Here is a 72,089-nt window from a genome sequence, read left to right as displayed (position 1 = left end):
GGAATTCTTATCAATATGTCTTCATGTTTTTACTGTATGTCCCCTTCATCTGGAACACAAATGAATGATGTCTGGAGACCCAGCAGGCTTATAAATGTTCAGTGGATTTTGAGATATTCTGGAAATATTTGTTCTTCCAGAAACAGATTCTCTAAGTTGATAGTGACCAGATCAATTTTCCTCTGACAGAATATTGAGTCATGATTAACAGGTAGAATCTAAAATAAGACCCATTTAGCAGGAGCCATGAGATAGTAGGGAGCACAAATAAGTAAAAGATACAAGGTAAAAAACACCTGTTACTTGTTCTCATAGAAAATTATACTTTATTTTATTAGATTTTTCTTAATTATGGAACTGTACTTAGATACTTTTCTTCACCCAGTGGTCTCTGAGCTTCATGATAGTAGGGATCATGTCTGTCTTGCTTTCATAAATCCCTAGTATCTAGCATAGGAATGGGTACTCAAATATTTAAATGAATGAATGATTGAATATCAGTAGAAGGCAGTTGTATCAAGATCCCAGAAAAAGCATTCCTGAAATAATGCAGAGGAAATAACAGCTGGCAGCAGCAGAGGAGATACCCACAAAGTAACCTGAGTCTTACATAGTATCCTGAATGCTTATTTTAGCTCCAGGCATACATTTCAGTCACCATGAACCCTAGCTGAATCCCTGTAGGGCATGGGAGTGGAGGGGATTCATGACATTGTCACTTCTCCAAATATACTTGCCATTTATTGGAAAGGAATTTAGCCTTGGTCTTGTTTCCTTGCAATCAAGAAGAGACTGTAATTCTCAACCTTGTCTTCTGATTCCAAGTAACTCAATCGCTAGTCATGAGGATATTGCTGGGCTTGTGCTATTATCCAACTAACTTCAGTAGGGACACGTTTTACAGTCATAGTAACACAGGGATGGACTTCTCTCCCTTAGCTCTGTGTCTTCATCATATGTATATATAATGACTCTAGGACAATATAGGTGTGTTCCTTTTTTTCATAAAAAATGATTAAAGATCCCTGATTAAAGATCACCTACTTGGGTCCCCATATGCTATTTCTAAGAAAAATGTATCAATAGATTCACATTTGTGTGGCTTATGAATTTCTGCCACTGAGGCTTCAACAATTCTATTGGGTTCAGGCCTAATTTCTTGCCCCAGGGATAGAGTATTAGAGAGCCCTGAGAACATGATAAAATACAGTCATACCCTCGGGGGAATTCTATTATGGCTGCAGAATATTCATGATATACAGGGATGCTTTTATCATATACTTCCTTTATTATAATTTTGCTTAACAGCTTAATTTTGATCAATTGCAAGGGCTTGATCACTTAAAGCTATTGTGACAGATGATAACTCATGTTTATATTTTTGTTTTGGAAACTGATGAAATGATTCAGAAGATTGTGCATTTGTATCTGGTATGATATCTGATAGATTAAAGGCAATCCCCAGCTGTTGTTCTGTCCCTGGTGATTAAGGAAAATGATGAGGATAAATATTAGTAATAAATGTGTTATCTCATGTGAGAGACAAGTTTAGTGAAATTTTAATACATGCTTTTATGTATTATAAGGAAATGAATGCAATTTACAAATCCATATAAATAACACATTGGAAATTCCACTAAACTGTAATATGCCTTAAGTCAGCCATGATTGAAATTGCATTTGACAGGGAGAAAAACAGTATTTCTCTTTCCAACAACTCCCTGCGTTGTCATCATGGCATGGTTGGGTAGTAGTGAGTGCCAGCTGAGGACCCTTCCCTCCTCTGTGTCACCATCTGGCTTCAGTTCCACTTCAATCAGTTTCTATTGGCTTTTTGATTTATGCTGGAATTCATAAGCAAAAATTAAGGAAGTTTGCCAATACATTTGAGATAACCCTCCTTCTCCTCATTTTTGTCCCTCTGAAACTTGTAGAGAGAAATTTTGTACTCAGAAGCATTGGTCCAGTTAATTTCAGCTTCACCAGCAGCAAAGATAGGCCACCATTCCTGCAAAATCCCACATGCTCTTTTGCCAAACCATGATGTCAATATTTTCTCCCCTGTGGTTCTACAGTGTGATCAGGATTTTTGTTTGCACTGTGTCAAATGTTAACTGTCCTCTGCAAGTAGATGATATTGTTTGCCTTGCTTAATTTTAATTAGCTATGAAAACCTTTTTTCTTCCAACCTTGAGTTTAATGGTACTTTGTTTTAAAAATTTGATACCATTCTATATTTACTTTTGGGATTCCAACTGTAAAACACTGTGTATTGACAGTGATATGAAAGATGAGCTGAGTAAATTCCTAGGAAAACCATATAATTTCAGGTTTCTACTCACTCAGCAAAATCAGGAGTAATACAAAGCTGGGCTTCAAAACAATTTAGCCTAGAGTCCAAGCCCTCAAAAGGGGCTAACGTAGAAAGTTCTTCACCGATCTATAATCACAGCATGTGCCAATCAGCTCTTCATAAATGTGCCATTAGAGGACATACTGCTAATATCCCTCGACTTAATGGTCAGTTGGCTTTTCCAGTAGAAACCAATTTTCAAGGTTTAATATGTAAGTATTTCGCGTCATGGAAGATCTAAAATTATACATGCAGCATTGAAACCTACAAATAGGAGTTGGAAGAAAATGAGTTATTTTTGGTATCTTAGTAAGCTCTGCTATTTAACAAAATTTATATGTACAGATTTCTTTTAATTATTCAACAAATATTTATTGATCATCTTTCATGTGCCAGGAACTTACAAATCATACTCTGAGGGAGCTGCTATCTGTCTGTGAAGGTGGAGTGTGTGTGTGTGTATGTGAGTGAGTGTGTGTGTATGTGTGTGTCTGTGTGTGTGTAACATGGAATATTAGAGATAGTTTGGACCATAAATGTTATTGAAACTAGATTTTCCCAATTTTCTAAATTAAAATATTAAGGCCCCAAAAGGGATGTGTGACTTTCTTTGGACTTGGTCAATTTGGAGATGGCTCTTTGTTCAACAATCTGTCTACCACATCATACGGTCTATACAGAATGATTATTCAGGGATTCACATCTATGAATATGGAGAGAGCTCCAGGAAACTTGGGCTGCTCATCTATGGAAATTAACAGCAAAGGCTGCCTAATTACCATTTTACAAACAATCATTTTATGTAATGACTACAGGACAATAAGGGAAGAGACTTTGTTAATAGCAGCCAGAGTCACCAATCAGCAGGCAAACCATCAAAGAAAAGTGGTAAAGGACAACAGAACCACATCTCTGTTAGAATTTCACTAAATGTCTTTAGACTTGCCTCAGAACAAAAAAATTAATGATAGACATGATAAATTTTGCTTGCAGGTGCAAGTATATGCTCACTGAAATGCATATTTATTTCCTATAGTATGTGGTCATTTTCAAGTGCTCTGTTTTGAAAACCCTATTAACAAGAATTTCGTGGAATTTACAAGTGTTCATGTTGCATCATGCCTGGGGGAAAATGTGCTTTCCAGATATTGAAGCATATCTGATGATCAAAAAATGACTCACTAAAAAAATCTCTAACTTCCACATTTCCAAAGCCTTGAAAAAGAAATGAGACAATTCTTCTGTTTTTCACCTTAATTCAATGAGGTATTTGATTTTCAACTACTGTCTCAGCACTGTATTAAAACCCTGTTACTAGGGAATAAAAGAAAATTACCTGTAATCCCCTTTCCTCAGAAAGCATGTTATTATAATGGATTTCTCACTTTAGTCTGTTTTAGCTGCTGTCTGGAGAGAACTTGGTGTGCTTTCGAGCACCAGAACTGCTAAACCGCCTCACCAGCAGGCGATGCTCACCTTCTCCAGCTGAAGGAACAGGATTGCTCTTACCACCTGGTTCAAAGAAAAGACGGAAAGCTTGTGGATTAAAGTGACCTGTCATGGATTTCATGATTTGGGACAGGTGAAGAGGAAGCTATTACTGAGACAAAACTTTGGATGACTATTCTAAAATAGAGCAGCTTTCTTCAAAAGATACCTCTATATTTGAAACAGTTTTCCTGTTACAGAAAATATCATAGGCACAGAGAAAATATGGTGGTTTTGTGAATAATGAAAGGTGTCTCACCACACCTCAGATAACTGTCTTTTTATCATTTACTCCTTCTTATTTAATAACATGGGACCACTTTAGAACAGTTTCTTCCTTTAGGCGCCTCCTGTGACATCCTTCTCCACTTTATGCATTATCTATGCTCTCTTGATGCTAATAAGACCTTAGAAAATAATTGTCATTACCACTGTCAACAATTATTTATTGAATATCATATAAAAGAGATGAGAACAGACATTCATGTAATACTTAACGTGGCTGATATTGTGTGGGGCATTTTAAGTTATTTCACAGAAACCCTGCATAATAGATATTATTAAAGAGAAATTGAGTTAAAAGAGAATGTTCCTTGTTTTCCCTAGGGGTAGTGAAAACAGTTATTAATAAAACAGTTTATTGGAAGCATTGGCATGGATTTAGGTCATGAAGGGCACGAAGAAGTAGAACTTCCAGTCTGGTAAGAGCTCACAACATATTGAGATAATTATGATACATATCAATGTCACAATGCACAAATGTATGTAATACATAATCAACACTGGAAAAATCAAGGGGAAGATGAGATCATGAATGAATGATAATTAAGTCTAAGAACTACTTCCATAAAGAAAGTAACAGCTAACATTTACTGAGAGCCCACCACTTTCCATCTTCCTGATTACTTGTAGAGCTTCACATGTAGGAGGCCAAAACCAAAACAAGACAAACAAAGACAAATATTATGAGGCATCTTTCTTTATCTCAATTTTATAATGAGGATTTTAAGACACCAGTAGGTGATATACATTACTCAATAACATAGCTACTGTGTAGTCATCGTACAGAGGGTATCCACATTCTCTATAGAGAATATCATCGTTTGAATCCCCTCTTACACTTTCTGCAAATTAAGATGTATCATCATTAAACTTGAATATATTCTCAATTTTCCCCCAAATGTTCTATTTGTCTTTTTTTTTTTTTTAAGTCGGTATTCGGCTATTTCCAGAGGACACTACTTTCCACACAGGCCACTTTGGATGTGTTCTTTTTGTTGTTGCTATTTGTTTAAATTCCATGAAGCATTAATTCAGGTTTTGGAAGTGAGGTAGGTATCCTCATTTCTCTCAATGGCTTCTGCAGCTTATTGTTTGATCTGTGAAATTGGAATGATGGAGATTCAAATAACGGAAACGGGCAATCTTTTGAGAGGAACACATTGCATGACAAAATCAAGGATTTAATTTAGGTATATTTTCTTGGGGTTGTTAATTTGACATCCAAGCCAAGTAGACATTGGCTATACAGATATTAATGTTGGCATGAGTTGAAAGATTGTGGAATGTGCTTGGGTATTCTTGGAGGTGTCTATCTCTACTTTCTCTTACTATTCACACCTTTGTGTTCACTCCTCATGTCTCCAAAATCTGCCTCCTTTATTCAAATATCCTGTGAAATTTCTCTCTCCGGTTTCAACAGTATCCTTCTAACAACCTTCTCAACGTACTGCACTTCATTTTACTTACTTTCTTGCCAAATCACATGATTTTCATCATCTTTCTCTCTTCCTTTGGATCGGATAGGAAATATCCATCTGGTGTTCCTCTTAGGATCCACAATCACTTTCTTCGGATGCTGCTTTTTTCCTGCTAAAATGTGAAGTGTTGTTCAAGGAATTGTTTTTCCTTGACTTCTTGTTCTCATAGACATAATCTTTAATAATTTTAGGAATCAGGCAGCAAAGAAAAATGAGTGAAATAACTTTGTATAGAAAAACAATGTAGGGAGGATTGTGGTGACCTGACTGGGATTTCTAAGAGAAATACCAATGAAAAGTTTTTAAACACTATACGAATAAAACAAAATTTGTTCATGCACAACCAGGGCTTGTGACAGATCACTGTGAGTCAGCATTCTTCCCTAGTTCTCTGTCCCTAACCGAAATTAAGCAATTATCTTTAATAGGTAATTTGAAGATAAATATCACTAGTTCAGATCTTTCTCACATTATAGAGGAACCAATGAACTAAAAATGGGGAGAAACTATGAATAATATTCTCTTTTATCCTAAAGACACTGTACTTACAGAGCCATTTCCAACTATCAAATTAAATCTATACCATTGATATCTTAGAAGTACTAAAACTCTACGTATTAAAATCTTGAATACATTATCTTTCCTGGATAAGTAGTTTTTCTTCTAATGTCTTCTACCTCAGTAGTGATTTGCACAGAATAGGAACTCCCTGATCAACTTTAATTCCTGCTGTTGCTTTACTAATAGTCACCTGTCCTTTGAACCATGTACATGAGTATTCCAGAGAGGCCTTCCTCAAGAACTTAAAAATTGGCTAAATGAGATTGGCTTCTGAGACACATGCTGGATCAAATCAGAAATAGGCACAGTTATTCTAAAGAAACAGAACAGCTCCCAAATCTGGAAGTCTTACTAGTAAACTCCCACCATTTTTGTGCCATTTGGAAGGCATCCAATGAAAGCTAGGAAAAAAAACAAATCACCAAGACAAATATTGGCAATGCCTTCCTAGGGCTGCCCAAAAGGTATTGCGTAATTTAGTTCCTTTGGCAATATTATCTTATTGTGAGAATAGTGTATTAATCAAGTTAATGGCTGATGTCAATAAGAATTCTATTGCTATAGTTCTCTTTTTTTAAAGTCCATATTCTGATTGTTATTTGGCTTGATTTGCTACTGAGAGAAAATTCTTGGGGAAATAAATTTCCAGTCCAATTCCAATAAAGATTATTTCTCCAAAGGGAAGAAAATGAGAGACAGAGAAGGAAAGGGGGATAGAAGGAAAAAAGAAGGAAGGGAGGGAGGAAGAGAAGGTGGGAAAGATGAAAGGAAGGAAGGAAGAAAGGAAAGAAGAAAGCTGTCTTAATATGGGTTGTCTGTATTTTGCCAGAGAAGTCCCATGAAGAAGATGTGCAGATCATTATGATTGAGTAATCTGCTTCCTGTGACAGAATTCCCAAAGAAAATTATTAAATCATCCTCCCATATTAGTGCGGTGGTCTTATAAACTTGGTAATGTGAGGTTCCTGAACAAGTCATAAAGCTAGACCAGAGCTAATACCAAGTAAATATATCTTATGGAAACTCCTCAGAGATTGGCAAACACACATCCCTTTGACTGCTAAGGTTTTTAAGCTTGTCTACTTTCCCAGTATCTACAGATCATAACTCTCATCTACACCTCTGCACCCTCTCCATTCCTCTATCACTGCCACACTTCTAATCCCGACAACCCTAAACCCCTTAAGTAATCCTTCTGCCTCTCAGTACCTTTAATTTTCCTCTGCTGCCACACAGAGCTTTCAAAATATAGATAATATCATCACTTGCATCTTTCCAGATCAAGAGCTTTTCAAAGAATCCTGACCCAGGGCAAATGAGTAGAGTAAGTAGGTATTCAGTAGTAGTAGTCCAAACTGGCAGCAAGACCACCGTCCCCTTCTAAGAAAAGCCCAAACCATACTTACGTCCCATAATCCAATTAGGTTTCCTTTTCTCCCCAAGGCAGAGAACCATACTTTAGGTATATCTCAATTTAGGACAAACGAGTTTCTTTTTTCCCTTTGAGCCAGAAAAACATGCAGTTTGGGTTGAGATGAACTTGAAATATTCCCCTTCTCTTCCATAATGTTCATTTTCTTAGGAACAGCTTTCAAGGGTATTTATTTCAAGCAACAGCACCTTGATCAAGTCTACAACATTAAAGGCATATATTTGTTCCATATGGTGAGGAAGGGATTATGCATCTTAGGTTCTAATAATTATGTAAAGGTACTAATTTAAATCTGATATAAACTACCAAATGAGTCTATGACATATTCTGCAAGATGAATTCCTTTTTATAGCCTTATGCATAGAAAGATGAGCATTTTGCAATGTAGTAAGTTCTGGCAGTGCATGTAATATCACCATGAAAGGGAACAGCAAAAGAATATAAGATGGTGCAATTTAGTCCAGCTAGAGTTTGCCAACTTTGACACACTGAGACGTTTTTTTTTTAAGAACGGAGATGAAAGACCAAGTTTATGAGTGTTCTGTTAGAATCATAAACCTTATTATTATTAATAGATGTGCAAAATGTGACCTCAACCAAATTTATTATGCACTGTACATATTTGCCTTGTAAAGTATGTCATTTTATTCAACATTGTTTACTCTTTCCTATGTGCATCCTCAAAAGGCAAAATTGAATGATGACTATATTCTCTGCTGTCAGAATGTGCAAACTAAACAAAAATACTAGGATTGTAGAAGCTAGGCCAAGGGGGCATACGGGGGTGCAGCTGTAGGTTAAGTAAACAGATACCAGTGATCATTTTGTTTCCCTAAAGATCAGAACAGAATCATGCAACTTAAACTTTGTAAGAATTAATGATATGGTCATAGCAGCTAAAATTTTATCTCCACCGAACTGAAGGCCTAAGAAACTCCAAATTGGGCTTTGATTGCCTTCATGTCAAAGACAGATCTTTCTTTGAGTCAGTGCAGTATATAGCATAAAACAGCTGTTCTGGCTATCTGAGTACAATCCTGAGCGAGTGTGATGAAGGGGCTGAGAAATTGCCATGATGTATGACAGTGCCTGCATCTAAAGCAAATTTGTCTGCAACCTCCAGGGCTCACTGAATATTAAGATAAGGCAACTGGGATTGGCACTTATTCCCTTCAGTTTCAGAGTTAGGACATGTGGAAATGATTGTAGGCCCAGACTATCACATTCCTCCTAAAAATGTTGGCAAATCCTCAGAAACTGAGGCCATTATTATTATCATTCTCCTGAACACCATTGGGGAGAAAATAAAATCTCGTAGAAAAGAAAGAGAATTCTGGCACCTTTGTGAATCCAAAAAAGTTTTATTGAAAATACAACTTTGGAAAAGTGATATGAGAGAAAAAATATCAATAGAACTTGATGACTACCTTTTAGACTTTAGAAAGGAGATTGATCTCAAAGTTAATTTCTGACTTATTAGACTATGCTGTCACCAGGAAAACCTAAAAATGTGGATTGAATTCAAGGGAATCAATTCACTTCTTTTCCTCAGGACAGGAAATGGTGCAATTTAAATTTACAATATTAAAAAAAAAGATACAAGCTCTGACTTCTAAATACTAGCATGAAGATGAACAGAAGTCCTATTGAATAAACCCAGAATCTACTCTCTAGTGCTTTGGGGTTCTACCTAAGAAGGGAAATCTCCCTATGAAAATGAAACAGGATAGTAAAGCTTTAGATGCCAGGAAAGTTCTAGAAATTGTAGTGTATATTTTAATACCTAATTGGCAATGTTGAGAGGAAAGTTTATTTAGAAAAACACTCCTGATAAACAACAAAGAAAATGAGTTTCACTTTGGCCTCTAAACAAAGGCATATTTAGGCATAAATATAACTGTTCTGTGCAAATGTCATGAAAATAAACATGGTAATCAAGCCCCAACCATTTTATAGAAATGTCACTTAACCTAACTGAGCACCAGTTCTTTTATCTGTAAAATTAAGATAATGACATAACAGATTGTTATGTGTAAAAGTATCTATGGAAGACCCAACACAGTGTTTGTGTAATAAAATACATTTCAAATATTAAATGTTTAGAAAAATAGAAAACAAAAATTAGATACTCTGACCGTCTGAGATCTGGGTTCATTTTGAAACATTTTGAGGTGAAAATTTATGTTTAATTGACAATTTATCATTCTATTCCCAGGGCCTGAAACAGTGTTAAATGGGTGAATAAGAAGTTATTAATTTTATTTTTAAAATGGTGAGTCTAAGTTGAGGATTTTGATCTGATTTGATTGTTTTAAAATCAATTTTAAAGGATTGCCTTTGTTTTTACTGTCTATATCAGGGGATATTTCCTGCCTAAATCCTAGATGGAGTTCATAAATCACTTGCTAATACAACAGCATCCTTCCCGTAAGGATGGCGTCCTGTGGCCACTTGGGGTGAATGCCAGATGCTGTATGAAATAGAGGTATGCTCTTACAAGCTCCTCTCCTAATATGACATTCTGCAGAAAGGATCAGCTTTCTCCGGGAGCATACTTCATGCAATGCTTCTGTGACCTCTCAGTGCATTAACGACAGCAGGTAAATCATTGGTTTTGTCTAACAGATGAATTGATTTAGGGATGCAAAGAAAGTACTCACTAAACAATGTGCTATCCAGCTGGAGCATAATAAACACACCTATAGCCAAGCAAATAGGCCTAAATGCTTAATTAACTTTTGCTCACCTTCGGAACAATGAGGAAACAAAAAGTACAATCAATCAAATCTCTTTAGTGTGTATCTACAGCCAGATTCTCTGTATCTACCAAGGGTTAGTGTTGATTAGACCTAGTTAAATACCTGAAGATCGGCTTGTTTGTTAAAAGTCTGTTTTTTACAGAAAGAAATATAGAAACTGAGGGAAGTCTTGGCTCACCCAAATGGGCATTCATTCTGCTCAGGATCCTTTTGGTAAAAGGATGCTGCTTATCTTATCTGTATATTTTGGACACTAGATTTTAATGTTAAAAGAATAAACAGTGATATATTTAAAGTGTAAGTTCGGAAATGCCTGTAGAGAAGAAGAAACTTGCACAGAGGGGTAAAGCCTTTTGCTTAGTCTTGTGGATAAGAGAGATGATTTTTTTCCAAATGTCGCTGGCCTCAACCCGACTTAAGAATTATTCCTGGAATAGCAAAGAATTATGGAAATCCTAGATATTCATATTTATGTCCATGTAGGAGAAACAATACAATGGTAAGTAACATTTCTCTTATTCAGTCTCTATTCTGCTTTCTTCCTGCAAATGAGAAATAATGACCACCTGATACTTAACAACTAAGAAGCCGGTGAGCAGGAGAGATGATACACGTATGTCCTATTTTATTTTCAACCACTATGGTATATACACTGTATCTAAGATTTCATAAATTCTCTGCCCTTACAGGGAACTCTGGTGTCAGGTCTTATGGCATCGAGTCCAGTGTTCTCTATTTGCCACCTGTGTGGCCTTGGCAAGCAATCCAACTGCTCTGTGCTTCCATGTATTCATTTTGTAAATGGACATAATCATGATACCATCCTCATGGAATTGCCATGAACATTAATATGTAAAGCACTTATAGCAGTATATGGAATACTGCTATACATATAGTAAGTACTATGTAAGTACTCGTCATCTGTCTATCTACCTATTTATTTTCATCATCACCATTTATAAATAATAAGCTTAATGTAACTAAGACCTGGGAGTAATAGGTCAAGTCTATAAGAAAACTCCCTGGGACTTCTAGATTTTTTTAAAAATTTTGATTTTCTATTTTGATGGAAAGCGCGTGATGTTTATATATGGTTGCAGCACAAATAGAATTACGACTCCTACTTTACAGTTATAAAGCAGGTTGCATCTGCTATCACGTTTAGGATTCCATCACATTTTCAGCATAAAATGCTCTGTTGGATACAATGAAGGATAAAAAGATGACTAACATACTGAGGAGCTTATAATCTACTGGAATTGACTTAGACATGCACAGAAGTAATATTATGACATGAACAAGGAGTAGAAGAGTGTGAGGAAGTGTCAACGGAAGACAGGATTAGACAAATTGTAGATTTCAAAATGGAGTTGGGTTTCAAAATAGATAGTTAATTTTAAATTATATCGGAGCAGTTTGGTTAATTTGAGAGTGTTTATCTAGTGCGTACGATGGGAGAGCAGGCCAGATATAGGACTGTTGAAAAGTTTTGAAAGTTGTCGGATTAGCACTTCTGAGTTCTTGAGTTTTATCACAGCATTTTGGCAGGGCTACTTTGGAATGGGAGCAATGCTCATTTCGGGGGTGTAGAAGAGTATACAGCATAATGAAAATTTTGCAAGACTGCTTAGAAATCAGCTTTTACCGAGTCACTGATAACTTTATGACAGCATCACCACCAACATCCATGGCCGCTGTGATCATTACTTCCGTTTGTCTTTTGAAGTGTCATTAGAAGACATTACATTTGATATGCTCTTTTGCAGTCCTGTCACTTCTTGGACTAATTTTCCTTTTCTTCAAGTGGGGCAAGTTTTATTTTCCTAAAATGGCCCAAAGCATGTTACCCTGAGATATCCAGGATGTTTATTAAGTTCTCAACCAACTTTACATTTTGATAACTTCACTGGTACCAGTGGTTCAGCAAACTATAAGTAAGTATTGACTCATCGAAAACTCATTCTTTGGGTGAGTTTGGGACGAGAGTCAAGAGTAGGGTGGTTAGATTCATTCGACAGCAACCAAGAATGTTTTGACAACTTGGAAAATTAAGTCACAACATAAATCAGAGTTAACATGGATCCTATCAAAACCCGGATGTAGGAGTATTACTGTCATGCTTCCTCAAACCATTAACATTTGCTTCTATCACACAAGCTTCCAAACGTACTAAGGTTTAAGGTTGCATGGATCCATTATCTACTGCAGCAAGGAGAAAATTTTGAAAGCAGAAGTTCACTTTTATTTTACAAGGGAAAACAATCTTGATATTCAACGTATCTAATCCTTAGATACTGAAATTAAGGAAACTAGGTTAATACCAAGTAAATGTTCAAGTCAGGCATGACGGAGATCTGCTCTCTTTCCCCATTCAGAATAGAGATATTTATTTGCCCATTGCCAAGAGAAAATGCCTTCCAGGTGTTGACAATTTGTGAGAGTCTCTTCGTTGTGCACTTTGGGGGAAAAGCCAGCTACTTCTAAAGTTAAAAGAGAAAAAAGGAAGAAAAATAAGAAATGTGTGTGCAAATGCATGTGTGTGTGTGTGTGTGTGTATCTGTTGCATGGCACAGTAACATCTCCACACTGAGAAGAATCTGAAGCAGCTCCTTTTAAAGTTAATACAGGGTGATCTTTTCCACCACATATCTCTTTTAACTTAAACGTCTATAGGACTCCACCAAATATCTGTTTTCAATAGAGGTGAAGTTTTCAGGGGGAAAAAAAAAAAGAAGAAAAAAAAGGGCTAAAAGACATACTTAATCTCTGTCCCTTAAGATGACCTTCTTTATACCATGACCTATGTCTTCCCTAAGTACCAGCACTAACAAGCACACCTGAACAGCAAGTCCGTTATAAAATAAAGAGTCAATAACAATCATCGATTGAATTCGAGCTTTTCTCTTATTTTTATTGTCTGTTCCAGGGCTGCTAACCAATTTCCTGGTTTGAAGAACATCTTCTTGATACTTTGATGATAGGGCATGGCTTCTGTAGAGTTTCCAATCTAAATGTTCTCAGACACCTCTAGAGGCTTTGGTCTCTTCTTTTCTCAAACGTGTGTTTACAAAAAGGGCACACAGGTAATGTTTCATTATCCCAGTTAATGGAAAGGAGGAGAAGAGAGAATGATTAAGAAAAGGAAATCATCCTTCTGATAGCAGCAGCATGAGAGTCTTTATTTTGGAGAAATCACAAAATAAGTAGGTAGCTGGGAGGTATTCATGGGGGAGAGTTTGAAAAACGAGGTAATTCTTAAAATCATTCCTTTTCCCATGTTAATATACACACTCTGAAAAGGCCCTTTCCATTTATTTATTTATTTATTTATTTATTTATTTATTTACAGAAGTAGTATGCTTCTTGCAGGGGATTTTTAGGATTAGAGGAGATTCTTTTATTGCTACAGAGAGAGGTGCCATGCTAGTAGGCACATACTGTGCTATGTAAATGCTGGCAATTATCAGAAGCAACAAACTATGCCAGTGTAAGGGTGTGATCTTAAAAGTTAAACAGAACTAAGATTGATTTATTGACTCTGCTACTTGAGTTCTGTGTGTTCTCAAAGTTATGACAAGCTGAGACTTGCTTTTTTCATGTGTAAAAATGAGAAAATAAACCTTCCTCATTAAACTGCTCTGAGTTAGCCTAAATGAGTGAGTATATTCACAGAGATTAATTTAGCAACTGGCCAATATTGGTTCCACCTTGGGATATGAAGCTAAACCCTCAACTCTGTTTTTCTTCTGCAATGAGTGTTGCCCTGGGCCCATCTGTTAGCTGGTGGCATAAAACACTGACTTTCCAACTCTTATAGCCAAGGAACTTTCCTTTTTCCCATGTACCTAGCAGTAGACCTTGTATTAGCTACCTATTGCTGTGTAACAAATTATCCCAAATTCCATCAGCTTAAAATAACAAACATCTATTATGTCACACAATTTCTTTTGGTCAGGAGTCTAGGAACATACAGATAGTATGTGTCTGGCTCAGGTTCTTTCACAAAGTCACCGTCAAGATGCCAGCAGGAAATGTGGTCATCTAAAGGTTTAATTGTTTGGGGAGATCGCTTCCAAAGTCACTCATCTGGCTATTGGCCAGTGGCCTCATTCAGTTTCTCAACATGTGGGCCTCTCCCTAGGGTTGCTCATCACATGGAAGCTTGTTTTCCCCAAAGGAAGTGATTTGAGAGAGATACAGAGACCAATCTCAGATGTGACAAACCATAACTTTTGGCATATTGTGTTGGGAACACACACAGATCACCTCTGGGCCAGTGTGGGAGGGAACTACACAAGGTGTGAACACCAGGAATCAGAGATCATTGGAGCTATTACAAAGCTGGTCTTCCACTGAATGGACTGAACACCAGCCAGCGGATGCCATCTCATGCCTGACCACAAGTTAGAGACTCTGTATGCTATTTCTTGCTGAGAAACCTCTTACCTCAAAAACATACCATACCTGCTAAAAGCAAGCTATAGCTTGCTGATTTGTTTTGTTCTGTTGATCAGTTCTATATCCAGGGAGTTTTCTGAGTTCATTATGAACTTATCCGTAGATTGCAAAAATAGTGTTCAGATTTAGAAAGTCTTTGCAACTTCAATTTTTAATGTCCACAGATGCCTACCCAATATATGAGATTGAGTCGATCATGAAGCAAGCAAACACACTCTGCTTTGTGTTGCCTCAGAAAGGAAGAAGGTCATCAGGAAATTAGGGAAATGGGAAAAATATGACCCAGGAAAGTCACAGAGCCTGTCAGAGGACAGAAGGCATCTGACAGTGTACAGATTGCCAAGGATTGACTATACAAAACATATTTAATGTTCCACCCAACAAATTCTCATTCTAGAAACCATGTTTCTAATAGGCTTTATTTAAGGGCTTGTATTTTTTTAACACTTGGAAATTTAAATCTCCAACTAAATTTCATTTAGGGTAGCATGAACCAGGACAAATCAATAGCTCTTCCCTGACCTACAGAGTTTTTCTGATGTTAGAAGCAGGACAAAGACAAAAAACTCCATAAAATAAGAATCATATATTTATCTAAAAATGTTTTTTGAAACTCTTGGAACCATAACAAAATTATATGTAGTATTTTTCAATTGCTATGTTGTTTTGCAGTGAGTCCTTTTTTATTTTATTTATTTATTTTAAGATTTTTTATTTATTTATCAGAGGGAGAGAGGGGGAGAGAGCAAGCACAGGCAGACAGAATGGCAGGCAGAGGCAGAGGGAGAAGCAGGCTCCCTGCTGAGCAAGGAGCCCGACGTGGGACTCGATCCCAGGACACTGGGATCATGACCTGAGCCGAAGGCAGCTGCTTAACCAACTGAGCCACCCAGGCGTCCTACAGTGAGTCCTTTTTTAAACAAAAAATTAACAAAAGCCAAAATATGAAGCTCAGATATAAGAACTCAATTTTGCAGTGAAATATTGCATAATCTGCTGTATAATTATTGTTCCATCATTACATTGTTATAGCCTTTAAAGTGTAATTGACAGATTCAACTCCTGGATAACAGCAGGTCAAACATCCTCAAACAGGAGCTTTTCATTATTCTGTAAGCAGGTACTTTATTTTTTCATCTGACTTAGAAACAGACAGTCCTTCTGGTTTTTTGATGTCACATATGGGAGTTTATGCTAAAAAATAGGCTAACTGTGGATTAGTAAGTTTCTTTCTCTCCTGGAACAAGACAATATCTGTTATCTAGGGAGAAGACTTATTGCTAACAATCAATAAAAATTATCTCATGGCTTTCCTTTGCTTCAGAGTTAATTATGTGCTTTGATTACTTTGCGTTATGTTTTTCAACTTTGGTCAATGGATGTTACTCAAACAGGTAGAACTAGTCTATATGCAAATGACAAGGCCATAGATTTCTTCTCAGTGGATCTGGTAGCCTCAGTGCACCAGGCCGTATTTATTCACTTAAGCAAACTCAGGCTTATAAACTAAAGGGTTGACAACGGCTGCACAGTTGAAAAAACCAATTCTCCAAAAACTAATTCTTCCTGACTCTTATTTCAGGAAGGACTTCAAGAAACTCTACTGCAGGCAAAGGACAGAGACTGGTGCAGACGCACAGAGATGGCCTCTCCTCCATCAGATGTGCTCAGCAGGCTCCCAGGACCGCGGCTGGAGGACAGTAATAGGAATGAGGAAAACACTGGGAGAGAGGAACATTCACATCTGCGTTCATTGCTAATGAGCAAAGCATGCTACTTTGCCCAACAATTGCATTATTATCCAAGTATTCTATTTGGAAGAGAATTCAGAGTATCTTTTTATAGATTTATGTTATTTGCTCTAAATTCACACTGAGAAATGGAGATTAACAGGCAAGAGGGAAGAGAGCATTATATGGTGTTATCAGAAAGAAACTTTGTACTAAACCAGAGCATTTGGGAAAGATATGATCATTAGCATTTTTATGAGCTTTTAGTTTCCATTTTTTCTGACACTGATAAGAGATCTGTCTTCTCTTAAATGTAATGATTTGTATATTTGCCCTCATTTGCAAGTTCAGAGTCTGAGGGAAGACAAATCCAAGTACTGTCTAGTACTGAAATTTCCTTAGGCTGCTCTGACAAAAACAAAAAGGCATTCAGTCTCAAATTAGTGACTTCATGCAAAAGGATACAATAGAAAAAAATGAACTATTTTTGGTTCAAGAATCCTTTGTCTCTGGAGCAACTCCTCAGCTGTTGTTATGTATGCAGGCAGGAGGGATACTTGGGAGGGCAGTGGAGAACCCGCACTGCAGATGTTGGTCCCGAAGAGAAAGACATTATGTACCTATGCATCACTATTTGCTCAAAACACATAATTTTTGTCCCACGTGTTTCTTAATATTTTAAATATAGCAGAATCGGGCATCATTTGGCCACTGTGAACATTTTGCTCATCATCATATGAATCTGGTTCCGAGAATGTTACCTGTTTGATATGCCTCACTTTTTCTGTAATGAGGAGACAGCAGAAAGGAGTGCTTAAGAACCTAGACTCTGGACCCTGACTCACCCATCTTTTGAATCCTAGTTCCATTCCCTAGCAACTGCATGGCCTTGGGCAACTTATTTCATCTCCCCATGCCTCCTCTGTGCCTTTCTTCTTCTATAAAATAGGGTTAAAAATCACGGGGGGTTGGGAATATTAAATGAGATTAATACAGGTAAAGCAATTAGAATGGTGCCTAGCATATAGTTGGCCCTGTATTAGTGACTACAGTTATTATTATTGCTTTTTTTGGTCTCAGGAAAATACCATTTTACACATTTCATGTGGTAAAAATGCAAAAATTAAAAACCAGGGTAGAAAATAAAATAAAGACAAAATTGATCTCAGTGTTTCATGATTTGCCTTCCGATACCCACTTGCCCTATATCAACTTGTCCATCAACCTCTCCTGGATATTTGGAGTAAAAGCTGTTTCTGGAGCCCTCTTGTATCTGTTGACATGTGTGTATTAACATTCTGAAAATGCAAAAGAGTCTAGTTTTAAAATGTGAAATAACGAAATCCTTAGACATCATGTTTCAGGAACTCAAAAGTTTTACTCTGGAGGCCCAGACCCTAAGATTCAGGACTCTATCCCTGCACTGGCCCTTAGTAGAACATTGCCTCCAACCAGATACCATTAAGAAGTCCACAGTTTAAGCTGGAAATAGTAAAAATCAGCAATACATGCCTCTTCCTAAGTGACCTTGACCCCAATGTCCCTTTAGCTCTCTCTGCAAAAGTAAATCGAAATTGTGTTTTGTTTTGTTTTGTTTTTAATCACTGTGGGGTTATGAAACAGATTAAAGCTAATGTATCTCTCTGCAACAGATAACATGATGTCTATTTCTTGCCTGACGTTCAGAGTGTTGCCAAGTGATTTGCTATAAAGAAAGCACTGGAGAATGGATTTAAGGGGAAAATATTTTCTTATTACCACATTTGTAAGTTCTTTGTTTCTTGTTCTATATCCTCACAGTCTGACTTGTTCTAGTTGAGGATTTTAAAACAACAGAATGATGGGTGTATGTCTCTTTTCCAGAGTAAATGCATGTTGATACACAATATTTAGATCTCATTTGTAATTTCACTGAGCACTTCCAAGGGCACCCACATACAGATGTTGCTTGACTTTCACACACAAATAAATCTTTCCTCATCTTTCATTTATTTCTAGTTTTGAGAGGGTTAGGATGGGGAAAAGAGAAAGACATAAAGTGAAGTCTACCTTTTTCTGCTTGTTGTTCCCTAAGTGCTTGCTAGGGATAAGCTAAGACCCAACAGGTATTGGGGACAAGGGTCCCACCGCATCTCAAATTTGGTGACCCCTTGGGCCAGGCCTCTAGAGGATAATGCAGGGGTTCTGAGAAACAATTTCTCAATTGTGAGAAATAACAGTTCTCAAAGGACTTATGGGACACAGAAGTCTCTTGTCAAGATCTGGGTGTTTCTCTAATTCAAAATGGCATATATCTACGTGCCTTTGTGTTCAGTTGTAGGTTTGAGAAGCCATTTCCTGGAAAACAAGAATGTTTCTTTATACCATCACATGAAAGTTGTTGTAGTTTTAAGAGCCTCATAGCTGCCCTCCAAGTTGGACCACAGTAATCTCTGTATCCTAGTAGCTGGTATCCATACTCTTGTGTAGGCCCCTTCCATGTTAAACAGAGCTGACATCTATTACCAGAAGCAGAGTGTGGAAACAATGGAGGGGGACTTCTCAGTCTAGGTCATAGAAGACATGGCAGCTTCAATCTCTGTTCTCTTTGATTACTCTGGGGAAAGCCAGCTAACATGTAGTGAGGGCACTTGAGTGGTCCTGTAGGAAGATCCTCATAGGGAGGAGCCCTGGCCTCCCACCACGAGCCAGCCAGGCCATGAAGCTTCTTGCCAATAGCTCTGTCCCAAGGCCATCTTTGAAGCAGATCCTAGAGCCTCCATGAGGCTGTCAACTGACGGCCACCTTGGCTGACAACTTGATTGCAGCCTCATGAGAAACCCTGAACCAGAACCATCCAGCAAAACTAAGGATTCCCAACCCCCCGAGATTTTGACAAAAAAAATTCCTGTGTAAAGCTACTAGGTTTTGAAGTAATTTCTTATGTAGCAATAGATAACTAAACGCAGATGAAAATCCATATGTTAGAACAGTAATTGAAAAAAAAAAGGCGTGAAACAAAACACATTCAGTATAATTTCATCATTATTAATTGCATATAGAAAAAAAGAGAAAAAAATCACCAAAATACTAATGATATTAATGATATCAGCTATTGGGGCTATTGGGTAAATCAAAATTCTTTTTATATTCATAATGTGCAAAATATGTACTTTATTAAAAACAACTTTAAATATTTTTAGTATATTTACTTCATTATTGGAAAGATTGAACCTACTTTTATTTTTTTGATAATGTGTGGGGGTAATAATATTCTGGTAAGTTTAAAAATCTAAAATATGATGCTGTGTTTCCTGCATCCGGTCAGTTTATATAGAGTTATTTCTCATGTACCCCTGTGCTTTTATCTACATTTATCTGAATTTGTGGGGTTCTTCTAGCTTCCAATCTGAGCTTGATTATAGCAGAAAACAGCGGCATTCTGATGCCTCACGTGAGGCTAAGGCTGTAGTAGTAACTCTGAGCCAGTCCACCTAGATGCTAAGATGTTATAGATCTTATCACAAAGATGATAATTAAGATGATATGAATGGAAATGAAAACGAAAAATTTTCACCACTTTTTAAACTAGCTTTCTGCTGCTTTAATGTAGTAGAGACAGTATACCACATTCTAGTTAAGACATCAAGTCTGGCTTCAATATTTACTATCCGTGTAACCTTGGATACGTTTCTTACTTACTCCGTACCTTTTTATCCTTGTCTTTTCAAAGTCCTGCTGTTAGAGAGTACAGCCAGCCTAGCATAAAGGAAGGATGAGTGGCTGTTCTTTGCTTCAATTTCCTGATACTCAGTCAGAAAGCAGGATCAATAGAATGTAAAAGTTTGAGTCGCTGTATGGTATCTTGTAATAAATAAGGGATGTGAAATTAGTGTGTAATTAAGTATTCTATTTGGGCTTTGCAGGACTCAGACCCTCCTGTACTGCTTATTAGCTGTGTGACACTGAAGAGTGCTGTAACTTCTCTGAGTCTTATTTTTTTCACTGGCAAGAAGAATATATGGACTATCTCAGAGGGTTATTTTAAGAATTAAAAGATAACTAAAGTGAAAGGAACATGGTTTCTTATATATGGTAAGTACAGAATATGTGTTAATTTCCCTTTTTTTTTTCCCCTTTATTCTCTATGTATTGGGTGGGAGTTACAGGGCAAGAGAAAATTAATAGGAAGAAGATGAGAAGGTGAATTAATGTGGAAAAATAGTTGTGACAACACATTGTGAGTCATTTTTCCATTTTGTTAACCAAAAGAGGAACATAATAATAATAATAAACTTATTAGATGTTTGCTCATTAATCTTACTGTGGCATATTAAACTGCCTGGCAGAAATGTCATACCTACTATTCACAACGGCAAATATTACTGAATATAATTTGGATGTACTCGGAAAACTCCCTGCTTCAGCTTGTTAGAAAAAGCTGTAACACTCACAAAGCAGATAATGGTAAGTCACAAGATGTCAACTCTATCCTTGTCGTGAAGAAACAGGAATATCTTTATAAGGTTAATTCCAGGTCTCTATAACTCTGTCAAAATAGTGGCACGTGAACACTTGGCATTCTGAGGACCTCAAGAATTGCTGAATAGCTGAGAATTCTAACATTATTGTATAGACTTCCCTGACACCGTTTTAGGTGTCCAGTATTGAATTTTAAGCAAGCTGACAATTTCTGATCTTGATGCACGAGATAGTTTGTCTACTGAGTGTTTTCCTGGGAGCTTAATTTTTCCTCTTCCTTTTACTAAGGTTACCGTCAGTTGTTTAGAATATTTAATTAATGATTTTTAAAGATCTACTCATGCCCTGGGGCTTTTTAAAACAAAAGACATAATTTTTAAAAATCCAAACAAAAAATTAATTAATTAAAAGAGTCATGGCAAGTCATTATCTCAAATATCGACTGGGAATATTTTAACATGCAAAGAAGTCAGCAATAAAACAGCTTCCCGGATTGTACTATGCCTGCGAGATTTCTCAGTCCCTCTGTCCCTTGCCTAAGGCATGCTTGCATACTGCCACTTGCTGTATGATTTTAATGAAAATTATAGCAATCACTCTTTTCAAAAGAAAAAAAAAATGAGGGAGGAGTGAAAAAGGACATTGAAAACTAGCTATTTTTACCAGATACAGGTTTTACTTCATCAAGTTTGACTTTTTTTTTTTTTTTTAGACTTTGTTTATTTTAGTGTGAGTTAGCAAGAGCTGGTTCCATGGTGGGGGGGTAGAGGGAGAAGGAGAGAGAGAGATTCTTTTTTTGTATTTTTAATATGCATTTAATTCCTGATCGAAATTTTCATTAGGGATATATATCACTTTTACATGAAAAATTGAAATTTTAAAAGTGATAACTACAAGTAAACTCTACAAGCAAGTCTAAAATTAATATTCAAGACTGCTCCTTGCAATTGACTTTTTAAAACCAGTGTACCTTCAAAAACATGAAGAAAGAAAGAATATGCACAGGTAAAGAAAGAACATAGTCGTCGACGCAAATGTCTCTTCTCCCCTCACCTCATCTTCTACAACTAGACACCTTCTTTTAATGTGTTATGTCAGTTGAAGGAAAATGGTTAACAACACCTACTTCAGAACATTTTGAATACTTATTCTTTCTCAAAGCCTTTCACTCAATATGTGCAAGACATGCGATTTAATATCCCATTTTAAGAGACACCTGAGTGGTTCAGTTGGTAAGCCATGAACTGGCAATTTCTGCTCAGGTCATGATCACATGGGTCCTGGGATTGAGACCTGCATGGGACCCGCCTCTGGCTCTGCACTGGTTTGAGAGTCTGCTTGAGATTCTCTTTCTCCTTCTCCCTACACTCTTTCCCACACTAGCTTCATCTCTCTCTAATTAAAAAAAAATATATATATATATGTGTGTGTGTGTGTGTGTGTGTGTGTATTCCATTTTACAACTGAAGAAATGAGTATATATATATATATATATATATATATATATATATATGCCATTCTATAACTGAAGAAATGAGCTGGGAATTTCCCAAGATTGCTTAGCCCTGCCAGTCATCTTGCCTGATTCAAAATGTCAATCTTTTCTTGTGTGTGCTTGTTGCCCTGCTGCCTGGACCTCAGGCATCTAGTCAATGCCTTCTTGGTGTTGCCGTTCAGAGGTCAAATTTAGGTTCATGGGTTTTGGCTCATAGCTTCCCCTCTCTATCCTTATACCAATTTCATACTGCCTTCATTGCCCTTATAGGTTTATATGTCTCCAATTGACTTGTTTATTTTTGAGGTTAGATTTTAAATACATTATTTAATTTATTTAAAGATTACTAGTCCACTAAGGTCTTCTGGACCTTCTTGATTTAATTTAGTAATTTATAATGTTTTAGAAAATTTTCATCTCATCTGATTTGTCAGGTGAGTTACCAAGTTATTCACAGTATTTCTCCCTTTTCAAAAAAATTTTTTCTGAGTTGTCCCCTTTTCATTGCTAATATTGCTTATTTTTGCTGTCTCTCTTTTTAATCAGTCATGCAGAGATTCATAGATTTTTTTTTTTTTAGTTGTTCAAAGAACTACACACTAGATTCTCTCTAATGTATTTTTGCTTTCTGTTTTATTGTTTCCTTCCTTTTACATTCTCTGGACTTTTTTCCTTTTTCAGAATTCTAAGCTGCATGCTTAGCTCATTATTTTTAGCCTGTATTCTTTTCTTAAAAGCATTTTAGAATACAAATTTCCAAAAAATAACTGCATTAGCTTTATCCAACATACTCAAATAATGTATTTCTTATTGTCATCCACATCTATTTCTTATAAACAGAATCTAAATGGGTTTTTTGTCCGATCTTATATTCTTTACCTCCAATTTGAGTGTTTGATTTTTTTTTATTTTTATAGTAATAATTCACATTTTGTGTTTAAACCTACCATGTTGGCTTTTTCCTCTTGTCCCATTTATTCTTTTCCGTCCTTTCCTGCCTTCTTTTGAATTAATTGGGGATCGTTTACCATTCCATCTTATCTCTTCTTCTTTTGGGGTGGAAGGAGGTTTAAAATTCTTTGTAGTTTTAGTAGTAACCTATGATTAAAATGTTCATCTTTGTGGTAGAACAATCTAAAATATATATATATATATATATATATATATATATATATGAAACTTCATGAGCAAGATAAACATCTCATTACATATTTCCATTTCTGTAAATATATATCTGCTTCAGAAAAAAAAAAGTTAGCAGCTTAAAACAATAATGACATTGATTCTCCATATCCTGTTGTTCAGGAATTTAGAGTGCTCAACTGGGCAATACTTCGACTCACGGATATTGGTGTGGGCCACTGATGTAGCTGACTGTTACTGTCGGCTTAGCTGGAGGTGGAGTTCCCAAGGTGACCTCTCATCCCTCAGGGTATGTCTCAACATAACCTCAAATCATTCCGTAGTCTAACCAGACTTCATTCTAACATGGAGCTGGGCTCCATAAAGAAACATTCCAAGAGGATGAGCACCTGTGTGCCAGCTCCTGTCAGGCTTCTGTTTATGTCATATTTGTGAATTGATCAAAGAAAGTTATATGGCCGTGCCAAGGATGGATGTGAGCATAAAAGCATTGATACTGGCAAGTATGGTGAATTGGGGGCCATTAATATTCATATATATTAAAACAGACCTACTAGAAGATGTCTTTAATATTTACCTAAATATTCACTCTTTCATCTATTCCTCATTCCTGCCTACAGATTCAAAATTTTGTATAATAACAATTTCTTTCCATCTGAAGAGTGACTTTTAATATTCTTTAACTTTAGGCAAATAGAAAGAACTTATCTTTTTTTTTTCCTGTTTGAAATTAGCTTTATTTTGCTTTAAACACTTGAAGGACATCTTCACTGGATATGGACTTTTAATGTTCTGTTGTTGCTATTGTGGTTTTTCTTTTCTATCAGCACTTTTAAAAATCATTTCATTCTTTTCTAGACAATGATGTTTCTTTGTACCTTTCTTTCTTAGAGTTCAATGATCTTCTGGGTTTGTGAGTTGAAGTTTTGATCAGGTTTAATAAGTTCTTGGCCATTATCCTTTCAAAGATTTCTTCTGTTCCATTCTCTCTCTCTGATTTTTCACTCCTATTGCCAGCTTTTGGGGGTAAGTGGCAACATTGTTTTGATCCTCAGTGCTGCCCAGACTTTCTGCCAGTTTGTGGATATCTCTGTTCTGCTGCCCTATCTCTGTTTTTTGTGGCAGGTGTCAGATCCTGTGAATATTCAAAATGTGATGGTGGTATCTCCTGTAAGTTTCTTGCCCTGCCCCAGCCTTAGAAAATTTAAAGGATCGCAGAAGAGTTCTTCCAGTTCTCTTACCTACCTTGCCATTTGTTAGGTGAAGGCATGATAGCCTGCAATTGATTTCTCTCAGCGCTCCTACTGGGTACCCTGTCTTCTGTAGATGGAAGCCCATAGTGCCTCTTATGGACGTCTCTGTCCTGCACCATGTTCTCAGAGGATGGCTGCATCATACTTGGGCAAAGTCTCACAACTGATCTCTCTCAGCTTCCCTTTCTCTTGCTCTCAGCCTTTACCACACTGCCCTCCTTAGGAATGGCCCACAGAGAACTGGCAAGTGGGCAAAGCCTTGGTCTGTGACTGAGATGCTACGGAATTATCATCTGTCCTATTAGCCCACAAAGGATGGGCAAAAGATCATTTAAAGTTCAGCTCACACCTTGAGCCTGGATCTTGATTTTCAAGTACTAATATCTGCTGAAAGGAAGCCAAACTCCTTGGGGGAAATCCCAGTTCCATGGATGGGGCTAGGATATTTAAAATAAACCCGAGATATCTTGGTGTGCCAGAAAGTAACCAATTGCTTAAAAAATGATAGAACTCTGTCAGAAGGACCATAGGAATTAACTTGACCAGACCTGGGTCATTTTAAGCATTGAAATAAATAATGGTTGTAATATGTTATATCTTATAGAATAAAATGAGGATCTATAGGACCAAAGTGATATAAATAATTAAGAGGGGGGTAGAACAGTTTTCTCTAGAGTAAAATATCATGTAATCACACAAATGATGGAATTTAAATATTACTGATTGGCAACCACCATAGCTATAACCATTTCAAGCAAAATATTACAAATGGGTGGTAAAATCAGTGGGCAAAAGTTTGATGAATAATGAGAAACTTACATAACTCCAAAATATCTTTCCAAAAGGTACATATTAATTACAAAAGAAAAAGTAGTAACTTAATAGTGGAGATAACCTGATAGACACCGTTTCAACAAAGTGACCACAATTAAGAGCACTTAATAATGGAGTAACTGGCTGCCATATGCATTTTGATAGGAAGCCTAGAGAAGTACACCTCATTTCCATTTATTTCTGACAAAAATGCATACGCTAATCTAATCCTGAAGAAACACTAGACAGAGTCACATTGAACAATATACTTAAAAAAAATCTGGGGGTGCTTGGGTGGCTCAGTCAGTTAAGCAGCTGCCTTCAGCTCAGGTCATGATTCCAGGGTCCTCTGTCAGGCTCCCAGTTTAGTGGGGAGTCTGGTTTTCCCACTACCCCCACCTCCTGCTCATGCTCACTCTCTCTCTCTTCCTCCGTCTCTCAAACAAAATCTTTAAGGAAAAAAATCTGTATCTGTACACTTCAAAAATGTCACCAAAATCAATAGACACAACAAAATGTTGAGGAAGTGGTCCAGGTTAAAGAGACATGGCAATTAAATAGAACATGTGACCCTAGAGCTAATAGTGAATGAGAAAAAATCATTTTGCTATAAAGACAGCATTGATGCTATTCACAAAATTTGAATAAAACCTTTAGATTAGATGCAGTATAGTAATGTATTAATGTTAGTTCCCTTATTTTGAATCGCATTATAGTATAATGCTCTTGTTTTTTGGAAAATAACACAGTGTGGTATCCAGGGGTAAAGTGGTGGTATGACAGAACATAAAAATAGTCGAGATAGCTAGCTAGTGTCCTTATAAAAACGAACACTCATAAAGGCCAATACTTAGGTTAGTTTTTTCCTTTTAGAACTAAGAATTTGAAAGACGCAGACCTCTTATAAACACATAAGAGGCACAGATGGAACCATGGATACAAAACATATTAGTCTTACAAGACAAAAGGAGAACTTAGCCATCACACAAAACCAGGTTCCATTGCCTTTTAGCTAAGAGAAGCAAGATGAGAAGGGTTTACCTTCCCCATTCCCACCTGGCACCTGCCACAATTTTTCATCTCCTGAATTTCACTTCTAACATGAGGAGTTTACTAGAAAGCTATACACCTTGTATGATTTGTGGCTTCTGAATGACCTCAGGGGGACTGTTATCATAAATGATCTCATCATTCAAAACGACAGTATATATATTTTTTAATTTTAGATTTTAGCTAATGCCTAAGACGTGGTTTCTTTTCCATACCTAAGGGTCTTTCTTATAAATTCTGTCATGATTCCTTTGAAATGCACACCTGGTTTCTCAGCCACAAAATTTGAAATGTTATACCTACCAGTAAGTAATGTTATTAAAGATTTGTATTAAACACTAGACTTGAAAAATTCTTGCAATTTCATGTTTTTATAACCTGTAGTATAATTTGATTACATATATGTACTCTTCCTGAGGATGATGTAAGGAAGAAATCAGATGAAACCGAGGTCAATTGCAAATTAGCATCAGTATTTAAAAATGCAGGTTTAGTTCTTTGTTAATCCAGTGAACTAAGTTTGCCCCTCATGATGGAGTTTTCAGTTTGATCACTATGGCCCAAAGTAGCTTTTTGTTATATCAAGGGAACTGATGTGTAGGGACACCACCACCCCCCACACACACCCCTTAGGATCATTCAAATATGTCACGTGCGGTGGGAAGACTCAATCAGTATGTATGTCAGTGAGAATGATTAAAGGGGGAGGGGAACTGCCTGGCTTAGAAATTCTTAAGCGAATAGAGGGGAAATACTGGCAGTGGAAACTTCAAAATTTTTCAAGACCTTCATCAATAACAAGAAAGGAGGAAGTAACAGATTTCTCAAGTAGTTAAGACACCCACACAGTCCATGGTCACCACTATAACCACGGCTATAGAGTTATAAACACAGTCAGCAGAAGTCCTGACAAGAAGTCTCATACATCAGTTTTTTAGCAAACTTCACAGAATTGTTTTATTTATCTGATGATTATTCAATGAAGCTAAAAAGTCTTTAAACCATGACCACTGCAACAAATACAGATCTAGAAATCACATGAACAATTGATTCAGACACTTTAAGTAACTTGAGATTTTGAATGGTGAAAAATACACACTGCGCTTAGCACAATGCCAGTCTGATATTTGCATCTCTGGAAAGGTAATTTTTTTGAGAGCAATATATGGCATAGACTTGAAAGTCATATGTATGAGAATGGCTTCATGTTTTCCATACTTGCTCTTCATCATTCATGAAGAAGGACTATATATCTCTATTGCATTGCATTATAGCAATGTATTTACTCATTTTCCACCCTCTAAATTGTGAATTCTTAAGGACAAGAATATGAATATTTGTGCTTAGACACAGAATAAGTGGTTAATAAATATTAAATAAATAATTGAATGATTGCCCTGACACCCCGGACATAACATTAATATAACTTGCTCTTTGTTTTTACCCAGGGTTAAACTTATACTAACGTTGTCTACCACAACAAGAATGTCTTTGTGAGCAATGGGAAGCACTTTTTTCTTTGGAGTATCTATATCTTTGATAGTATTTACTTACAGCCTATAGATTTGGAATTTTACACAGCATTTAGATGTAATAAGCTTGAGATAACAGCCCATGATTAGTTGCTCAGGCTGGTTTTCATGAACCTAAATGACTTTTTGTCTGTTTGGTATTTGTTTACTGCATGGTCTGTTCATTTTTTTGTTTTGTAAATCAATGTCATTAGTATAAGTACACTTAAAAATGTACTCGTTTTGGGGCGCCAAGGTGGCTCAGTTGCTTAAGTGTTTGACTCTTGGTTTCAGCTCAAGTCATGATCTCAGGGCCCTAAGATGGAGCCTCCGTCAGGCTCTGCCCTTGACTTGGAGCCTGCTTAAGATTCTCTTTCCCCTCTAACTCTGTACCTCTCTCTCCGGTGCATGCTCTCTCTCTCTTTCTCTCGCTCAGAAAGAAAAAGAAAAAGGCAACATTGTAATATATACTTCGGTGAATGAATTCTGAATTTACATGTTGGTGAATCTGTAAACACTGCTATCATTCTAAAAGCGTTTTCAGGTTTTTGCTGATAAAACACACACACACACACACACACACACACACACACACACACCAGTTGGCTAATCATAGGCAGCCAATCATCTGACTTCTGTCACTGTAATTTAATTTTGCCCATTTAACGTTTTATACATACAGTCACAGATGGTTCATCCTCTTATACTTGGCTTCTTTCACTCAGCCTCATGTTTCTGTCTTTGCTACTCCTGCCTTTCTTCCATCCCCCTCCAGCCTGCTTCCCTCGTTGATAACTAGATGTATTAGTGTATGTATTAGTGTGGTACATTTGTTACTGTTGATGAACAAATACTGATTGATAAATTGTAATTAACTGAAGTCCATAATCTACATTAGTGTTCACTCTCTATGTTGTACATTTTGTGGGTTCTAACAAATTTAAATGGGCATGTTTCACTGCCCTAAATTAAGATGTGTACAGATTCACCTATTACTAGATAATTAGATTGTTTTTAGTTTTGGGCTATGGTGATAAAACTACTATGAAAAGATTTTATGATCTTATGTTGGAATTTCTCTTGGATACTTTCCTTGGAGTGGAATTGCTAGGACATTTTAAATTTTAGCCATTCTGGTGGGTCAAACATTTAACACTGTGGGACGAATTTGAATTTCTCTAATAACTAATGATGTGTGAGTACCTTTAATATACTTATTGATCATTTATGTTTCTGCCTTTTATGTGTCTGTACAAATATTTTGCCTAATTTTAATTGAGCTGACTTTTTCTTACTATTAAGTTATATAAAACTCATGTTGTGGATATTTTCTCCAAGTTTGTGGCTTGAAATTTCATTTTGTTTTAATCATCTTTTGAAGAGCAACATTTTTAATTTTTATGAAACCCAATTTACCTTTTTTCTTTTTTGTTTAGTACCTCTATGTACTTTCTAAGAAATATTTGCCACTTATAAATTTGCAAAGATATTGTCATATCTTTTCTTCCAGAGGATTGGTGGTAGTTTTGGCATTTACATTAAGGTCTATGATACATTTTGAATCAATTTCATATTCGGTGTGAAGTAAAGATTAAAGTTGATTTTCTTTATCCATATATTTCCAGTATTCCTGAACCCACTGTTGCAAAGATGTTTTCTGTACCACCGAATTACCTTAGAATTTCTGGTGGAGACAAATTGACCACGTAAGTACTGGCCTATTTCTGAGCTCTCTCTTCTGTTTCATTGATCTGTACCTGAATTGTATGTGAACCTTAGGTTGCCACGATGACTCTTCTTTATATGTAGTATTAAGTACAAAAACTGTTTCTTTTCAAAAGCAGTTTCACTTCTTTTAAGTCCTTTACATTTCCATATAAATTTTGTAAATAGCTTATCAAAAGTCTACAATGTCATATGCTGGAATTTTGTTTTGGATAGAGTTGAATGTATAGCTCAATTTGGGGAGAATTCACAGTTTAACAAAATTGAGTGCTCTATTTCATGGGTGGTTATGTTTTCTTTAATTTCTCTTTTGTAGTTTTTAGTGTGTTTGTCACACACATACTTTGTTACATTTATTACCAAATTATCTCTTTGTTTTGATGTTATTATAGACAATATTTTCTGATTTGATTTTGCAATTGTTTGCTAAGAGTATATATAGAAATGTAATTGATGTGGGTTTATTGATTTTGATGTTGTAAACTTTTAAAATTAACGTACTGGTTCTAATAGTCTTTCCTTAGGATTTTCTATATGCACAATCATGCTCTCTGTGAAAACACAAATTTTCCTGTTTCTCTCTCTCTGGTTGCTTTTATGTCTTTTCCCTGCCTTATGGTCTGGCTAAGAATTCCAGTACAGTGTTGAATAGAAATGGTGAGAGGTGACATTTCTGGTTTGTTCCTGCTTTTAGGGACAAAGCATTGATTCCCCATTAAGCATTTTGTAGAGCAAAAAGAACGGTTATCAACCCCAAGTGAGAATATCGAAGAATACAACGTCAGCCAACAACTGGTAGCACACTTACTTGGTCCACTACCTCTTCTACAGGTTCAGAGTTGCCAAGGATGAGTCAACACATAAGACTGATAGAAACAGTGCTTTATTCAGAGAAAGCAGAGTAGACCCAGCAAGTTCAGCAAGTTCAGTATCTGTAGTGTGTGCCTTTCTCCCATGGCCAGTGGGTTCCTCCCAATAGCAGATACAGGGTAAAGAATGGACTGCACATACCCCACCTGAGCTGCTGGCAAAGACTCTGTTCCCTTCCTGTGGGGGATAGATACCCTGATGGCCAGGTGCCATAGAATGCACATACTTAGTGAGTACAAGGAAGTTCACTGCATATTCAAAACAGAGGAAGAGTTTTTCTTAATAAAGAAGCACAATATGGGGCTAAGTGACAGCTCAGCATTGACCTTCCATATGCAGAAATGTTTCCGGCTACGGGCCCTGATGAGGCAATCCCTGGGAGGGGCAGCAGTTCATACTATGACTGCTTTATTTATGTATTTCTTAAGTTTCCCCATGTTAATATTCCCTTAAGATGTTACATATAAGTTTATTTGGAGATATCTTCTATCAAATTAAAAATGTTTACTTCTATTCCTAGTTTCCTGAGAGTTTCATCAGTGGGTATTGAATTTTGTCAAATGCTTTCCTGCTTCAAATGAAATGATCATATTTTTCTTATTAAGTCCATTGGACTGAATTACATTGATTGCTTTTTGAATGTTGAACCAGCCTTGCATTTCCAGGACAAATCTCCCTTGGTCATAATTTATAATCTGTTTTTATTGCTGAATTTAATTTGATAACATTTGTTAAGGATTTTTTCATCTTGGTTCTAGAAAGATACAGGTTTGTTCTCTTTTGTTTTATTCCCCTCTTATCCTCCCCTTCTTTTTCTTCTTTCAAAATGCCTCTTTTTGATTTTGATATTTGGATAATGCTAGCCTCATAAAATGAACTAGGGACTTTCATGTCTACTTCCTAAAACATTTGTCGAAAGTCGTTACTGTTTCTTCCTTAAGCAGTTGATAGAATTTACCAATGACACCATCTGGGCCTGCAACTTTTTCACGTAAAATTTTTTATTGCAAATACAAAATCTTTAATAGATGTAGGGCTGTTATCCCCTTTGATAATCATAAGCTGTTCTGTATAGTTAAGAGTCTGCATCTTGGTTTGTCTTTCTTTTTTTTTTTTCCCTGTTTCTATTTTGTTTTATTTCTTAAATTACACATGTGAGTGAAATCATATGGTATGCATCTTTCTCTTATTTCACTTAGCCTAATACTCTCTAGCTCAATCCATATCATTGCAAAAGGCAAGACTTCATTCTTTTTTTGTGGCTAAGTAATATTCCATTACACACATACACAAACACACACACACACACACATATATATATATATATATTCATATACATATATCACTTCTTCTTTATCCATTCATCAGTCAATGGACATTTGGGCTGTAATCTGCCTATTGTAGATATGCTGCTCGAAACATCAGGGGGCATGTATCCCTGGAAACCAGTATTTTTGTATTCTTTGGGTAAAGACTGAGTAGAGTGATTGCTAGATCATAGGGTAGTTCTATTTTTCTTTTTTTTAGGTTTTAAAAAATTTATTTTTTAAAAGTTAAGATGTGCATAAAAGGAAACTGAAAAACACAAGAAGCAAAAAATGAGGTAGTTCTGTTTTTAACTTTCTGAGGAAACACAGTGGCTGCTCTGGTTTGCATTCCCACCTACAGAGCAAGAGAGTTCCCTTTTCTCTATATCCTCACCAATACCTGCCGTTTCTGGTGGTCTTGATTCTAGCCATTCTGACAAGTGTGAGATGATACCTTGTAGTTTTTTTTAAGCTTTTATTTATTTGAGAGAGAGCAAGAGCAAGAGAGATCACAGAGGGAGTAGAGGGAAAAGCAGATTCTCTACTGAGCAGAGAGCCTGATGTGGGGTTCGATCCCAGTACCCTGAGAGCACAGCCTGAGCCAAAGGCAGATGCTTAACTGACTGAGCCACGCAGTGCCCCTTGTTGTAGTTTTGATTTGCATTTCCCTGATGATAAGTGATGTTGAACATCTTTTCATGTGTCTGTTGGCCATCTGCATGTCTTCTTTGGAAAAATGTCTGTTCATGTCCTCTGCCCATTTTTAACTGGATTATTTATTTTTTGAGTATTGAGTTATATAAATTCTTTATATATTTTGGATACAAATCCTTTATCAGATATGTCATTTGTAAACATCTTCTGCCATTGCATCGGCTGCCTTTCAGTTTTGTTGTTTCCTTCATTGTGCAGAAGATTTTATTTTTGACATAGTCTCAATAGTTTATTTTTGCTTTTGTTTCCCTTGCCTCAGGAGACATATCTAGAAATTAGTTGGTACAGCTGGTATCAAAGAAGTTACTGCCTGTTCTAGGATTTTTACGGCTTTGAGTCTCACATTTAGGTCTTTAACCCATCTTGAATTTAGTTTTGTACGTAGTGTAAGAAAATGGTCCAGTTTCATTCTTTTGCATGTTGCTGTCCAGTTTTCCTAAGAGATGCTACTTTTTCTATTTCGATATTCTTCCCTGCTTTGTTAATTGACCAGATAATTGTGGGTTCATTTCTGGGTTTTCTATTCTGTTCCATTGACATGATATTCCCTTTTAAAAATAGTAATTCTAGTTAAGGCTGCTCATTATTCCTGATATGTGTTCTCTCTCTTGCTCTGTCTCTTAGTTTACTAGAATGTATTCACTTTATCGATCTTTGTAGGAATCGTTTTTTATTTCATCAATTTTCTGTATTATTTATCCATTTTTTAATTTTATTCATTTATGCTATTAATTTCTTCCTTCTAACCTTGGATTTAATCTGCTCTTTACTTTGACCTTCTTAGGTGGAAGCTTCAACACAGATTTTAAACTTTCTCTTTTTTCTTATGTAAGTATGAAAGGTCTCAATTTCTCTCAAAGCACTGTTTTAGCTGCAGTCCACAAACTCTGACATACTGTGTTTTCATTTCATTCAGTTTGAAATATTTTTAATATTCTCTTAGATTTTTTCTTTTGCCTATGGGTTATTTAAAAGTGAGTTGTTTAATTTCCATATATGTTACCTTAATGTTATTAACTTTTAATTTAACCCATTTTGATCAGAAAGCATACTCTTTATTGAATCAGACTTTTTACATTTTTTTCAGACTTTTTACATTTATTGAGACTTGTTTTATGCCCAAGATATTGTCTTTCTTGGTGAAGGTACTCTGTATACATGAACAGTTTTGAGGATTCTGTCCTTTTGGTTTATAGTGCTATGTAACTTTCAATTTAGTCAACATGATTAATGGTGTTATCCAGGCTATTATATTCCTACCGGTTTTCAGCATACTTTCAGCCTACTATTCTATAAATTACTGAAAGATATTATCATAATCTTCGACTATATTTATGTCTGTTTCATTTTTAGTTCCATAACTTTAGCTTTTTATTTTGAAATTCTGTTATTAGCTGTGTATGCATTTAGGATTGTTTTGTCTTCTTGATGAATTGACCCATTCATAACTATGAAATGTAGCTTTTTGACTCTTTTTAATATTTACTTTTTAATATTTTTGTATTGAAATAGATTTTGTCTGATGTTACAATAGTCCTTCCAACTTTTTATGATTAGTGTTTATATGGTATATCATTTTTCCTTCCTTTACCTTTTTTTTTTTAATATTTTATTTATTTATTTGACACAGAGAGAGAGAGAGAGATCACAACCAGGCAGAGAGGCAGGCAGAAAGAGGGGGGAAGCAGGCTCCCTGCTGAGCAGAGAGCCCGATGCGGGGCTTGATCCCAGGACGCCGAGATCATGACCCCAGCCGAAGGCAGAGGCTTAACACTGAGCCACCCAGGCGCCCCTCCTTCCTTTACTGTTATCTATCTTCGTGTTCAGAGTAATTGCATATAAAAGAATACAGGTCAGTATTAATTTTTACTCAATTTGGAAACCACTTTCAATTTTTGTATTTAGACTGTCTATACTCAATGAAATTATCAATGTATTTGGTTTTAAGTCTTTCGTTTTAATTTTCTATGTCACGTACCTGTTACTATTTTTATTTTATTACTCCATTCCTGACTTCTTTTGGCTTAATTGAGCATATTTTGTTGTTCTATCAGCTTTTTTCTTATCTTTACCTTATTTTTTCTTTAAATTTTAGTGGCTGTTCTACTGTTTACAATATGTCCCTTTATCTTTTACAGTCGTCTCTAAAACTATATTAAACCACTACACATATATATAAGAACCTCACAATCATATCCTTCTGTTTCTACACACCGTGTGGTTTTCTGCTGTTACACATTTTTTTCGAGATTTGTTCTAAACACTTCAAAGTATTAATATCTTGTTTTTAAAAGTCAATTATCTCTCTTTTCTTTTTAAAGAAGAAAAAATGGCTTTTTTGTTTGGCAACATATTTATAAATTACCACACCTTTTTTTTCCATATAGCTGTTCATTTTTCTCTAGCAATATACAGACAAATGGCAGATATAGTACTACTTATTCCACTGTTCCTAGAAAAGGAAGTTCACAGATGTTTTTATTTTATTTTGAAAGTTTTACAATCATTATCTTGAAAGAACTGTAAGTCACATGACACTTTCTGGTCTGCTAAAATCTGTGTGAGACAATTGAGGAAGGAGCCTCCAAACACAGTAGCATTTACATTCCAAATCTGCAAGTTTTGCAATGAACGTAAGTGTGCCTGCAGTATACTACAGGGCAGTAGAGGCTCCACCACCCAGGAAATACCTTGAGATACCAGAAATTTAATAGGTCTAAACCATTTACAGTCAATAAACTTTCCCTTTGACTGCTATTACTATAATTTCCATGGTACATGAACATTATAAAGTAATGATGTAGCCAAATTTTAGATTTATTTAGTGTCCTTAGAGATTTTCAACTATCTGTTATATATTTTCTTATTAGTGAACAGAATCTGAAGAAAGATTCATGCATTTTTAACCTGACAAATATTTTAATTGCTAAAATAATTATAATAAAACTAGACATATTTATTATACTTTTTAGAAAAAAAAGAGCATGGTTTCAGAATCAGATTACAGTTTGGATCTAAATTCTTAGTTAGTAGCTGTGAGATCTTGGGTTGGTTCTTAACTTCCAAAAACATTAATTTCTAAATTTATAAAGTTGGAATAATCACATATAACACTCAGATTATTGTAAAGATTACATAAATCAATGTGTGAAAAAACTACTGATATCATGCCTAGAAAAGAAAATGTTCTTGTTAAATTTCAGTTTCTCTTTCCAGAAGTTTCTCATATCACAAATAACATAATAATAGGAACTTAATGGTTAAATGACTTTCTCAATGTCAGAACTAAATCTCAAACTTGACTTTTAGTTCTAACGCTCTTTTTTTTTTTTTTTTTTTAAATACAACACAGCTACCTCAGAAGTTAGCAGTAGGAGCTTTTTATAACAGTTTCACCATTGTTCTATAGCATAAAAATGAAAAAAAGCAAATCCCTGTCTGGGTACATAGATATGAAAATTATGTTGGACAGGTACTGCCTCATCACTGAACTACAGTCTGAATGTTCTAAATATGGGTATTCACTGTCTCATTATTGGCCTGAACAGTAGCTGTTACTACATAACCAGTCACTGAAAATAGCTGATTGCCCAAGACAACCTAAAAAAAAAAAAAAAAAAGCTTTTATTTTTCATTTACTGTTTTTCTTGTTATTATTTTAAGTGAGATGGTTTTGTAAGTAAGATGATTTAAGATAAAAAGAAAAATACTTTGTCAAGCTTGTCAACTTTCCAAACATTTCTATGAGACTGAAATCGACCCACTGAAAAGGTAAAGATAAATCTCATTAATATATTCTGTCCTATTTCACCTTTTGTTTGCAGGACATTGTACAAATATATCTTTCAAATTTGAGTTCTCACAGGAATTTCTAAAACTCCAAGATGTTGCCTTTCACATTAAATGACACCTAACATTCTACTTCTGCACTATGAACATAAATGTTGTAGACAAGTTGAAGATAATTACAGATAATTTTGATTTTGATCCTTTTTTGTTTATTTCTATGCCCTCTGTTGTCTGAATGATAAAGTGATGGAGAAAATATCCAACACGTATCTTTTTGGTCATAGATTCATCTGAAGTCCAGGCTCAAACACACATACAGCCCCATTTGTAAGTAATAATCAGCAAATTTATGGTTAATATGATAGCAGATAAGATTGGGTTAATATTTTACAAAAAAATAAACCTAGGATAATTATTATTAGAAAAAGTAGAATTTTGTGTAGAAAAGTGCTTTGATGAACACTGCAGTCAATCAGTTTTTCAGCTTTAAAGAATGTAGAGATTACATACTCATTTCAAAAGTCCATGGACCTTCAGGCACCTGTGTGGCTCAGTCGGTCAAGCATCTGTCTTCAGCTCAGGTGATGATCCTGGCATCCTGGGATCAGGTCCACATCTGGCTCCCTACTCAGTGGGAAGTTGGCTTCTCCCTCTACCCCTCCCCCATACTCCTGATCTCTCTCTCTCTCATGCATGCGCTCTCTCTCTCTCTCAAATAAATAAATAGAATCTTAGGAAGAAAAAAATAAAAAAGGTCCATGAACCATTTATAACCATTGGCCATAGACTAGAATAATACCTAATGTTAGTAAGGGTAACCTACTTATAGTAGTAAACAGAACTACTATTCAGATGAGTTGTGTAACCTTCCTGGAAAGATTTTGGCAATTAATGTCAGGAATCACAGATGTATTCATATGCTTTTTACTTTGCAATTCAATTTATAGGCACCAAGTTGAAAAAAAATCACAACTGTAGTTGAAATTTAAATGCTTTTGGGTGGATGTGGAGCAGGCTGGTACCTGCAGATGGTACCCACTACTCATTGCCTTAGGCACTCATTCCCACTCCCCCTATCCCAACACATTCCACTGACTGCAGCATCTGATTTCATGGGTGTGCCTCTTGTGCAGTTGCACAGGGTTTTGTAATCCAAAGGGCCCTGATTTGATGCTCTGCTGTCACCTTCTTGAAATTCTTAACCGTTTTTTATTAAGAGACCTCACATTTTCATTTTGCATTTGACCCTGCAAATTATGCAGCTGAGTTTACTTCTAACTGTGCTTGAGAATTTTCTTTGATCCTTCACAGTCCACCCAGTCCATGTGGCACTGAGGGAAATGTAAAGTGGTCTCTGCTCCCCCAAATATCTAGTGGGACAGGTTATATCTCTCACAGTGTTCACTAGAGCAGTCAAACCCTATTGTGGTAACCTGTCTTCTGATGAATATTTTTTGCTTTTTCTCATTTCTACACTTCACTGTGGATGTTTCCTGGTATCATCTCCCAATTGGACTACTTGTACTCAAATCTTTCAAGGTCTGTTCCTGAGAGAATACCCAACCTAAAACAGGAGGTGAGAGTATACTTAGAAAGTCAGGTAAACAAGCAATCATAGATGGGTGCCCGGGTGACTCAGTGGGTTAAAACCTCTGCCTTCAGCTCAGGTCATGATCCCAGGGTTCTGGGGTCGAGCCCCGCATCGGGCTTTCTTCTCAGCAGGGAGCCTGCTTCCTCCTTTCTCTCTGCCTACATGTGATCGCTGTCTGTCAAATAAATAAATAAAATCTTTAAAACAAAAAACAAAAACAAAAACAAGCAATCATAGAAATCTAGGCAAGATGACCATGGTGGGCCTGGTCTAGATGATAACAATAGAGATGGTAGGGAAGGATGGACTCTGGCTATTTAGGAAAGTTATTCCAGTAGGGATTGCTCAAGTTTTGAATGTGGGGTGTGAGATCATGAAGAAAGAGAAGGATTAATTCGTGGGATTTGGCCTAAGTCACTAGAATAGAGATGCTATTAACTGGGATGGCAATGCCTGCTGGAGGAGCAGGTGCAGGGTGCAAAGTCAGGATTTTGGCGTTGTGCATGTTAAATGTGAGATGCCTAGTAGACATGAGAAAATGTCAGTGGGGCAGACGTAGTTAAGGCTGCAGTTAAACACTTGAGAGTCTTGAATATAGAGAAAGTTTTAAATACATGACATTTGATGAGTTCATTGAAAATGTAAGAGCTGGTGGCAAAGACAAGCTATCTATCCAATGACAAAGCTTTAACAATTTAGGGAGAGGGAAGAATCTGCAACAGAGACAGAGAAGCAGCAGCTAGAGAGTTGGGAAGAAACCTGAACATCATGGTGCCCTAGAAGTTAAGTGAAGAAAGTGTGTCAGGATACAGAAGTCACCTGCTTTAGAAATGACTACTGGATTGAGCATTATGGAGGTCAGTGTTGACCTTCATATGAACAGTCTTGTTGCAGCGGTAAAAGCCAAAGTCTAACTAGAATGGAATCAATAAAGAACAGGAAGAGAGGAATTAGAAGAGCCAAAATGGGATATTTTTCTAGAATTTTGCAAAAAGAAAGAAAGAAAAAGATAATAAATGTGTAGTAATTTGAAGAATTAGAAGGGTGAAAATTGCATTCGTTTTTTTAAGTTGTGAGGTGTAACAGTGTATTTTCTGCTACTGAGAAAGCCAATAGCGAGAAAAAGAGGAAAAATTGGCTTTGTTTATTGTTGTTATTGAGAAAATTAGCAATATCTTATCAGGTAAATGATTGGAGATGATTGCTCAATCACAAGAATGTAATTCTTAAATACTAGTTATTCTTCAAAATTATTAACCAGATACTTGTTCAATCCTCCTATATAATATCCCTTCAAAATTATTTCAACAAATTTTTAAAAATCCATTAGACCTTTGCAACCTATATTTAAAGCCTTTGTATTCAGTGAGGAAAAGTCTGGGAAACACTGAATATATATCAACACAGCCACAGCAGGAGCAGACAGGAAAAACTAAAGTGCAAATATACGTAAGCTGACAAAACAGCTTTTTTTTTTTTTTTATGGGGGTGAATAAGCATATTTTGAGAGAAAAATATAAATATTCCATAGTAATAAAATAGCAGAAAGCAGTCTTTCTTGTGCTCTTTTATAAACCCTCTGGGAAGGAAAATTCTATTCTTGGTTGTAACTTCTGAAATATGATCTCAAAACCTAACATTTTATGCAGCGATCTTTAAGAGGATAATCAGAGTTGTGGATAAATAATACTCAAACATATATTTATTTTAGATCAGCTAGCAAATTATCATTGACCTCCTACTATATTCTGGGCAAAATATATAAAATTTTAAGACATGGTCTCTATCATCAAGAAAATCTGTTTGGGGAAATTCTTTTAGTATGGTTAACATAAAAAAAAAAAAAAGATGTAGTAGGAATATCTGTGTTCTTTATAAGATTACACTAGGAATGGAATACCTTAACCAAAGTCATTCAAATACCTGATTTATAAATGTGCATTATGAGTAATCTTCAAATTAACTTTAGAATCGGATAGTTGGAAAGACCACTTTTTCTGCCTAAATACATCTTAAGTTTTATGAGGAGAACTGGGCTGGGGAATTGAACATGTTTTGTTTGTGTGTTTTTGTTTTGTTTTGCCTATTTTGGGGGGGCAGGGGTTGAGTGTTTCTGACCTACTAAATAATTTATGACCTTATACAGAAGGTCAGCTCATTCTTCAGACAGGAAACCAGCTACACCATTTTCTGGTTTTGTTGTTACTAACAGTGTTTGCCCATAACCTGATTCTCGGGTAATTAGGGACTGAAAACGTAATCAGAATTCACGTGTGTTGAAGCTCACAATTGGGATTTGTGCTTAAAAGCCTTAGAAACTTACAGAGAAACCCCCTCTGCATCCTTTAAAATGGTCCAAAAGTCTAATTACCAACTCGATAGAGAGGATACTGCAGCTCCTCTGAGTCTAGCAGTTACAGAGAAGACCCCAAGAACACCCCTCGCATCTCTAAGTAAATAAAGTTGCTTTCATTGTCAGTTTTAATAGGGTCTGGAACCCACTCAAATGTGACTGAAATCAAAGTGTGGTTTTGCATGTCCTAAATATATCGTGTTAAACTTCATCCCTAAACACCAATCTACTGTTTATCTACCAGTTAATGGTTTATTTCATTTAGTCAATGTAAAAGAGGCGAAGCTTCTTTTCATCACTATAAACCAGGGTTATAGTGACTTGGTCAAATTTTAGAGAGAGAAAATAAAAGACAATGGGGCTTCTCCTTGAAATCTGTGCTTTTGGTCCACCTGGTCCTATAGTATGTCTTGAGTTAGGCAGAGGGAAAGATACAAAATTTCTGAGAAAAATACATCGGTTGATAGTTCAAAACTTAACATGATCAGGATCAATAAGTCTTAGTTTTCTGGCCATTGTAAATGGCTCCTTGGATCTTCTCCTGGGACAGCTAGAAGAATAATCAGTCCACTCACCAGTAACCCAGTTAACAACTGGCTCATTTAACTTCCTTGTACTTTTTGTCCTTGTCTCCAAAAGGGACAAAGTGAAATAGTATTTGGTCAAGCCCTGATAAATCAATAACTTAATGCAGTTAGTTACACTTACTTAGTGCAGTTAATATTAAGAGCTTGTAAGAGTTTCCTTGTATTTACTTCTTTATTCCCTCATCAGCCGTTACAGAACATTCTCATTTTCCACATGAAAGCCACAGGAGCCATTTCACAGCTCAGACCCAACAGACTGAACACCAAAAGATTAAGTGGCTAAGCTGCCTAGCATTGCTTGTTTAGCTTTGCCCACAGGATTTGAATTTGCACTACACTGTTGAACATCCTAAAATAATTTAACCACATCCCAAACACTGCATAAAGAAAGTCTGTTCCATTTCTCGCCTCTTTAGATTGCACGTCCAGAGCAATTTCTCCCAAATTAAATGCCATTTGGTTTGTGTTAGAATAATCAGGACAACTGCAAACATTAATAAGTCTGCAATAATAGCAAAGCTTTTTTCTTTTCCAAATAGCCCTACACATACCTAAGAAAGCTTTTCCATCCCAATTTGGCTTTTTTCTTTATTTTCGAAATAAAATGAGAGCTTATATCTATAGGATAAGAACATGTGCCAGGTATAATACATTTAAAAAGTGTTGAGTACAGCAGGTTTACCAGTAAACAACAGACATGTAAGATCATTTTGTTATATACTCTAAAGCAAAATGAAAGAAGTCTTAAAAATGGGAAAGGCAGTGATTAATAATATCAACAATTAGCTTCTGAGGGAGAAATCTGGAACAAAAATACAATATCCATAGCTTCTCAATGTCACTTCAAATCCAGGAACGTCAAGTTTAATGTGAGAACTTTCCTGAATTATGACAGTAGAATATTGTCCACTGGATGTTACAATCTTCACAATGAGATTGCTCCGATTATATTATATCTTTCGAGAGACAGCACAAATTTGTCAGAATTTTTAAATTTTTTTCTTTATGTGTTTCATAGCTAAAGGAGACAACAAAATTTGCTAACTTCTTTTTTTTTTTTAATGTATCTTTGCATTTCCTCTCCTCTATAAGGTCCCCTGCAAGAAGCCAATGGCTTAAAATTTTAACATGGTATCATTACATTTAAATCCACTTCTCTTTTTCTAAATAGGCACCCAGACAAAGAGTAGTATTCTTTCCCAGCCACTTGATTTGTTAAAGAGACTTCCAGTGAATTCATCAGTCTACTACTTGAACCACATGGATATTGTTCTAACCTACATACCAGATTTCTTTTCAAAGTTAACAGTTGTGATTTCTAACATCACAGCAGTGTTTTTGTTTCTGCTGTGTTTCTTTGATATTGGCAGGAATCAGTTCAAAAGAATGCAATGAAGCCTTCATTAGGGGACTATGATACTCATAGACTCTGGGAAGGCAGCCAGGGGAATCAATTGGCGAAACATTCAAAGCAAGAGGTGTAGCACCCTCTTTTACATTCTCACATGCCAAAGCTGACTGCTGAGGAGTCGAACTAAAGATCCTTGTCCTCGTCTTTGTGGTGTTCGATTTCTCTTATTTCCTCAAACCTGAATACCTGTTTTTATTACACGGCTTTCAGCGTGATGTGTTCTGATGTTCTGAGATCTCCCTTCAGGGCGCTGGCAGGTTTCTTTTACATCTGTGCATTTGCTAAGCATGCAGTTGTGCTAAGGAAGAGCCTGCAGGGCGGGGCATGTGATGGAAATTGTAAGGATACTTCCATTCTGCTGGAGAACACTTGGCCCAGAGATGTGCTTGGCCCGAGTCAAAGCAGGGCAGGAAGTTCATGCTCTTGGGACATGAAATGCTGACTTTTTCTTGATTGTTAGAATATAAGCCAAAAATGAAAGGAACAAGGACTCTGTGAAAGAAAAAGCACCAGCTTCTCTGGCCCCAGTGTTCCCCTGTCAATCTCCTATTCCAGATGCAGATTATAAAGAATGAGGGAAGGGAAGCAAGGAGAAGAAGAAAAGAGGAGGCGGGTTGTCTCACATAGGCGTTGTCTGGATTAGCTAATAAAATCTGCTAAGCTTTTGAACATCCCTATCAAAAATCAGGCAATTAATTTTATCTCCATTTCTAATCAAGAGCAGCTAACATGAGTTTTTGGAGCAGAGACAGAGGGAATAATTTGGTAACATCATTTGGTTAATCATAGTTTTATACTATAAACTTTAAAGTCTTTAAAATGACCATATTTATCAATCTAATATAAAATACTAATTTAAAGTGCCATGGTTGCAAAGGAAACATGCTACACTTTGCAAAATCATGCTACACTTTACAAAATCATTTGCATACTAGACTCCTATATACTATGAATGTCATGCGCATGTTTTAAGGTACATAGTTTTAAAAAAACTCCCCCCAAAGACTGCCATTTTATCTGAAATCTCTAAAAATGGTGGTAGAATTATAAGGGTATTAAAATTTTAGTGCTGTCAAGAGCTTTGAAGTTATATAATCCAATCATTTCATCTTATAACACAGGAAACTGAGACCAGAAAGAATAAATATGTTGTTCAAGATCACAAAGCTAACTAGAAGACAGGTCTTTTCTTATTCCCAGGGCTTCTAAATACCACACTGTATCCAAAGAACAACGCAGTTGGCAGGACTTTCCCTATGAAATCTAGTCCTTGCAAGTTAACCTACAACGTACTGAAAACAGCATTAAAGTTTTTATTGAATGATTAACTACTGCAATAAGTTATATTATATATTATAGCAAATAACTACATAATGACATATACTGCAATTATTATAATAAACGATGTATATTTAACAAGGTACAGTGTCCAGCGGCTTACAAAAAAGACTGTGGAGTTATAGTAAGTGGTTAAATTTCTACAGGATACTTACTAACTGATTGCCATTTTAAAACTTCCACTGTTCTTCAATAAAATAAACACAAGTAATGAATTTGAGAAAATAGGGTATTCCACAAATGAATAAAATGCATTTGAAATGTTAAAGTATATTTAACTTCTTTCCTTGCCGAAGAGATCTTTTTTCAAATGTGCAGTTGAAATTTCTTTCAACAGTGAGTCTAAATTGTAGAGACTTGTTTTTTCAGCTTCTTTCTAATGTGGTTGACTGAACACTGGATTGACATGTTCGCTAGTCACAAAGACATCAATTGGGGTAATGATATAACAATAACAAACATGTTTTCTTGAGAAAAACGTTAAAGAGTAAATAATATACTGAGCCATAAAATTTAAAAAAAGGGAGGCAGAAATGCTCTTTAAAACACTTTTATCAACATACTGACATGTAGACAGGAACATATAAAACAGGAAATAGAAGAAAATGTGTTTTCAGGGGGCATTTTAAACAAATGGATGAAATGGACATTGGAAAATAAAGATGTATCATCCACAGAGAAGAGTTAACTTAAAACCTAGAACGTTAAGTTTACATATGGAATTCAAAATGAAGGCAAGTGCAAATGAAGCAGAGGAATAGAATAAGCCAAATAAGGACCATTTTATATTTAATTTAAAAGATTCAAAAAAATGTTCAAGATAGGAAGGAAAACATTCTGACTTGACAACAAAATCTATCAGCAAGCAGAGAAGGTGAAGGATAATGTAATGAGATGGCCCATTTTAATTAAATTTTCAAAACAGAAGTTAATCAAAATCTATGTATAGGCTAAAAGCAAACAAACAGAGAATGAGTGGTAAGTCAAGATTTGAAGGGAAGAATAAGAAGAAACGCAAATTACAAAAAACCATCAGTTCACTGAACTCTTTGTTGACTAATTGCCCAAGGCAGCAGGACTATTGCTGAAGACTGAGTCATCAAATGCCTACCAGCACGATGTCCCTAATGTTTTATTCTTGGCAACATGAGAAAAGTCAAATAGAGACAGTACCCAAAAAGCTGAAGAGTAATTTGCAACATAAATAAAAAACAAAGTAAATAAATTCTATTTTCTATTGTGTTCAATGCTATTCTTCAACAGAGAGAGAAACAAGTTCATCAGTGCTCCACTATGCTAGTTTAAAACATTTTCCTAACGATTAAGTCATTCACATAAAACGCAAATTGGGGGGGTAACTCAAACAAAACATGTAGATTTGACAAGCCACTGTGACAAATTTGTGGAAAAGAACAATGTCACTACAAGCATGTATGCAACTCTAAAATTTAGTGAACTCTTCTTGAAAGGTTTCTACAGTATGGAAGAGTGCCATGAGATAAATAATTTCTGTTGTTATTTTCAATTGTTTTTCTGCATTTCTCAATCATGGCACTTCAGCAGGATTTTCAAGTTGTATTTAGTTTTTGCCAGCACTGAGGTAAAAATTGAGTATTTATCTTATGACACAGAACGTTTCAAATTTTGTGTTGCTATCTACTCAATCAGCTTGACAGCTCCATTCTCCAGTTGGCCTTCTCTCTCTCTTTCTTCTTTTTGATTGACTTGGCATAACCGCTGACACAATAGCCTTTGACCAAAGGGAATGGTTCTTTTCTAGAGTTATTGTTTTGAATTCTATTCACAGTCAACTATGTCTCACTGAACCCTTCCAGTATAAACAAAATATTTGGATTACTTTCAAAGTAATAATGCCCAAAGGCAAAATTTAATATGAAACCCAACTTTTTTTTTTCTTTTTTTGCAACTCAGCAGAAAGACCTACAAAATATTTAATGCTTGGCAAAATGACCACGATCGATTTTTACTGTTGCATCAGGTCATCCACTATCTTATCCAGTAAGGAGATTGTTTCATTTGTGTTACTTTTTTTTATTAAAGCACATTCTACCAGAGGCAGATGCAGCATCAGCTGTTCGTGATCAGTTCTTCTGTAAACATGAGAATGATGCACCTCCCCCCAACCAATTTGGGGAGGAGTCCCCTCAAATTACTTGACGCATCTCCAGCTAACCTTGCAGTAATTAAAGAAAAACTCTACTGTGCAGGATCCATGCTGCTTTAGTCACCAACTAAGCAAATTAATAATAGTCAGCTCCTAAATACTTCCCTGAATAACTTAGAATATGTTAGGGGGAATGATTAAAGACTCCAAGTTCTAGAGAATTTTTCTTCACCCTGTTCATTATCGAGATAAAATATCTATCTAAATATGAAATATTAGTATAAGACAATCTGATCTTGGCTGTGACTGGTCTTCAAAAGGCATTTATATCAGTTAATTCTTCTTAGGAATATTTTCTCTGACAAAATCATTGACAACACGCATAGGAAGTTGTCTAGAATTTATTAGCTTCAAATGATGGATTCTTAGGAGGTATTTCTAGACTCAGGGGTAATAGTTAATAGAGAATATTATTTTTCCTGATGCTTTACAGCTAGAGTTTCTATTTATTTTTAATCTGGAAACAATGTCTAAAGTTATTTTAGCCTATGTCTACCTTAGAGAAAATAAAGGCAAGTTTCTGGACGAGACAAGAAAAAAACTTATGAACGGAATGAAATGAGTGTTTAGTATAAGTACAAAGAATAATATAGTGTTGCTATAACCAACAGTCATTGGTTTATTCCTGGTTTATTTAGAAAAACTGGCATGGAAATTTGAAGAAGCACATTGGATGGGCAAGAGTTATCACTGTGTTTTGTTAGACCAGTAGGAGACATCACATTGCTCTAATCAAAAGACTTGTTCTTCTTAAACTTCTGTTGCTTTTGCTTATCTTTCTCATGGCTTTTAATTTTCACCTAATGAAATCATTAGCTTTGAAGTCAAACAGACCTAAACTTGAAGACTGACTTTGAGAGTTATGACTTGTTTGAACTTAGCTAAGTTAACTTCTCTTAGTTTTAGTTTCTTCAGTGGGAAAATGGTGAGGTTGGATGGAAAAACAGTGAAATGAAATACTACGGGGATGTATACACACAAAGATACACACACACAAACATCTTAATGATTTTTAATCAGGTGAAGGTATAATTAAGTCAATACATAAATATACATGCATTCATTCAATTACTATTTCATTAATGTCTCTTCTCCCTGACATGGTTCTGGTGTTTAGCAAACAAGGACCCAATACACTAAGACTCTAGATTTTGAAGAACATATAGAATCTATACAGGGAAAATGTGAATAACTACATAAATAACTCCCAATAAGACAACATAATAAGTATGACAGTAGAAAAGTGACTGAAGAAGTGAGTAAACACATAGAAAGGAATGATTAATCTCTTCCATGGGAGATATTCAAGGGAGGTTCTAGAGAAGAGATTGCTCTTGAATTTGACCTTGAAAAATGAGTAGGAATGTGGCAGTTCAGTGGGAGAATGAGAATTCCCAGCCAAGAAAATGAGCAATACTTCAGAGGTGTTCAAGTATGCATTGTGCCTGGAATGTGAATTAGAACTGGCAAGAGGACCCAATGACCTCAGCTTTACTGAAGAAACAGTCTTTTTTCAGCTTCTCCATTGTTATTAATAGCAACATTGTTGCAAATACATAATTCGGTCAGTTTTGATATCTCTATCCATCAGTGTTATGGCCATCTATTGCCAAACATGGTCATCTTTGTTTTCAATAATGGATTTTGGAATATTTTATTTCTATCATTTCCTCTCATATATTAGATAGGATGACATGGCCTTTTTTACTGTCTTCTAGGCACTCCACCCTCATTCCTTGCAAAAAATATCAACATCCTTATAGGAGCTCATAATTACATTATTCTACAGAATGACACAAAAACAGAACAAAACACCCAAATATGTCATTTCATTTCAAGAGTTGCTATCAACCATCATGGATCTATCGTGCCTCTCTATTCTTTCCCATTATTTCAATTGGGTCCTCTTTGGCTCAGAACATGGATTTTATGCAAATACAGCATTAATGGAACTGCGAAGATGGTGAATTCTGAAGCTTGACTGCCTGGGCTTGCATCCTGAGTTCACTACTCCATAGCTACACAGCTTCCAACAAGCACCTTAGCCCCAGTGCCCTTATCAGCAAGACAGAAATAGTACTAATACTTCTCTCATAGGATTAAATGAATCAAGAATAGGTGAGTTAATAGATGATTAGTATTTAAACAGTCTGCCACATGATCAACAGTCAGTAGGTTTTTGGCTAATATTACTATTTTTTCTTCAAAATATAAATGAATAATTTGGCTATTGTAGATAACACTGCTATAAACATCACAGCACATATGTCCATTTGCATTAGTATTTTTGTATCCTTTGGGTAAATATGTAGTAGTGCAATTGCTGGGTGGTGGGGTAATTTTTATTTTTAGCTTTTTGAGGAACCTCCATACTTTTTTCCAGAGTGGCTCTATCAGTTTGTATTCCCACCAACAGTGCAAGAGGGTTCTCCCTTCTCCACATCCTCACCAACATCTGTACTTTCTTGTATTGTTGATCTTAGCCATTCTGACAGGTGTGAGGTGATATCTCATTGTGGTTTTGATTTGTATTTCCCTGACTGATAAGTGACGTTAAGCATCTTTTCATATGTCTGTTGGTCATCTGAATGTCTTCTTTGGAAAAATGTCTGTTTATGTCTTCTGTCCATTTTTAAATTGGCTTATTCATTTTCTGAGTGTTGAGTTTAAGAAGTTCTTTATATATTTTGGATACTAACCCTTTATTGGATATGTCACTTGCAAACATCTTCTCCCATTGCATAGGCTGTCTTTTAGTTTTGTTGACTGTTTCCTTTGTTGTGCAGAAACTTTTATTATGACAAAGTTCCAATAGTTTATTTTTGCTTTTGTTTCCCTTGCGTCAGTAAACATATCTAGAAGAAGTTGTTAAGGAAACAGCCCAAGTGTCCAACAACTGAGTACAATGGAATATTACTCAACCAAAAAAAGAATGAAATCTTGCCATTTGCAACAACATGGATGGGGCATTATGCTAAATGAAATAAGCAAGTCATAGGAAGACAAGTCCCTTGACTTCAGTCATAAATGGAATTTAAGGACAAAACAAATGAGCAAAGGGGCGGGGGGAAAGAGAGGGCAAGACAAACAAAGAAACAAACTCTTAAGAGTTTGTGAACTCATCAGAGTTCACACTGATGGTTACCAGAGGTGGGTGGGGGATGGCTGAGATATGTGATGGGGATAAAGGAGGGCACTTGCTGTGATGAGCTCTGGGTATTGTATTGAGGTGCTGAATCACTAAACTGTACACCTGAAACTGATATACTATATGTTAACCAATGGAAATTTAAATAAAAACTTAAAAACAAACCCCAAACCCCACAAAATATAAATGTGTGAAATATAACTTTAGGTTATCATTTCAAATGATTTTTAAATGACTTACGATGATTTTTTTTTTCAAATGATGCATGAATATATGCTTGTTCTAATGACTAAGCACTTGAAATAAAAATGAAGCTCTCCCCTTAATACCTTCCACTCCTATCCACATTTCAGAGGGAACCTCTGGTGGCATTTTCACAGGTATAGTTCTGGTTCTGTATCTCTGTTTGTTTCTGTGAGCACAAATTAGGCCCTTCTTCTGGGGCACCTGGGTGGCTCAGTGGGTTAAAGTCTCTGCCTTAGGCTCAGGTCATGATCCCAGCGTCCTGGGATCCAGCCCCACTTCAGGCTCTATGCTCGGCATGGAGCCTGCCTCTCCTCTCTCTGTGTCTCCCTCTCTGCCTACTTGTGATTTCTGTCTGTCAAATAAATAAATAAAAATCTTAAAAATAAAAATTAGAACTTGCCCAGTAAATTGTCCTGGAACTTGATTATTTTCTACTTAATGATTTATCATAGTTATGTTCCATAAAATTACATAGTAAATTCATTCTTTACCAAATACTTCCCCAAAACTGATAATACAGCAGGCCTTTCTCTATTTGCTGGAGATAATCAAGGAACCAAAACTCCCTGCTGAAGCTTTCCTTCTCCTCAATGTGTCAGTTCTTCATTTCTACTGACTACAATACATCAGAGAGTATGAACCCAGAATAAGTTATTTCACCACCCAACTACGGGAAGAAATGTGAATGGATTTCAGCTTTTTGCTAATATCATAGTGCTAACACCCTTAATACTCATGTTTCTATGAGTTTTTAATTTTTAAAAGAGATTCTAAGTAGTACAGTTACCAATTTAAATGTTTTCATAGACACTAACAAATTGCCTTTCAAAAAGGCTGTCAGTTTACACTCTTACCCAGAGTGCTTGAAAATAGCTATTCCTCTGTATCAACCAAATTGATGTCTGCAAAACAACATCTTCAAGAATGTTTATAGAAGTGCTACAAAAAGGATTTTCTTTAGCCAAATAAATTTGAGAACATTATAGTTTTCTTCACTGAAGTTTTCATGTTTCAGTGCATTGTAAATATCTGATGTTGGTGCATACTACACAGTCTTTTTCTGCCCTACATATTTTAACAAATTGAGGAGCAGTGTCCTTTTTGTTTTTATATGACAAATGATGTGTGATTTGCTTAGAATTATGCCAATCCTTTTAGGCCTGTACTCTCTAGGAAACATGTAGGTTACCAGAATCCAGAACATGGTTTAAAGCTCATCTTATTTTCCCCCTCTACATTTTCTTAGGTAAAGACAGGCTATAGTAATCAACACTGTCCAAAATATATAATGGGTCAAATATAATAAAAGTTTATTTTTTTACTCATATAATAGGAGATGGCGTTCCTAAGCAGCATCTCCTTAACACAGGGTTGAAGCTTCCCTCAAATAATTCCACTGTTTCCTAAGGGTCTCATTGTCTTCTGCACTTCAGTGGTGGACAAGCCAAGAAAGTATGAAGTAGGGAAACCTTCTTAAAAGCCTTGATTTAAGTTGACCTGGTCATTTTTGTACACTCTTTTGGCAAGAACTGTATAAATAGCCATGCATAACTGTGAGTGGAGCTGGGAAATGAAATCGAGCTCCGCACCTAAGAAAAGAAGGAAATGATTATTGACTAAAAACCTCCATTCTCTCACGCATCTAACAGTACACAGATGTATATATGTAATACGTCTATATTACAGGTCTGTACTAATAATATGTTAACCACAACTGAATGTTCATTATAGGGCAGGTGCAGTTCTAAGCACTTTATTTGTATTAGTTCACATAATATTCAAAACTATTGCATGAGGTAAGTACTTCCATTTCTTAAATGAATAAGGTGAATCAAGATCACAGAGCTGGTAGGGATAGAAGTCCGAGCTGAGTGCTCAGCCCCTTACCTTTTTGCCATTCTGCCTCTCCCTGATTCAGGGTGCCCTGTGCACTGGTGTCCTGAGGTCACTGTTGCCTCCCATGTGGTCTCCTTTACCTTTCACTTCCCTCTGACTTCTTCAACAACTCTACCCTTCTCCCAGCGTCCTGGTTCCATTTTCAAGAGTGAATATTAGATTCATCACATCCTCCTAAAGACACTTTAGCTCATCCAGATAATTCATAGTGATACAACAGAAACAAACTTTCTTTTGCTAATGTTGATCATGTCATAGAATATAATGTTCATGCTCGATTACGACTATTTCACACTTGAGTTACCTTTGACTGTCTTCTATGAAGAACCACAGTCACAATTTTCCTTCTACTTTCCGGTTACTATGCTTCCTAACACTTCCAGAAAAGTTTTTCTTATGCTGACCAAATATAAATATTAGTGTAAATTGAAATTCACTTTCTACATCTTTTCACCCCCTTTTGGAAAAAGCATATTCAGTGCATGACTTCAATTATAATCATATCTCTTTTCCAACCTGGGGTACTAGTAGGCTAATTGTCAGGGAAGCAGTAGTGGTTGCATAACACTTAGTAGAAGTATGAGGGTACATCAGAGCACCTAGGATACCTTTGCAAATTAATCTTCCTTGACCTTCACTATACCAAAAATTATTATATGCTCATTGTAGCAGCTAGTTATTGCTATTATAGCTATTGCTATAGTGCTGAGCAACAAACCTCTAAACTATAACTCAGTAACTTAGAAGAGTTATTTTCATACTCCTGAGTCTGAGTTGGCAGCGTAGTTCTCCTTTATGCTGAAGGTCTGTAGGTTGATTGAGACAGGTTTCCTCCATGACTATCTCATCTTCCTGAAGTTTGCAGGCTGTTTGGGGTTTGCTCTTCTAATAATGATGGCAGAAATGCAAAAAAGCAAGCCTAGCCAAGACAACACATTTTATACCTCTGTTTGCAACATATTGACTAAAATACTGTTGGTCAAAGCAAGTCACAGGCTGAGCACTAAATCAAGGGCTAGGAGAGTATTCTTCATGTCTAGTAAGGGACACTGCAAAATCACAAGGCACTGGATGAGAAAAACTGGAAAGGTAATTTAATATGCTGCACTCCTATTTTGAGATGTACAGGTACAATTAGTGACTTTACTTGATGTGAATATCCTGAAGTCTGTCAAATGTGTCGAGGTAGATAAAAAGCATGAGAACCTCTAGTATTATTGCTGACAACTAAGCTTATATCTTTGACTCAGGCCACTTTCTTGTGCTTTTGATTGTTTGTTTATGAAATTTTTAGTTTGTATTTGTTGAGCACCTACTAGATACAAAGTATTATATAAGACACCAGGGTGGGGCGCCTGGGTGGCTCAGTAGGTTAAGCCTCTGCCTTTGGCTCAGGTCATGATCCCAGCATCCTGGGATCGAGCCCCGCATCGGGCTCTCTGCTCAGCGGCGAGCCTGCTTCCCCTTCTCTCTCTGCCTGCCTCTCTGCCTACTTGTGATCTCTGTCAAAAAAATAAATAAAATCTTTAAAAAAAAAAAAAAAAGATACCAGGGTGCAGAACCGAAAAGACACCCATGGCCTTGTTGCCATGAATCTCAGAGTCTAACAGGAAGATATATTAACTATAATAATTACCAAATTAAAATTGTGAAAGGTGCCTTGAAGAAAGAGACTTAGTTATAAACTCAGTGTTTATAACCAGGAGATAAGACCTATTATTACAAGGAGTATTCACTTGAAGTGTATTTTAGCTGCACTAACAGGCTTAATTAAAATAGCCTGGGTGAATTCTAGGCAGAACAAAAGCACACAAAATATACCCAAGATGGTATGGGAAATGATAACCAAGTCCAGATGGGAGAGAATTGGAAAAGGGAAAAAAGACTGGTGATAACTACCAAAAGAATAAGAAGCATAAGGGGATGACCAGACAGTCAGAGGTCAGATTCATAAGGCCTTAGTTTAGTTCTTAAAAGTAAAGGGAAGTCGGGTGCCTGGGTGGTTCAGTTGTTCGGTGTCTACCTTCGTCTCAGGTCATGATCCCAGGGTCCTGAGATCCAGCCCTACATCGGGCTCCCTTCTCAGCAGGAAACCTGCTTCTCCTTCTCCCACTCCCACTGCTTGTGTTCCCTCTCTGTCTGTGTCTCTTTCTGTCAAATAAATAAATAAAATCTTAAAAAAAAAAGTAATGGGAAGTTATTATAAGATTTTAAGCAGAGGTGAGACATGATCAAATCTACATGATCAGACTGGACCTAAGTAAGGAAATAGGAAATAACAGTTAAGAAATTACAGTTTTTCATAAAAAGGATTAGAATGGGTTAGTGCCAGAGGATGTAGAGAGACTGTATACTTCTAAGACAGAGTAAGTGGTATAAGCCAGAGAAATTGGTGGCTGAATTGACATCTCCCACCCAGAAGAGTGTGGTCAAGAATGACTGTAGTTGCCTGGGTGGTGCAGCTTGGTGAATGCTGCCACCATTTGCTGAGATGGCAAATCAGAAGATCAACTTTATGGGGAAGAGCATGAATTCAGTTTTGAAAATGTGAAGATGAAGATAAATGTAGCAATGGGTGATCCGTTTAGGTAGATGAATCTGGAAGAGGACCAGTTTCATGAGGAAGATCATGAAGAGAAGGTGAGGCATTCACATATCCATGTGGATGACCTAATTAGATGTATACGTTTGGAGCTCATAGGAAATGACTGGACAAGAGAAAGAAATTTGAGAATCATTAGTGTGTAGAAGTACTTGAATCCCCATGAGAATATAGAGAAGACTGAATAACAAGAGCTTATGAATGTCATGAAGAGCTTATGAATGCAGGAAGAAGAACCAACACATGTGAAAGGTGAAAGATAACCAGTGGTGTGTGATGACACAGAAACCAAGGTAGGAATATATTCAAGGAAAAAATTGTATTAGTAGTATTTAATACTGCCGAGACCAATCATGATGAAGACAGAAAAAACTGTTGGTTTGATTATATGGTAAGTGGTTCTCTAACTTCTTCAACTGAAATGACTTCTCCTGTACTCCTCCCTTGTCAATCTACTCCAAGAGTCACCCTAGACCTCATCATCTAATCTACTTCTGCTCCCAGGTCACTTTTCAAAATGGCTCCTCTATTTCCAGGTTCACATTCAATTTCTCCTACTGCAGCCATTCTAACATGTAATTATGACTGTCTATTATGAGTCACTCCATTAGTTTCTTGTTTTATTATATTTTTCCTCATTCAGCTTGTAACATTTTCATCAATACCCCCACTTACCTCTACTTTTACAGAATCTGTATAGCAAAATTTCAGCCCTGGATTAACAAGTGTGTACTGGATCAGATGAGTACTACTGGGAAAAGCCACAGCATAGGGAGGCTGTTTCTACAAAATATTCTCTCTCTCTCTCTCTTTTTTTTTTTTAAGATTTTATTTATTTATTTGAGAAAGAGGGAATAAGAAAGAGAGAGAGAGAATATGATAAGGGACAGGGTCAGAGGGAGAAGCAGACTCCCTGCCCAGCAGGGAGCCTGATGTGGGAGTCCATCCTGGGATCATGACCTGAGCTGAAGGCAGTTGCTTAACCAACTGAGCCACCCAGGTGCCACTCTACAAAATATTCTTGGCGACCATGTCATCTGGGCCCTCTATAATGCCTGACAGTTTTAGCATGTTTCTCTGGATAGTCCATTCCCTACTATCCAGAACAGCACACAGTACAGACACAATTAAAAAATTTCTGTAGATAAAGGCTTTCCAATGCCTCTCCATTCTCCTAAACCACCACTGGCTCATGGTTCTTTCATTCTTAAAATCTGATTCTGACTCTTACTGTATTTCCATCAGATAAGGGTCATGGTACTGCTTGTTAACAAGCCTAAAAACCTTTCTGTATCTACATTCATCTTCTCTCTTTCTCTCTAATTCAACACATTAGGTGTCCTTTCTCCAATCTAAGGCCAAGGACTTTGCATAAATTTTGAAGCCCATTTATCCCATTCTTCATAAAACAGCACTGTATGATTTTCCTTTTACTCTTTGTAATTTCAACTTTGACCCCTCTCATCAGTACTTAAAATGCTGAAACATCTTAAAAAAAAGAAGGCCTCCCTTCTCTTGGAAGCTGTGACTAATCGCTAAGACTGCCATCTTCTGAACATAGACATTCATTCTGCTAGCTGCCGGAAGTACTACTGATGGCTCACAGCTGAGCCCCTCTGCAGGCATTGCCATAAGTTGTGTTTAAAAAGAATCTCACCTCATATCAGGGAGATCATATGATAGTTGTCTTTCTCTGCTTGACTTATTTCGCTAAGCATGATATACCCCTGGGGATAAAAATATATGTTTATAAAAATAAAAAATTAAAAAAAAAAAAAAAAAAAAAGAATCTCACCCCCTGTAGATGCAGGGGGTGGAAAAAGCTGAGGATTAAGCCCAATCTTAATGGTAAGGGCAGCTGAGATCCAGAGAAGGTTGAATTTCAACTCCACAAGTCTGTTCTGCCAAAATAAGGGCCATGATTAAGAAAAAATGGAACTTGACATTTTCAGATGAGAACATCTGGATCAATGCACTCAAAATTTCAATCCTCAGATTCTGGTAAAGCATCTGGACCTCCAGAAATGGTCTATATCTTCCTCTCAAAGGCTTGTGCTAACTATCACTTGAGGACAAGTCAAAGTGTTTCTCTGTCTTGCAAGACAATGGGTATGTCCCTCAGGATTTACTTTCACCTCCCCTTCTGATCAGCAGACAGATAAAGAAAGTCAAGGTACAATATAACTCTATTGGGAACATGATGCAGCTACTGAGGGAAAGAAAATATACCCCAAAGAAGTTATAGAACTTAATGAAGATATATCTACAGAGGTAAGGGAAGTTTGTGTGGTTTTAGATCAGGTGAGTTCTGGTTCAGAAAGGGGGTGGTAGAACAAAATTGGATAAGAGAGAGTTTGTCGATATGGGAGCACTTTCTCTTGATAGAAGAATTAAGATCTTGGTAAGAGCCCTAGGAGATAGTGCAAACCTGCTGGAATGGCTCTTGGAAACTGGGAGGAAGTGAGGACGAATACAAAGTGACATAGAAATGCAGAAATTAGTATGAAAAGTGATGGGAGAAGTCATTAAAAGGCTCAGAGAAATTAGTGTGGCAGAAACATTTTATATAAGACTGGAAATAACCATCAGCCAACCATGTTCTACAAGGGGTCTCAGAGGACACATCTATCAAATTATTAAGGAATGTCCCAGGAATCTCAGTGGTAGCTGTCCCCTGTAGATCAAGACTGACTACAGGAGATGCTATTGTGAAAGTGGGCTTTGTGGTAATAATGGGGATGAGAGAATCCAAAATAATAATAAAGGAGGCTGGGGGGAGTGTTTAACTCAGAACAAGTGATGGGGACAATCAGAGCAAGTTAGAGCAAGATGGGGACAGTTATCCTAATGAACAGCAGGTTCCAGTGGTGGTGTCTGGGGATAGTACTGACTCACAGACAGCTATGGAGATGGTTTATAGAACATTATACCTGCAAAGGCACTGAAGAGGAGCAGCCAACAAGGGTATTATCAATCTAAAGTAATCAAAAGAAGTCAAGATTGGATGACCAGGAGATGCTAAGGAAATGGCCATAATAAAAAGTCATGATCCATTGCCTGATTTCCAGACTTGCCAGTTTTCAGACTGAGTACCCAGGAAGCGAAGAAGTTGGTTCACCAAGAGGAAGTACCCTGAACCCCATGTCAAAAGTTTTTAGTGGCTTTAGGCAAATTATAAAATATTTCTCAATTTTTTTTCTTTTTAAAAATAGGGGTAACAACAGTGTTGTCCTCTTGGAGATCTTACATGGATTAAAGGAAAAAATATCTGTGGCCTTTAATAAAGGCTTAAAGGCACTAGATGTTTATTTTGTTACAAAATTGGGAATATTAAGAAATCATCTCTCTTATTTATAGAGGACAATTATAAATATAGTATTCGTCACCAATAACACAGGAATCGTCTCTTTTTAAGAATTTCTGCTCTCTGTCATACATACATGGTGCAATGAGATTCAGTGACCACCTCACCAGCTGTTTCATCTGCTCCTTGGATTCTTCTGCACAACCCATCTTTTATCTAATCTCTTTCAACTTTTGAACTGTGCTGCTTGATCTTTCAATTCTTGATCTGTAAAGAAGAATATATTTTTAATAATTCACCCTAAGAATCAGATCATTGTCTATCACTCAACCTCTTTCTGATGCCACCAACTTAAAGCATTTGGATTCCGTTTTATCATAAATATTTCAATAAATCCATAGGTACCTTTGGAGATTTATTTTTGAAAAAAAAAAAAAAAGAACATCCTTAGATGTTTAAAAAAAGCCCCTTTAGTACTTTTAAAATGCAGTAATTGGGCCCACACTAATCCTTTATCTTATGAATTGTGGATATTTGCATTCTATTCAAGTACATTTTTTTTCAGATTTTGTTCAAATACATAATTATTTAAAATTGCTGGCCAATAATTTTTGGAAGCTCTCTGTTTTGAAAATGAAAGAAAAATTCAAAAGGAGTAAAAAAGATAACTGCCTATAACTTGTCTTTTGCAGGGACTGAGAGTAATTCTAACTTGGCAAGAGAAGAAATGGTAGCCAGAGTCTTCTGTCAGAGACAGAAATTAAGGTAATTCAGTTTTTAATTTAAATGAAGACTAATAAAGTTAAAATTTGCAAACTTACCTAACTTTATATTTACCCCTCTTGCTGCAAGCAGCTACCATCTGAAGAAAGGTCGAAGTAAGTTTAATTACATCACTAGTAAGTCATTTCACTTTAGAAATATTTACTGAGCTCAAAATGCATGTGTAAAGGCAGCCTCCACAGGCACCGTCAGTCTGCAAGTATGAATGAGTTTGATCCTTTCACCCAAGGAGGTTAGAATCTAATTGGGAAGACTATATGCATGCCATTAACACCAATAAAAGGAAAACTCATAAAGGAATGCCATTCACTGGAGCTGGAAGATCTGGTGGGGTAGTTGACAGATAGGCTGGACCTTGACAGGAACACCTTTCCTCTGACAGATGGAAGTGATGGTAAAGGGCAAGATGAAAAATAAAAGCGAGCAACTTGAGAGGCACAGGGCATTGGACTAAACACTGTGCCATCCAGTGGGGTCGGGGTTAATAGTGGTGATAATGTGCAATGAAAACGAAAACGATTGGCTGGAGTCCCTTTCTTTGAGTATTCCCATATGATACTCAGGAATTGAAGTTTTATTTTGCAATCAGAAGTCTCCACCAAAGGTTAGTTGTGAGTTTTCTTTGGCGGTGGTGGGAGGAGTGGCCGGAGGAGTGGCCAGAGGAGTGTATAGTAATATGTTTACCTTTGTGTTTGGAGACAAGTACTAGCAAGGAATCCGAGCAATGGGTACTGATGGCTTTCTTTCTAGAGCAACTCAGTAGGAATTGTGAATCTTCAAACACTACCTTTTATTCTTTTTCATATCCTTGTTCCCATGCATCTAGCACAGTCTCTTGTCTGATATTCAATACATATGTGTTGAAAGTCTGTAGTTTCAAGACACCTACAAATAAAGACATAGTTCTGATACTCCAGGAAATGAGACTATTTCTAGGAGCTGTTTTAAACAAAAGGCTACAAAGATAACACCAAGAGGGAGAACCTAATTCTGACTAGGAACACAGGAAGAAAGAACACAGCTCTGGGGAAGATGATACACTTGAGCTGGACTTACTTTATTGGTAAAGGTCTAATGCAAAGTAATAGAGATGAAACTAGAACTTCCAAGGGAAATCATGAATGCCTAAGAGGGAGCAGCCATGGAGTTGAGGGAGGTAATTCTAAAGCGGATATACATCAGTTTCCTAGAATCAAAGAATTGTCCAGTCCGCAGAGACACAGATTAAAGGAGACTTAAATTTATTCCACTGTCTTCACATGAGTGTGTACATCTGTCTGGTATTGACAAGACATAGTGACATATTCAAATGGTACAGTTTGCACAGAGTATAATAAAGGGACCATTTACTTGCAAAGATGTGGTTAGGATGTAGGGAAGCACAAAAGATATTGCAATAACCTGGGTCTAGTAGCACTAGATGCTTTTACCACGTGTAGACCTCAAGCAGAGAAGAGAGGTTGCGTTCATGGAAATGGAAAGGGAGCACCATGAGGAGAGGGCTGTCTGTCAGCAATTTCTACCTGTGGTCAAGCAGGGGAGCTAGCCCTGAGCAAGCCACAGAGAGGAAACAGAGGACCTCATTCTGCTCCTCCTCTGATCTCTTGCTGAAGACCCTCATTTGTTTAACTAAACATGAAATAAGTGGGAAAGGCAGCCCTCCCTTGTAGGCCACACAGTCAGTCTCATGGGGGCACAGAGCTGGGTTAGAGTGTATTTGAGGAAAAAATAGAAGATACACAAATCATACATGATTCTCCTTGACACACAGAAGTAGTTGCAAAGCAAATACAGAAACTAGGGGTGCCTGAGTAGTTCAGCTGGTTGAGTGTCAGACTCTTGGTTTTGACTCAGGTCATGGTCTCAAGGTTGTGAGACTGAGCCTGGCTTGGGGCTCTGTACTCATCGAGGAGTCTGCTTGGGATTCTTTCCCCCTCTGCCCCACCACATTGGCTCTTTTCCCAGCCCCTGCTGGCTAGCTCTCTCTCTCTCTCTCACTGTGTCTCTCAAATAAATAAATAAAATCTTTAAAAAAAAAAAGAAGAAAATACAAAAACTAAACAAAATAACACACATCTAACTGCATTATCACCAGAAAATACTATTCTTCTTTTATGATATATTTTCAAGTGCCAAAATATTCTTGAAAGATTTTCTGATACTTTTTTGATACTCCAACCTAGACACACCAACTTAAAATTAATATGCAAATATAATTACAAAATATAGTTTGTATACAACATGTGTTGTATTTGTTGGACTAAAAGCCCTTCAGCTAGTGACAATGTTTTTTTATTTGCTATGTGGATTGACAACAAATGTGGCCAAGTGTGTAATCTGAACTTTAAAGCATGGTTATTTATCTTTTGCCCTTGCTGTCACACCTCACAGAAAACCCCATTTCACCAAAATGAAATAGGGCAACAGATTTTTTTTTTCAAATACTAGGATAAATGATGTGCTACTATATATTCAAAACATAAAATATGGGGATCAATTTTGCCACATGAATTTTTGTAAGATTATTTTATAATCATTACATTACAAAAATTATAGTTCTAAAATGTTTTCAAATAGGAAAAAAACCTTGAACTCTCTTAAGCTTAAACCACAATTTAAGAACAAGGTGCGGGGGGTGCCTGAGTGGCTCATTTAGTTGAACATCTGACTCTTGATTTTGGCATGGCTCAGGTTTTGATCTCACCGTCATGAGTTCAAGCCCCATGTTGGCCTCTGCCCTGCGCATGGAGCCCACTTAAACAACAACAACAACAACAACAACAAAAATGATGATCAGATATAAGTATCTAATCTTTATTTGGAATCTAGATTATATAACATATTTATAAATCGCACATCACAAGCCCAAATCAAAAAGGTAGAGGGCTGGAGAAGACCCTTGACTCTCCAGGGCCACAGAGACTACACGGCAGGCCTGGGGCTGGCTAAAGTCAGTGAGTCTATATCCCTATAGAATTAGGCATTTTAAAAATTAAAAGTATTCAAAAATTTAAAAACTAAAAGTATATAAAAGTATAAAAAAGTATTCAAACCAAACAACAAAATAAAAACCACCACTAATTTAAAGCTTCTTGATTTTTCTTTAAAAGTCTCAAGATCTTTGAAAGATTACGTGGTAAGAGAATACAAATATAGTTACTCTAAAGAGCAATGGAAATTAATAAAATTACTAATTTACTTTGATGTGAAAAATCAGAAAGGGAGACTTTTTAACCCATAGTAATGTCCTATACACCATAAGCAAAGCATTAAAGTTCAATTTCCATTTCAAAACCCCTGTTTTCATTCTCATTGTTCATAGTTGCTTTGATGTTCCTGCACTCTGACAGAGAGCATGGTTTCATTTGGGGAAAGGAATCAATTTCTCAATGTAAATTGTGATTTACACACTTCTCTTTCTCACCTATTTTGAATTGATTTGATTCTAGAAGCACTAAGACATGTGAAAAACACTGTTTTGCTTGATTTAATAAACACTTGGAAAATGGCTTGTTGGATAAGCCCTAGACAAAAAAAAACTAGCAATCCTGAAGGAAAGTATTTTGCTTTTTTTGTCAGTGCCTTGCTTAGTGTTCATTGCTCTACTCTTTAATTAAGGTACAAAGGAATTTTCAGGTCAAGAGGAAGCTAACATCGTTGCATAGGGAATCCATCTATCTTATAACACACTATTTTCAGGAAGCACTTAATTTTGGCTTCAAAGTGTGGTTTATTAAAATTGCATGACAGTGTTAAAATTGACAGAATTCAAAACTCAGTCATTTCCAAAGACTTAAAGGAATAAAACAGTGTAGTAGATTTTTGTCTTTTGGTGTTTTGGTTTTGTTTTTTGTTTTTTTGTTTTATACTTCTATCAATGGGCCAATCAAAGATGGGCAAACTTTTAATAGACACTAAATAAGTTTCCCTAAAAACGTAAACACTTAATAATACAAGTGGTTTACTTGAAGAAATAATTAAAGATAATGGGGCAAAATTTTGGTCACATACTTTGGAATAGGTACTCTGTTAGTACTGCACTTGTATCATACCTAATACTCCAAAGCAATCAGTATGTTCATTTTAAGACAAGAAATATGGAAATTTATGGCAGTTTCTGTTTTTCTGAGCACCTTTCTGCTCATTAAGATTAGAACATAACCTGAAAGACAACCTACTGAATATGAGAACATATTTGCAAATACATATCTGATAAAGTGTTATTATCTAAAATATATAAAGAACTAATACAACTCCATACCTCAAAACAAATAATCCAATTAAAAAATGGGCAGAAAATATACACAGACATACACATTTCTCCAAAGACATACAGATGGCAAACAGACACATGAAAAGATGCTCAACATCACTCAACATCAGCTAAATGCAAATCAAAACCACAAGGAGATATTGCCTCACACCTATCAGAATGGCTAAAATGAAGAATACAAGAAACCACAAATACTGGTGAGGATGAGGAGAAAAAGGAACACTCTTACACTGTTGGTGAGAATATAAATTGGTACAGCCACTGTGGAAAACAGTACGGAGGTTCCTTAAAAAAATTAAAAATATAACTAACCTGCAATCAGCAATCACACTACTGAGTATTTATCCCCAAAGTACAAAAACACTAATTCAAAGGGATGCATGCATGTCTATGTTTATTGTAGCACTATTTACAATAGCCAAAGCATGGAAGCAACCCAAGTCTCCAACAATAGATGAATAGATAAATAAGATGTGAGATATATATATATATATATATATATATATTATTATTATTATTTGATCACAAAAAGAATGAAATCTTGCAATTTGTAACAACATGGATAGAGCTAGAGAGTATAATGCTAAGCGAAATAAGTAAGTCAGAGAAAGACAGATACCATATCATCTCATTTATGTGTGGAATTTAAGAAACAAAACAAATGGACAAAGAAAGAAAGAGAGAGAGAAAAAAACAAAAACAAAAACCAAGACACAGACTTAACTATAGAGAACAAACTAATGATTACTGGAGGGGAGGTGGGGAAAATAAGGGATGAGATTAAAGAATACATTTATCATAATGAAAAATAATAAAATAGAAAATAAAAGACTAGAACATAGGCATGATCTTTCAGATAACCATGTCATAATCTCTTACTGGCAGAAGTAGATGTGGGAATGATTCTTAATCACTACAGCTCGCTCTAAATCAGGATAACCCCATATACAGCAGAAGATCTTCACTGGGGGGAAAAAAAAAAAAGCTGAATGCTGACCAGAAAATCTATATTGGTAATATATTGGTAATCTTCTGTCAGGCAATATTCTGGAAATCAAAGGAAACCAGATCAATAACTACTGTTGGAAAAACAAGACAAAGCCTTAAAAAAGCAAAAAGGCATTTGAATACTTAAGATCTATAGTCCAGTTTTCTTTATAGAAATCAAGCCAGGCTCGGGAGGGTGGGGGTGGGGGAACATTTTTATTTTTCTGATGAAAGTTCTCACTGAAGTTCTAGCAAGTTCTTGTGGTAAAAATGGCTTAAAAGACCAACTTGTTCCAAAGCAACTCTTGGGTCAAAATATGAACTGGGATCATTGTAAGTAAAGGTACCAGAAGAAATAGTGGAGAAATGGACTGAATATAATCTAATCAACTTGATTTGTTTACACGTGCTAATAAATAGTATTGAGCAAAGATTTTTTATTTACCATTATTAGGTGACATTTCTCCATGGAAAGGTTTGGAGATACTGTTGTGGATGCAAACTATTTTTCTTGCCTGCTTTTCTCATTTTACCTTTAAAGGTAAGCAACTATGATACAAGAGACGATGGTTAAGAACACTGATATTTGGGAACAGAAAGACGTAAATTCACAACCCTGCTCCATCTCTTAATGGCTCTGTGACTTTATCAGGTTACTTACCTCATCTATAAAGTGGAGATAAGTATGTTACTGTAAGGATTAAAAGTAATATAATTTGTGTAAATTTCTCTAGAAGTTCATGGGACATAGCAAAGGCAAAATAATGTTAAGATAATAGTAATTGTTCCATTATGTTAAATTTCATCAGAGACCCGGCTATCATAAATTACTAGTTGAAAATATGGGGAAATCTCCAAAATCTTTTCATTAAATAGCAACATTTTGAATTTCATTATCAAGGGGGTCTACTCATCCTATTCATGATTTGGTATAAAATCTGAGAATATTTCATAGTCAGTCACTAGGCATGATGAAGCCTTTCTCTAATTATCCAGAACAAACGTCTAGAAAGACACATCACTGGGTAACTGCCATCAGGTTAACCTGGCAGTAAGTCTGAATAAATGATCCAGAGGACTGACATGACTGTGGAGACCCAGCTGTAGTGAGCTACGGTGAGGCTCAAAGGAGCCTGGCATTATTGAAAGAGGATCTTCCATTGTCAGAAGGCAAAGCAAACAATTTTAAAATAAAGAAGCATTTTGAATTTAAATAAAGAGAAACAGTTGGAGATCGTTGCATGCTGCATGCGGCCTTCTATCACTGAGTCTTTAAATATGTGGTTGTATCTACCAGAAACATCCCACTCCCACCTGGCTATCTTCTATGTGTCCTTCACAAATTATCTCAAGCATACTTTCCAATTTATCAGGGTTGGCATGCAAAGTGAATGCTATTTGCCACCCAGATTTATAACCTGTCCTCAGGTTATAAATGAAAAGGGTATTAGGTTTGAATCAAAAAGGCCAGGTTGGAGGTTCTGGACCCAGCACTTCTAATCTCTGTCACCTTGGACAGATCTCTGATCAAGCTTCTCTGAACCTGGATCTCCTCATCTTAAAACTGATCAGTTTAATACCTCTTCGGCCCATCGCATAAAGATGTTACAAAGATCAAATGATAGGAGCTAGCAAATACATCTGGGATTATTGAGCCCCTATATAAACACAAAGGAAATGCTTTTATCATTAATACACGTAGTCACTTGAAAGGCAAAATTCTTCAAATGACAGAAACTAAAAAATACAGAATTTCACTTTCTCTTAATTTTAGAAGCATAATCGCATTTGAAGTGTCTTTCTCTGGGAAATTTCCTATTCTTCTGCCATGGTAAAATTGAGATACACTCTTTTTGAGAGAGAATGCACCATAATCCTGTATGAAAAACTTCACCAATGCACCGTAATGTCATTTACTAGTCAAACTAAACAATGCAGCTTACTTAGGTGCGTTTTAAGGAGTCTTTATGTAATATAGTCAACATTGGTTTCTTTTATCATGCACAACTCTCTCCTGTTTGCTGTATGTGACTTGAGGCAGCCAGTTCCACTCTAGTATCATTGTGGCCCTGGCAGGAGAGCAGAGGAGCTACAAGGAGGTATTAGATTTGATGTTTACTGGCACAGACAGCCATTCCACCAATTTCTCATCAGTAGGAGGTGGTGGAGTGGGAGGCAAAGAAGAGAACAGGAGCTAAGGCGGGAATAGCAACAGCGCAATCACAGAGCACTCACTCACGGATGACTCCTTGACTCCTTTTATTATACCATGTGAAAAATATTTCAGAAAGTTTCAAGCAATAAAGAGAAAATAAGGTGTGCTAGGTAGGTGAGGACATGGTCAGAGGGTAAAGTTTCTTGAAAGTAATTTAGATATTTAAATTTCATTTTAAAATAATGTTAAAAAACATTCTAGATGTATCCAATCTATGCTCTTCCTTGAATTTTTTTTTTTTTTTTCACTTCTTCATTCAAGTCAGTAACAGGTTTGTTTGCTTGTTTGTTTTAAAGGCTTTCCACAGGGCGCCTGGGTGGCTCAGTGGGTTAAGCCGCTGCCTTCGGCTCAGGTCATGATCTCAGGGTCCTGAGATCGAGGCCCGCTTCGGGCTCTCTGCTCAGCAGGGAGCCTGCTTCCCTCTCTCTCTCTGCCTGCCTCTCCATCTACTTGTGATTTCTCTCTGTCAAATAAATAAATAAAATCTTTAAAAAAAAATAAAAATAAAAATAAAAAAAAATAAAGGCTTTCCACAACTAGAGAAAAACAGAACGAGATCTATGGGTCCCACAGGGTAGAAGATATGTTAGGAGCTTGAAGAAAGAATTTACCCTAGAGTTCATCAAAGAGTGAACAAGGTGTGGGGAACCCAGACTTGCCAGAGATTCCTCTGCCTAAAGCAGGTCATAGCAGAGCAGTGGAGATGAAGGAGCACTGCTGGATGGCACAAGGTAACAGGTACCTCGATGGTAACTAATGTGACCAGGTAACAGACAAACAATCTTCTGACTTTCATTTCTCATATTACCAAACATCTTAGAGTCTTGGCAGCTTGATGGACCTCAGACATGGATAGACTCCCCATGGTGGAATGAAGCAAAATTTTGCATTTTTCAGTGAAATGGAGGCTCAAGATTTTAAAATTAAGTTGATCTAAGAAAAATTTAAAATACAGTAGTTCTACCACAGTTGAATTGTGGAAAGAAATCTGTCCATGCTATAGTAGTAATAGCTAAAATTTATTGAGTTCTTGCTATGTGCTGGGAACCTTAATAGCATTTACCTTGATTAGCTCATTTAAGTCTGATATGACTGTAATGCAGGTACTATCATTATTTCCATTTCACACATGAGAAAGCTAAAGCATGCTGTTAAGGAACATGTCCAAGGTCCACTCCATGAAGAGATGGATGCAGGTTAGAAGGTCATATACCCTGACTCCGAGACCAAATTGGAGGCTAGTACTCAATACCATATTAAGAAATTAATGTCCTTATACATTGCAAGATTAATTATATAGGGAATGCTAATGTCTCTTATGATAAAATTCATTAGATTTAACATAAATTAAAACTCTAATAAAAATTTAAATAGTTAAACTTACTATTATTAGTTAGTTATATTTACTAATTTTTAAATTTAATTTTATTTTTTCAGTGTTCCAAGATTCATTGTTTATGCAGGGAGGGGCACTTTAGAAGGAAATAGATAATGGAAACTTTTCATTTATTTTTCCAGAAAAAGTCCCTATATAAATAATATTTTATGGTTAAAACAAAAGGAAGATAAAACACAACGATGCCAACAACATATTTGCAAGATAAAAAGTCTGTGTCTTCAACACCCAGATGGCCAACAGACACATGAAAAAGTGCTCCATATCACTCGGCATCAGGGAAATACAAATCAAAACCACAATCAGATATCACCTCACACCAGTCAGAATGGCTAAAATTAACAAGTCAGGAAATGACAGATGCTGGCGAGCATGTGGAGAAAGGGGAACCCTCCTACACTGTTGGTGGGAATGCAAGCTAGTGCAACCACTCTGGAAAACAGCATGGAGGTTCCTCAAAATGTTCTAAATAGAACTACCCTATTACCCTAAAGATACAAACATAGTGATCCGAAGGGACACGTGCACCCGAATGTTTATAGCAGCAATGCCCACAATAGCCAAACTATGGAAAGAACCTAGATGTCCATCAACGGATGAATGGATAAAGAAGAGGTGGTATATATACACAATGGATACTATGCAGCCATCAAAAGAAATGAAATCTTGCCATTTGCGATGACGCGGATGAAACTAGAGGGTATTATGCTTAGCGAAATAAGTCAAGCAGAGAAAGACAACTATCATATGATCTCCCTGATACGAGGAAGTGGAGATGCAACATGGGGGGTTAAGGGGGTAGGAGAAGAATAAATGAAACAAGATGGGATTGGGAGGGAGACAAACCATAAGTGACTCTTAATCTCACAAAACAAACTGAGGGTTGCAGGGGGGAGGGGGCTTGGGAGAAGGGGGTGGGATTATGGACATTGGGGAGGGTATATGCTTTGGTGAGTGCTGTGAAGTGTGTAAACCTGGTGATTCACAGACCTGTACCCCTGGGGATAAAAATATATGTTTATAAAAAATAAAAAATTAAAAAAAAAAGTCTGTGTCTTCAAATGTGAATCAGACTGTGAATCAGACTGTGTGGCTACATGAAAGAAAATTTGTTGATTTCTTGTAAAATGAAAATTTAATGTGTTTCCTGTAGGCCTACAATTATCCTACAGAAAAAACTTGGACTTGGGACACCTGAGTGGCTCAGTTGGTTAAGCCATTGCTTTTGGTTCAGGTCATGATCCCAGGGTCCTGGGATCGAGTCCCACAACAGGCTCCTTGCTCAGCAGGGAGCCTGCTTCTCTCTCTGTCTCTGTCTCTGCTTCTGCCTGCCATTCTGTCTGCTTGGGCTCTCTCTCTCTCTGACAAATAAATAAAAATCTTTTTAAAAGAAGAAAAATAAAAAAAAGAGAAATCTGGACCAAAAAAATTCCAGCAGTCCTTTGTATTAATGTGAGTAGCCACGTCCATACAAAGCTTTCCAGCAGCAGCTTTGTTAACTTGCCAACTGCTTTAACCAAAAGTTCTGGGGCAGTTGAGTAAATGACTTTCATTGTCTTGACTACGCCCCTCTAGCAAAGTATAATAGTTGAAATTTGGTCTGGTAAATCTGCACCCTTCTTTTTCTGCACCAAATAGTTATGTGGATGACCGCTTTCGGGCCAGCTGCAGAAACTCTTCAGATTATTATTGAATAAGTTCTATTAAATTCTTGCATCCCTGCCTGACCTCACTTGCTAAGGAAAACTGGAAGCACCTTTCTCACAGGCAGCCACTGCTTATATGGAAAAATGATTGGATTTGTGCTCCGGGCCATACTGTCTTTCATAAATTTACAGCAAACATCTATTTACTGAGAATATCACTTTCTAACTCTGGAAACCGCAGGTCAGTCAAAGCTGATTATCACTAGCCTAGAATGATGACTTTCAATAACTCAGCAGCTTAAGTGAAGGCTCAGCCTCAAACTGTGTTAAATGCTTGTTTCTACAACTAGAGCCATTCTGATCCAGTCGCTTCTTATATACTGGACATTGTGAATTTCTGACCCTCCCCGCTTCTTCTTCTTCTTTTTTTTTTTTCTTTTTAAAATTTTATTTGTTTATTTGAGAGAGAGAGAGACAGCATCATGACTGGGGGTAAGGCAGAGGGGCAGAAGGGCAGAGTTAAGAGGGAGAAGCAGAGTCCCCAAGTGGGGAGGCTGAAAAGGGGCTTGACCCAGTATTCTGAGATATGACATAAGCTGAAGATAGATGCTTAACCAGCTGAGCCACCCAGGCAACCCTCCTGCCTGCTTCTTTTAAACAATACAGCTAGGATTCCTGCCAGGGAGTACTACTTTTTTCTTCTCCTAGGGCCCATCTTAATCAATTAAGAAAAGTTTGATTTCTGAGTTCACTGGACTCACAAAATGACCATTCAGGTAACAATTTTTCAATACAATGGCCCTTGAAAAATTACAAAACTTCTCAAACTACTCATTTGGGGGATTATTATCACTTTTCACACACACACACACACACACTCCATGAAATAAATACACTAAAAAGTGATAATTTGAGATTTTGAGTTCAGGCAAAGATACATTCACCAATTTACATGAAATATCAGTTTCTATTAAAAAGGAAATAAATTTGAATAACATGCCATCTTTGGATCAACCCAAATTGTGTTGTTGGTGTATTTTAGGGTTATTTTAGCTGTTGTATGTGAGCAATTTCAGTGTTTAAAAGCCTTCCTATGCATAGCCTTCAGTTTTACCTAAAAGTGTTTTTTGTGCTACAATTTTATTTTGAAATGGATAACTATGAGCTCTCCAAAAGTGGAAATATCTGTGATGAAAATAGTACAGAAAAAAAGAACAAGTATAATTAGCCTTCACTGTGTTCTATTTTACGAACAGACTGAATTTACTTCCAAATTGTTTTTTATGACTTGTTTTTTATTGTTCAGTCAATATATTTTTATTTCTGTGAAAATTATTTGGGAATTTTTTTGCAGATGTGATGCCTCATAATTTCTCCATTAAAATTAATGAACTTTTTTTTCATTTAGTAGCTTTTCCTTGAGTTGTAGAGTTTTTAAGAACTGAAAGCTGTCAAGTTAGAGAGGTACATACTTTAATACACACACAGAGATTAATGAGAGAGAGGAAGAATATGTTTATTTTTCATAGTGCTAAAATGTTACCCGAACATTGTTGCATTTATGACTTTTTTGTACTAAAATGGAATGGGATGGGATATATATGTATATACACATACATGATGTGAAAATGTATTTGCATATATTTGTGCACTTGCAAAATCTTTTAGTGACTTTAACAAAGCTGTAGCTTATATACTGGTTGAAGGTTTGGAAACTTGAAATCCAAAATTCTCTCTCTCTGTCATCCAACCAATTCAATTTTTTAATTTGGGGAAAACTAAGTCACCTTTTCATCTGGCTTCTTTAACTATAAAATGAATATGTTAATAAATGTCACTCATTTCATTCTGTACTTCATAGCAATGCTAAAAGAATTAAGATGATATAAAATAGTTCTAATTCATTAGAAATAGTGTGTTGCATAAATCAAAGCTACTATTGTAGATTACTTTGGTAATATAGAAGGTGATGGTAGAATAGCATATATACATAGAAGATTTCCATAAGTAAATAGGCAAGGTAATATAAATGCACAGTTAATTTAAATGGTTGACATTATTGAGCTAATTAATTTTTTTTAAAGTGTCTCAAAGGTAAAGAATTTCAAAAGTTAATGATTGCTCATGCTCAAAAGTCACTCTTAAACTAGGTCTCATTAATGCTATGGATCTTTTAGAAAGCCATTTTACAGGATGCCTGGGTGGCTCAGTTGGCTAAGCGACTGCCTTTGGCTTAGGTCATGATCCCAGAATTTTGGGATGGAGTCCCACATCAAGTCCCACTTTGGGCTCCCAGCTCAGCAGAGAGTCTGCTTCTCCTGACGACCTTCTCCCCTCTCATGCTCTCTCTCACTCTCACTCTCTCTCAAATAATAAAATATTTTTTTAAAAAGAAAGCCATTTTACTTCATATTATGTAAGACACATATATATGTATATATAACTAATGCAATAAGTTATTATGTAGTTTAACTAAGTTTTATCAAACCCTGAATAAACCAATACCCTAACACAGCTAGGAAGCATTTAATTATATATATTACATTATAGCTCAAGAATAAGTAAAACAGTGAAAACTAAAATGGGACAAGTTGCCAAGTTTTTTGTTTTATTCTGCTAGAAAATATTACAGGAAACCACTTAAAAATAATGCTAGAAGATCTATATCTATAATTTTATATCTTAAGAGAAGCAGTGTCTTCTCATTGGATATAATATACTTTAACATATTTTAAAATGTAATGACTAAATAAAATCAGAGTGGTTTTAAGAAATTTTTAAAACGTTATATGAAGCACCTAGATTAAGAAACGCAAATTCAAAAAAAAAAAAAAAAAAAGAAAGGAAAAGAAAAAGGAAAGGGAAGGAAAAAAAACAAGATAAAGTAAAATAAGGATGAGATTGTAACAATGGTTGATGAACACCCCATAACCCCATGATGATTTGAAAATTTTGAGATTTGATGAAAATAAAAGCCATTAGAGATGGCTGTTTCCTTTACAGTATTAATGAATATTAAGTTCAGATAAATATGCAGTTTTGACTGTAACTAAGTCAATTATCAGCATCACTAAATCAGAAATGGGCCATATTCAAAACTGTTAAAGAGTCCAGTCCAATAACATCTTACTATTATTGAAATTCAACGAATTATCTTTGACAAGAAGGTAGTGATTTGCAGGAGCTCTTTGAAATAAACCCAGAAGCAGTCCAAAGAACTTGAACACCTACCCTGCAAGTTACCTGGTTAAATAGGTCAAATAAAAGGATGAAGTCACTGTTGTGACTACAGAACTTGGAAGCAAAGAGACAGCACTGCTCTAGGGTGGACAGACTGGCAGACTCCTTTTGGACAGTGCCTCAGGGAGAGAACCTAGTTCTGGTCTCACTCTCTGTCTTTCAAGCTTGTAATTTTGGTTTTTTTTCCCCAGTTCACCAGGCATGGAGAGATCTCTC

This window comes from Mustela putorius, unplaced genomic scaffold (assembly GCF_011764305.1).
Source record: "Mustela putorius furo isolate JIRA1106 unplaced genomic scaffold, ASM1176430v1.1 tig00003853_pilon_pilon_pilon, whole genome shotgun sequence".
Classification (NCBI taxonomy): Eukaryota; Metazoa; Chordata; class Mammalia; order Carnivora; family Mustelidae; genus Mustela; species Mustela putorius.
Note: the sequence above shows the minus strand (reverse complement) of the source record.